Below are 72,089 nucleotides of genomic sequence, written 5' to 3'. Positions count from 1 at the left end.
ATATCGGACACATATAGTCAGTGGCTTTCATCAATCATCAGGAAGGAATGAGGAGTTCCTTAGCGATGACAGAGGTATCCAAAATACTTTAGTGGGCGGGGGTCCATTCTTGCTGCCTGTTGGCGATCCACATCCCAGGGGTGGACAACTGGGAGGCGGATTTCCTGATCAGGCAAGCCTTCATCCGGAGGAGTGGGAACTCCATCCGGAGTGTTTTCCAACTTTTTCCCCTGTTTACTTTTCTTCTTCGGGTCATTGCTCGGATCAAGCAGGAGAGGGCATCGGTGATCCTCGTGACACCGGCTTAGCCTTGCTGGGTTTGGTATACAGATCTAGTGGCCATGTCATCTTTGCCACCTTGGAGGCTTCCGTGTGGAACGATCTTCTAGTTCAAGGGCCCCTCCTTCTCACACTTCTAGTTCTCTGAAGATTCCTTGGAGATTACCGGACAGATAGCTCAGCATGCTAAGGCACTGTGGCTGAGCTCTGTAGCAACCCAAGGGTTGCAGGTTCGATCCCCGGCAAGGTCCACTCAGCCTTTCATTCTTCAGAGGTTGATAAAATGAGCAGCGCCTTGAGACCCTTACTGGTGAAAAAGGACGCTTAATTTTTTTCCAAGCGAGGTCTTTTCTTTATTGAAGACCATGTTTCAGGCTCGTAAGCCTGTCACTAGATATTCTATTGGTTTTTATCCATGGGCTACTCATGGAGTAGAGTAGGTTCCTAGACCTTTGTCTTTTCTCCAAGAGGGTTTGGAGAATGGTTTATCTATTTTGTTACTCAAACGTCTGGCAGATGTCCCAGATGTACAATCTTTTGGTCAGGCCTTGGTCAGGATCAGGCCTGTGTACAAACCAGTTACTCTTCCATGGAGTCTGAATTTAGTTCTGAGTTTTTCAGGGTACTCCGTTTGAGTCTATCCATTCCTTAGATATTGCGTTGTTATCTTGGAAAGTTTTATTTCTTCTGCTCAGAGTATCAGAACTTTTGGCATTGCAGTAAGAGTTTCCTTATCTTCCTTTCCATTCAGATAAGGTAGTTTTTCGTACTAAATTAGGATTTCTTCCTAAAGTTGTTTCTGATTGGAACATTTATCAGGAGCTTGTTGTTCCTTCCTTGTGTCCTAATCCTTCTTCACAGAAGGTAGGAATTTTGCACAATTTGGATGTGGTCTGTGCGTTAACGTTTTTATCTGCAGGCGACTAAGGACTTTTGTCGGTCTCCTTTCTTTGTGGTTTTCTCGGGAAGGCGTAAGGGATAGAAAGCTATGGCTACTTTGCTCTCCTTTTGGTAGAGGAGTATCCTATGTTTTGCATATGAGACTGCTGGACAGCAGCTTCGAGAGAGAGTTACGGCTCGTTCCACGAGGGATGTTGATTCTTCATGGCCGTTCAAAAATGAAGCTTCTATGGAACAAATTTGCAAGGCTGCAACTTGGTCCTCTCTTCACTCTTTTTCAAGGTTCTTCAGATTTGTCTCGGCTGCGGCTGCCTTTGGGAGAAAGGTTCTTCAAGCAGTGGTGCCTTCCGTTTTAAATTCCCTGTCTTGTCCCTCCCGTATCATCTGTGTACTCTAGCTTGGGTATTGAATCCCATTAGTAATTAAGATGATCCGTGGACTCATCGTGTCTTAAAAAAGAAAAGAAAATTTATGCTTACCTGATAAATGTATTTCTTTTTTGACACGATGAGTCCCCAGCCCTCCCTGTTCTTTTCTGACAGGTTGTGGGTTATTGTAAACTTCAGACACCTGCACCTTGGCTTTTCCTTTCTCTTCCTAACTTTGGTCGAATGACTGGAGTGGGAGGGATGGGAGGAGCTATTTAACAGTTCTGCTGTGGTGCTCTTTGCCTCCTCTTGCTGACCAGCAGGTGAATATCCCATTAATAATTAAGATGATCCGTGGACTCATTGTGTCAAAAAAGAAATACATTTATCAGGTAAGCATACATTTTCTTTTTATGGTGTTCTGTACTAGTAAAATAACTTACCACCACAAAATAAGCACCATAGTAGGGCAAATTAACACCTCTTGAAATTCTCATAATTCTATTTGCTAGTGGTGTGTATATCCGTGTATTTGTGTTTATATTGGTATATAAGTTGGATAAATGGCACTGATAGACTTGCTATACACAGGGTTGCCACAAACCTATTTGTAAAAAGAGCAACATCTGTGAAAAGCAATAAAGCGAAGTGCAATAAAACGACGTATGCCTGTACATGCATTTGTATCTGCCAAAGGTAAAGCACTAATCATTACAAAGTGTGGCATATGTATTTTGTTAAAGATTAATTTGTAAAATTTTCTTGCAAGCCCAACAAGTGACTCTAAAAAATAAAATCCAGTTTCCAGATGAAAGCCAGCTGTACACCAGAAGAATATTGTGCATGAAGGTGTGACTAAGGCCCTGATTTTCAAAGATTCTCCAGCTTGGAGAGAAATTGTAGTTCAAACTTCACAAAGGCTGAACTCACTGAATTTTCAAAAGAAAAAGGAGGTAACTCTCCAGCACTGCGAGATCTCTCATTTATGTATAGGAAGTAGAGTGCAATAAAGCACTGCATGAAATTAGAGTTTAGTTACACTTACACTTTGTGCTTCGTATTTTTTTATTTTTTTTACTATACATTTTAGATAGGGTCCTTTCAGTATTATTGCATTTAAGCTTTTCAGCACTTTCTCATTTCTATGTTAATACATTTAAATTTTTATCTAGCAGTGATTTTATACATTCTGATTATGCTTCGAAAGTTTCTGTGTTACTTTAATAACTTAGGATCATATTTCTGTGTATCTTTTACAAATTACATTGCACTTTGTATTTTCTCCATTGTTAACTGGCAGTTTCAGAAACTGGGAGGGACAGGACAGTTCCCTGGGCTCAACAGGGGAGTTCCCAGTGAATATCTGAAGCTTTCTTACCAGTCTTGTGAAATTTTCTAAGCATTTTAAACAAGCTGGTATCACTGATTTGTCTCGCCAGCTGTATGCAGGTGAAGTTTGCTCAAAATCCACAATACACTTATTTTTATATAACAGAAATGTAATATAAATTAATATATAGACAAGAGCAAGTTAAATTGTAGTGAAAACATTTGTTTCATTTGCAATTGATACAAACAGTGCCTTTATATCAGCCCCAGGGTTTCTCCAGTTATCTTCTCTCTCCCATGTGAAATTTTGTATCGCAGAGAGCTTCATTACGTTCTATGGAAGGCATCTCTCTGTGATTTCAGGGTTTCTCCCCTTTTCTTAGAAAATTCAGTGAGTTCTGCCCCTGTGAAGTCTGCACAATAAACTTTCTCCAAACTAGAGAATGCTTGATTATTTGGCCCATAGAAAGTAATGCCACTCTAGGAAATTGAAGTTGACCGTTTTTCAGTTTTAATTCAAATAAAAGACATGCAAAGTGCAAGCAATGTGTAAAAGATACACATAAAAATAAAAAATATGAGCCTAATTTGTTAGCATTACACACAAACTGTGAAGGCATAATCAGAATCCTAAACGCACTGCTGTATACAAAATAAAATACAAAATAGAGAGTGCAAAGTTTAAATGTAATAAAATGTAATCTGAAGTGTAAAGTGATATAAAATAGAAAGCACAAAATGTAAATGCAGCAGAACTGTCATGTCATGCAGTGCAATATTACACTGGGCTTGTCTTCTTCACATACAGAAATGCAGGGTATGCCCCTTACAGAAGTAAAGCAAAATCTGCCTTTTGAAAATTTCACTAGAGATCTTGCAGTGCTGAAGGATCATTTTAGAATATCTCTCCTGAGCAGAAAGGTTTTGAATATAAGGGACTAAATAATTCTAGTGGGACACACGGATGCAATGTTTTTAAGAGATTTATAATATATATTTGCAGTTAAACCCACAAGTTTACACTTTTTATATGCTCTTGGTGAGAATCTAATATATAATTGCAGATTGGCGTTCTTAGTGAGTGACAAACAAATAAGGAATGTGTGAAAAGTACCAATCTCCAACTTGAAAGAAGATTATTTTTTGGTTTGTTTTTTAAATTAAATAATTTTGCAAAGTATTTCTTTCAATGGTATCAGTGCTCTCCACAGAAAATGTTGCTTGGGTAGTATTATAAAGTAGCCGAATGGGGGCAGTATAATATTTTCCAATATTACATCATTTTCTGATATCCAAAGCATAAATTAATTGCATAATTTAACATAAATGTTTTTAATGATAAATAAAAATTTAAATTTTTAAATATTAGCTAATTTTTGCTTAAAATTGATTTTAGCCGGGGTGGTTAGTAAAATCAGACAGGTGCTGGGGAGAACACTGCGTATGGAGGGACTTTACACTATCCAACAGAATGCCATTTGAGTCTCTGAAAGAGTTTATGTCCTTTCCGTACCTCTGGTCTGGTTCTTTTAGTAGCTGATACCTATAAAGAGTCTGTATGACCATTTATGTTAAGGGGACATTAAACTCATAACATATATCAGCTACTAAGCACTGCATTACAAATGAAATAATAATAATTTTGTTGGCACAGTTTACAAACTTTTGCACTTGAAGAGCAGTTCAGGTGTACTGCTAATGAAAAGCCTGATGGAATCTAGGTGCTCCTTTGACATTGACTCTCTTCTGCAAGATTCAGCATTCCAGAGAGCATCATCGCTTTCTGTGGGAGACAGCTTGACATTTTCTGGGTATTCCAGGTTCATTTCCCCTTTTTTAGAGAACTTAATGAAGTCTACCCATTTGAATTTTAAATAATCGGGCCCACAGTAACAAAGGGTTGTGAAAAAAATACAAAAAGTGAATAAATAATATAAAAGACTATAACTACAATAAACAATATTCATATTAAAATAAATATTGCAATTGAAGTATTTATATCCTAAGATTATACATTAAAAGTAATTGCTTTTTGTATTTCGTTGAATTGTGAATAGGTTGATTGGCTATAATTTTAAACAAAAAATCCATTTGATACCTTAGATTGCTGAAGATAAGTGTATATAACAGATAGGTGACTAATGGTATGGGATTTTTCACAGTTAGTTAAAGGCCAAGGAAGATTTCTCTTAGCCTTGTCTCCCAGTGTATGACTGCACTTGAAAGTATGGGTGCCAATAAGTAGCAAATTCAAAATAGTTTTTTCCCAGTTCATATTGGTAGTATAAATGGTTTTCATTTCCCAAGTGGCGAATCAGTATATCTCTATGCCTTGTTAGATAGACTTGACCTATGCAACCAAGACATGGCAGGAATTTTCCAATATTGCTGTGAGCAGATAATTTTTAGATTAAATATGTGGGAATTCAACCTGAATTTTTTTTATCACTAAAGTTTCCCATATAATTTAATCATTTGTTTTCAGGCTAAGAGGTTTTGTCTTAGACTGTACCCAACACAATGACCCAAGATATTTATTGTTCATTATATCATGTTCTACTCTCACCCATTTCCTTCTAATGGCAGTGAGAGTCCACGAGAACATTCATAACCTATGGAAATTACTCGACCTGGCCACCTGGAGGAGGCATAGACACTCTAAACAAAGCATTAAATATCCCTCCCACTTCCCCTACCCTCCCAGTAGTTATTTGCATCGTGTCATGGAGGTAGGCAGAGACAGGTGCTCTGTAAAAAAATAAGACATTAAGTTTTTAACATGGATTTGGCTTTCATTGAGAGTCAGGGATGATATAGCCATATAAATCTCAGTAGAGTATTGGCATATTTAATAATGGTCGACTCCCACGCCTCTTTCCAGTTCCTTAAAGGGACAGTATACACAATTTTCATAAATAAAAAAATAATATGCACAGATACTGATATAAAAATCCAGTATAAAACCTTTTAAAAACGTACTTATTATCTTCCAATTTAGCTCTGTTGAAAAGGTAACTGGAACACCCACTGCAAGTGGGAAATATCAGACACTCCCCCTCCCCCTTCCTTTGCATGTGAAAAGACTCTTTACACAAACAGGAGCAAGCTGGAGTAAGTATTCCTTGGTATTCTCCTAACAGTTTGGGGCTTGGTTAGGAGTCTGAAATCAGAGCAATGTTATTTAAAAATAAGCAAAACTATAAATTTTTGGGCTATATAAATGGATCATCTACAAAACATATATGCAAAGAAAAATCAAATGTATAATGTCCCTTTAACCTAAATCTCCTGTCTGGTAATGTGGTGTGACTCACACTAAATTACAGACTTAACATGGGTAAGTTCTCCCCTTTCTCATGGCAACTTGTCTAATAGAGAGGAGGTGTAAGGCCATGTCTCTGTGGTTATATTAGACTGTGCACATTTATGTCCCCTAGTTCGCAACAGGCGGCACTTTCCGAAAGCTGTTATACAGGACACAGTCAAATTATACAGTCCTAGTTGAATGCCATAACACCATTGTGACCCGCAATATTGTTTGTGATACATACAGCCGCACTTGATTCAATACCATTTCTCCGGTCACTCAATACATTTTAGGTGCCGACTCATCCCGAGGGCGATACCGTCTTTGTGGAGTTTTATCACCAATACAATCTGGAGGCCTTTGCTGATACAAGCTGTAGCGGTGGGCGGAGTTGTAGCTTCCCGATGTAGATGGCACTTTCATACCATTTCCTTTTCAGATCCACTAAGCAACAGACCCATGGGAGAGCTGTAGCAATGCAGCTCAGCCGGATCAGAGGTTGTAAGGTTGTAAGCAGTAGTAGGGAAAAGGAAAAGAAAGAGTAAACATTGTTCTACTGCACGTAGCCCAAATGCTTTAGCAGAGGCCACAACAGACAGTTATGGGCAACCTTCTGATGACGAACCCATAGTCAGCTCTGAAGGCGAACTTCCTTACTCTGACCCTTCTGAAGAAAAGTTGGAAGGGGACTCTGAGGAGGGTACAATTAGGTTCAATGTGGAGCGGCTTAGGCTCCTGCTTAAGAGGGTTCTTCTACCCTGGGGATTCCGGCTGCGATGCTGCCCAAGGAGGATCAAGTTCAGAGACTTGAATCAGTGTTTAGATCTAGACCCCGGGCTCCTGAGGTATCTCCTGTAAACCCTATTATAGGGGAGATCATCTCCAAGGAATGGGAGAAACCAACGCTTCCCTTTACCCTTTCGGTTTCTTTTAAGAAATTGTTTCCTGTTCCCGCTTCTCAGGCGAAGGTATGGAATAGTGACTGTAAAGTTGATGGCGCCATATCCACGTTGGCTAAGTGCACTACTATTCCGCTTGATGATAGAACTTCCTTTAATGATCCTCTAGACAGAAAGCTTGAAGGATACCTAAGAAGGGCGTTCCTGCAGTTGGGCTCCCTGTTATAACCGGCGGTCGAAATAGCTGCCGTAATGGGTGCTGCCAAGTTCAAATCTTTAAATAGACAACAGAATGTCAGTGGCGCCGAAGGCTGACTGCATGTAGGACTGTGGGTGGGTATGTTGGTAAATAATTTAATATGCAAGAAAAAATGCAATTTGCGAGATAAAATTGATGGATGTTGTTAAAAATAGGAAATGTGTATTTACCACTCTTAAAATACACTATAATCTATAGCTGCAGTATTATACTGTACTCAATGAAGGTTTGATTTGCTGGTAGAACAGTAAAAGGGCACAATTTAATGAATTTACAATACGGATCAATCAATTAGTAAAAATATATATAGATTTAATAAATCAATCACAATCAGATTAAAATATACATTCACACCGGTGTGTACAAAGAAATAAAAATAATAATAGATTTGTCAGCAAATAGAATTCATATAACAATGCAAATACGATTAAAAATGCTGATTCAATGCAGTGGATCTTAATGTGGCTTTGATATGTCACGGCCCCAGTTGCAATTAATATAATGTTCCAACAGTTGAAATCGGCAACAAAAAGTGGGGTTTAATGCTGATTTGGAAACTTGTAAAATCCTTTGGGTTTGTAAGTTACAAAATTGCCAATTGTATACAGAAATGTTTGTTAAATCCGATACATAAGCATTTTGATAAGGAGGAGTTCACTTGATATAAAAGTCTGTGCAAGTGTAAGTCTATGTCAAACTTTAGCCATATGGAATAAGGTGTCAAATCTTCAATATATACACCAATAAGCAATGTTTTGTTGTCTTCAGGGGTTTGTGGCAGCGTGTGTGAAATTCGGCAACAACAAGAGAGATTGTTACTCACTTTGATTCTGCAGCGTCCTTGCTTGCTTCACACGCCTCCTCTGTATAATGTTGATGTAGAAAGGTTCAGCCAATTATGACCGTTGAAGTGCGCGCACTATTTCAAACCTTGGATTCTTTGAGAGGTGAGGACTCCTACCGGCTCAGTATGTGTTTGCTTTACACGTAGAAAGAGTCGGTCCTGGGAGTAAATTCAATGTAGCAGGAGCAATCGAATACAGACGTCTATGCGTTTCAGCTGTATAAGCCTTTATCAAGATGTTGATATGTTGATAAGTGAGAAGTTTGAATCTTTAGCAGATCTGATTACTGTCAAAACTCCTCTAGAGGAGATCCAGAAACATATCCAATCCCTAAGGTTGGCAAATGCCTTAATCAGGGATGCCATTCTCCAAATTATCCACATTAATGCCTAAAACTCACCTGTGCACTCCTCCTGCATGCCGCCTTTCTTTTTACATAATGTGGTACTCACCTGAGCTCTCCTCTAACATGCTGCTGTCTTTTTACATACTGTGGTACTCACCTGTGCTCTCCTCTCACATGCCGTCTGTCTTTTTACATACTGTGATACTCACCTGTGCTCTCCTCTCACGTGCCGTCTGTCTTTTTACATATTGTGATATTCATCTGTGCTCTCCTCTCACATGCCGTCTGTCTTTTTACATATTGTGATACTCACCTGTGCTCTCCTCTCACATGCCGTCTGTCTTTTTACATATTGTGGCACTCACCTGTGCTCTCCTCTCACATGCCGTCTGTCTTTTTACATATTGTGATACTCACCTGTGGTCTCCTCTCACAAGCCGTCTGTCTTTTTACATATTGTGACACTCACCTGTGCTCTCCTCTCACATGCCGTCTGTCTTTTTACATATTGTGATACTCACCTGTGCTCTCCTCTCACATGCCGTCTGTCTTTTTACATATTGTGATACTCACCTGTGCTCTCCTCTCACATGCCGTCTGTCTTTTTACATATTGTGGTACTCACCTGTGCTCTCCTCTCACATGCCGTCTGTCTTTTTACATATTGTGATACTCACCTGTGCTCTCCTCTCACATGCCACCTGTCTTTTTACATATTGTGATACTCACCTGTGCTCTCCTCTCACATGCCGTCTGTCTTTTTACATATTGTGATACTCACCTGTGGTCTCCTCTCACAAGCCGTCTGTCTTTTTACATATTGTGATACTCACCTGTGCTCTCCTCTCACAAGCCGTCTGTCTTTTTACATATTGTGATACTTACCTGTGCTCTCCTCTCACATGCCGTCTGTCTTTTTACATACTGTGATACTCACCTGTGCTCTCCTCTCACATGCCGTCTGTCTTTTTACATATTGGGATACTCACCTGTGCTCTCCTCTCACATGCCGTCTGTCTTTTTACATATTGTGATACTCACCTGTGCTCTCCTCTCACATGCCGTCTGTCTTTTTACATATTGTGGTACTCACCTGTGCTCTCCTCTCACATGCCGTCTGTCTTTTTACATATTGTGATACTCACCTGTGCTCTCCTCTCACATGCCGTTTGTCTTTTTACATATTGTGATACTCACCTGTGCTCTCCTCTCACATGCCGTCTGTCTTTTTACATAATGTGATACTCACCTGTGCTCTCCTCTCACATGCCGTCTGTCTTTTTACATATTGTGATACTCACCTGTGCTCTCCTCTCACATGCCGTCTGTCTTTTTACATATTGTGGCACTCACCTGTGCTATCCTCTCACGTGCCGTCTGTCTTTTTACATAATGTGGTACTCACCTGTGCTCTCCTCTAACATGCTGCTGTCTTTTTACATACTGTGGTACTCACCTGTGCTCTCCTCTCACATGCCGTCTGTCTTTTTACATATTGTGACACTCACCTGTGCTCTCCTCTCACATGCCGTCTGTCTTTTTACATATTGTGATACTCACCTGTGCTCTCCTCTCACATGCCGTCTGTCTTTTTACATATTGTGGCACTCACCTGTGCTATCCTCTCACGTGCCGTCTGTCTTTTTACATATTGTGATACTCAGCTGTGCTCTCCTCTCACAAGCCGTCTGTCTTTTTACATATTGTGATACTCACCTGTGCTCTCCTCTCACATGCCGTCTGTCTTTTTACATACTGTGATACTCACCTGTGCTCTCCTCTCACATGCCGTCTGTCTTTTTACATATTGTGATATCACCTGTGCTCTCCTCTCACATGCCACCTGTCTTTTTACATATTGTGATACTCAGCTGTGCTCTCCTCTCACATGCCGTCTGTCTTTTTACATATTGTGACACTCACCTGTGCTCTCCTCTCACATGCCGTCTGTCTTTTTACATATTGGGATACTCACCTGTGCTCTCCTCTCACATGCCGTCTGTCTTTTTACATACTGTGATACTCACCTGTGGTCTCCTCTCACATGCCGTCTGTCTTTTTACATATTGTGATACTCACCTGTGCTCTCCTCTCACGTGCCGTCTGTCTTTTTACATATTGTGATACTCACCTGTGCTCTCCTCTCACAAGCCGTCTGTCTTTTTACATATTGTGATACTCACCTGTGGTCTCCTGTCACATGCCGTCTGTCTTTTTACATACTGTGATACTCACCTGTGGTCTCCTGTCACATGCCGTCTGTCTTTTTACATATTGTGATACTCACCGGTGCTCTCCTCTCACGTGCCGTCTGTCTTTTTACATACTGTGATACTCACCTGTGCTCTCCTCTCACATGCCACCTGTCTTTTTACATACTGTGATACTCACCTGTGCTCTCCTCTCACATGCCAACTGTCTTTTTACATACTGTGATACTCACCTGTGCTCTCCTCTCACAAGCCGTCTGTCTTTTTACATATTGTGACACTCACCTGTGCTCTCCTCTCACATGCCGTCTGTCTTTTTACATATTGTGATACTCACCTGTGCTCTCCTCTCACATGCCGTCTGTCTTTTTACATATTGTGATATCACCTGTGCTCTCCTCTCACATGCCACCTGTCTTTTTACATATTGTGATACTCAGCTGTGCTCTCCTCTCACATGCCGTCTGTCTTTTTACATATTGTGACACTCACCTGTGCTCTCCTCTCACATGCCGTCTGTCTTTTTACATATTGTGATACTCACCTGTGCTCTCCTCTCACATGCCGTCTGTCTTTTTACATATTGTGATATCACCTGTGCTCTCCTCTCACATGCCACCTGTCTTTTTACATATTGTGATACTCTTTAGATTCAGATAGAATAGATGGCACCACTCATAGATTTTGCATTGGGTCTTTTACCGTTCTGTAATAAGGTCAATGGCCTTAATATTTTACAGTTAATGTGGTTAGGTGCTATGTATCAACAAAGTTACATTCAAAAAAGTTAGCTATAGAAACTAACAGAAAAAAGATACTAGGTAAGCACTCAAATGACCCCCAATTTACTGGAGTTGGAAAAAGAATCACACACGTTAAAACATAAATCTTTATTAGAATTTATTTAAAATATGGGTTAGTTAAAACTAAAATGCTGGTCTGATATTCCCAGTACAGAGACTGGATATTGTGTTTGGAACCAATTATTATAATACTGTCTGTTGGCAGATTAGAGGACCCACGGCTAGGATTGTCAGTCACTTGTAAATTTAAATTAGGGTCAGTGGAGTGAAATTAAAGTAGAGTATACTCTCTACACAAGCAGCACCCATTCATTCCTTGTGCAGCGTGGTTATTAATGTAATTCATCACAAAAAGAACGTGATAATGGCTACGTGTATTTAGAACATAGGTAAAATGAGGCAATAGAGTAAAAAATGTAAAATTACAAAATTATTATTGTAGCATATGTTTGGCTACATATCATTTGTCTAAATATAGTTATATAGTAAGCATTATAGTACCTTTCAAGCACACTTCAGCCTGTATTAGTAGTGAGAGAATACCCCTTTGTAGGTTGGATAAAGTGATAGATTTGCACAATTCACCTTGGTAAATTGCTTTGTGGTAATAATCCTAACAGTTATCACTGTATGTCTACAATCAACATGGGGTTAATATTATAGTAACCATCACCTGCTGGTGAACTCATCGATCAAACTAACTGTACTTTAAAAAGGGTAAATAATTAGTACTGAAGATTGACAGTAATACTGCCTATATCATAATTATTTCAGTAGTTTTGGCTTCAATAAGTAATATTTATAAAGTAATATTTTGAGCAGTACATATCATACTAATGTATTCATGTATATTGCAAAAAAATTACTAATAATGTAATAAAATCATTACTGGTACGTTAGTAAATATGATTGAGAATATCCACTAAATTAATTGTGGCTGGTAACTGTCTTGGATAGGATTCCTCAATATATATAGATGGAAATTGCAGGACTTAATAGTGCTTGGTGTAAACTTTGTAGAGACCTAGAATAGCTTGACTGACCCACTGATAGACCCTAATTGATAATCAAACTTGTTGGAGCACAACAGGTAAAACAATTTTATTGTCTTCCACTTCAAAGGCTGACATTCTGCCTGTATGAGAATTGTATATCAGCTGTAATTCTATCATGCCCCTGAATACTTTGTGACATGTATTACATAGCCTATGGTTCGTTAGACTGAACGATACTTAGTATCCATGCAGTGTTTGTGTACTTGGGACTCTGCCAATTCTGCCGTATATTCACATTATGTGTCAAAATCAAAATGTATCTAGTACTGTGTTCGCTGCTATTGGCAGTCTCAAAATACTAAGTAAAAAGACTTAATTATCAGAGATCCCCTCAGTATCAGATTTCCTGTAAGTCTCTTTCAGCGTCTGAGTAGTGTGAGACACTGCCGGTTGTGACACTCATTCTTATGTAGTATTAATAGCTAAACATACTAAATCCTCTGCCCTGCTGCTTCATTGCAGCTTTTATTCGAATATTAAATAGTTAAATACCTATATTAGCAAAGGACTTGAAGTATGGCTTAGCAATGAGTGTTGGCAATTCTGTAGCGTTCTTATATGCAGATCGCTGCCATTTTGAACACACTGTGTTCTATGATATAATTTGCTCGAGCTTTCAATGCTGTATTGTTTGCTGGTGGGAGCAACATGTCGTCTTTTCAGATGCCAATGCCACATTTGTTGAGCACATCCCGCTATGGATAAGATACATTGATGATGTATTCTTTATCTGGGAGGGCCCCCAAAGCAAACTAGACAAATTCCTTATGATCTTAAACACAAATATCTATAACATCAAACTCACGTGGGAGCTTAGCAAAGAAAGTATAACTTTCCTAGATCTGAAAATTATTAAGAATCATGATGGAGAAGTTATCACAGATGTTTATCGAAAAGAAACAGCCACCAATAGCCTTTTACATTCAGATAGTGCTCATTGCCCCCATACCGTAAGATCTCTTCCAACCGGAGAATTTTTACGAATGAAAAGGAATTGCTCAGATCCAAAACTATACAAAAAGAGAGCAATGGAACTGCAAACCAGATTACGAGCAAGAGGGTACAGCAATCGACTGATAAAAAAAGCTAGACGAAGAGCTGAAAATACTGATAGAAAGCAACTTCTGTATAAAAACAAAAAGGCTAAAGATGATACCACCAGAATCATTGTAACCTATTCACCACAAGTGAAAGAGGTAGTTAATATCTTCAACAAACATCTGGGAATACTCCAAGCAGATCCGATGCTGAAGGATATTGTTGGAGACAGAATTCAAGTGGGGTACAGAAGATCTAATAACCTCAAAGATCTCCTAAGCCCCAGCCACTTTGAAAAGAGGAAACGCAAAACAAATCCAATTGCACTAGGAAACTTCAAGTGCAGAAATTGTTCAGTATGTCAACATCTGCTACCATTAAAATCTATAAAAGATAGATTCAATCACACTCATACCATCAATTCTCACATTAATTGCAACACAGAATCCATAATCTATGGGATAACCTGTAATTGCAATAAAGTCTATGTCGGTATGACTACACGAAAATTCAGGACCAGGATGTTGGAACATCTAAGCAACATCAGAAATGCTGACAAAGATTTAAAGGATAAGAAAATCATCACATCAGTTGCATCCCATTTCCACAAAAAACATAGATCCAAGACCTCTGAATTCCACTGTTTTGGAATAGAAACAGTAAAACTTGGAATCAGAGGAGGTGACATGGAACAACAACTTCTGCGAGCAGAGAGCCGCTGGATCTATCTTCTCAATTCTTTACAACCTTATGGATTAAATGAAAACAATAATTTTTTAACTTATCTATAGAAAAAATAAAAGAACTATTGTTCTTTTCCAAGAACTAGTTTTAAGGAAGTGTGTACACATACGAGATGACATAGACATGTATATATATATATATGTATATGTATATACATGTGTGTATGTATATATATATATGTATAGGGATATAAGGGAATTGACATCAGAATTCTATACTCAAACTGGAATTATCTATAAGACTTCACCCTTACATAAAAATGTTTATTTTTTATCTTTTATCTGATATAAAGAAAAACAACCTCTTTATGATTATCAAGTTCTCCATCATCACTTGTTTTTTCACTTTGAGTTTTCACGATTTTTATTGAGTTATATTAATTGCACAAACCTCACTTACACACAACACAGAATAAACTTATTTTATTTTTAAATCATTTATGGTAAAAAGTACAGAGCACCACCTGTGCAGAATAAAGAATTAAATTCACTAGAAGTAAAATTTGCACTTTAATAAATTAATCCATTTATATTATATATTCACAACATTATATTTGGAGCAATCAATTATTCATAAATCATGTACACAATTGAATTGATACACCCTATGGATAATAGTTACACCACAATTAGAGTCTGACATGAGAGTTGTCAGAGTAAAAATTATTAGTACACTCGATTTCAGTAGTATCACTATTAGCACTATAAAATTCTTTGGAGACAGGATAATATTAAATACTAATGTCTGAGATAAACAAGGTCCCAGATCATCTTGTATGTATATTTATGATAACACATATTTCTAGGGCATTAATACAGTGATTACAAAAATATCAGATAGATTAATCACTTGTATCTAACATGCAAGAGAAAGGAGCAATATTTTAAAAATTCATTTAAATTAGTGGTTTCTAAATACAAAACAAATTTTTACTCAGTAAACCACTAGTATAGAATTATAACATCATGTTTGAACTGAAAAAGTTTTGCCTCAATGTAATTCCTCCTTCACATAGGCACGATTTTGGAGGATTCCAATTGGTCACATTAATTTGAAGGAGGAGGAACTAGATTCATAAATAGCCGCGTTTCCCGCGGCGCCCTGCCTTTTGATAAAGCCGGGAACCCGGCGAAACATGTCAAGGGAGGAAGGGGGAGCTCATGGGAGCTCAGAGTAGTTTTTAACAAATACTTGCTGGGAATAATTTGTTAAACTGGAACCTATATAGCTTAACTGGTGAAACCAATATTTTAATAGTTCACTCGAGACTGCATGTAATTAAGCAAACAATACAGCATTGAAAGCTCGAGCAAATTATATCATAGAACACAGTGTGTTCAAAATGGCAGCGATCTGCATATAAGAACGCTACAGAATTGCCAACACTCATTGCTAAGCCATACTTCAAGTCCTTTGCTAATATAGGTATTTAACTATTTAATATTCGAATAAAAGCTGCAATGAAGCAGCAGGGCAGAGGATTTAGTATGTTTAGCTATTAATACTACATAAGAATGAGTGTCACAACCGGCAGTGTCTCACACTACTCAGACGCTGAAAGAGACTTACAGGGAATCTGATACTGAGGGGATCTCTGATAATTAAGTCTTTTTACTTAGTATTTTGAGACTGCCAATAGCAGCGAACACAGTACTAGATACATTTTGATTTTGACACATAATGTGAATATACGGCAGAATTGGCAGAGTCCCAAGTACACAAACACTGCATGGATACTAAGTATCGTTCAGTCTAACGAACCATAGGCTATGTAATACATGTCACAAAGTATTCAGGGGCATGATAGAATTACAGCTGATATACAATTCTCATACAGGCAGAATGTCAGCCTTTGAAGTGGAAGACAATAAAATTGTTTTACCTGTTGTGCTCCAACAAGTTTGATTATCAATTAGGGTCTATCAGTGGGTCAGTCAAGCTATTCTAGGTCTCTACAAAGTTTACACCAAGCACTATTAAGTCCTGCAATTTCCATCTATATATATTGAGGAATCCTATCCAAGACAGTTACCAGCCACAATTAATTTAGTGGATATTCTCAATCATATTTACTAACGTACCAGTAATGATTTTATTACATTATTAGTAATTTTTTTGCAATATACATGAATACATTAGTATGATATGTACTGCTCAAAATATTACTTTATAAATATTACTTATTGAAGCCAAAACTACTGAAATAATTATGATATAGGCAGTATTACTGTCAATCTTCAGTACTAATTATTTACCCTTTTTAAAGTACAGTTAGTTTGATCGATGAGTTCACCAGCAGGTGATGGTTACTATAATAGTAACCCCATGTTGATTGTAGACATACAGTGATAACTGTTAGGATTATTACCACAAAGCAATTTACCAAGGTGAATTGTGCAAATCTATCACTTTATCCAACCTACAAAGGGGTATTCTCTCACTACTAATACAGGCTGAAGTGTGCTTGAAAGGTACTATAATGCTTACTATATAACTATATTTAGACAAATGATATGTAGCCAAACATATGCTACAATAATAATTTTGTAATTTTACATTTTTTACTCTATTGCCTCATTTTACCTATGTTCTAAATACACGTAGCCATTATCACGTTCTTTTTGTGATGAATTACATTAATAACCACGCTGCACAAGGAATGAATGGGTGCTGCTTGTGTAGAGAGTATACTCTACTTTAATTTCACTCCACTGACCCTAATTTAAATTTACAAGTGACTGACAATCCTAGCCGTGGGTCCTCTAATCTGCCAACAGACAGTATTATAATAATTGGTTCCAAACACAATATCCAGTCTCTGTACTGGGAATATCAGACCAGCATTTTAGTTTTAACTAACCCATATTTTAAATAAATTCTAATAAAGATTTATGTTTTAACTTGTGTGATTCTTTTTCCAACTCCAGTAAATTGGGGGTCATTTGAGTGCTTACCTAGTATCTTTTTTCTGTTAGTTTCTATAGCTAACTTTTTTGAATGTAATATTGTGATACTCAGCTGTGCTCTCCTCTCACATGCCGTCTGTCTTTTTACATATTGTGACACTCACCTGTGCTCTCCTCTCACATGCCGTCTGTCTTTTTACATACTGTGATACTCACCTGTGGTCTCCTCTCACATGCCGTCTGTCTTTTTACATACTGTGATACTCACCTGTGCTCTCCTCTCACATGCCGTCTGTCTTTTTACATATTGTGATACTCACCTGTGCTCTCCTCTCACAAGCCGTCTGTCTTTTTACATATTGTGATACTCACCTGTGGTCTCCTGTCACATGCCGTCTGTCTTTTTACATACTGTGATACTCACCTGTGGTCTCCTGTCACATGCCGTCTGTCTTTTTACATATTGTGATACTCACCGGTGCTCTCCTCTCACGTGCCACCTGTCTTTTTACATACTGTGATACTCACCTGTGCTCTCCTCTCACATGCCACCTGTCTTTTTACATACTGTGATACTCACCGGTGCTCTCCTCTCACATGCCACCTGTCTTTTTACATACTGTGATACTCACCTGTGCTCTCCTCTCACATGCCACCTGTCTTTTTACATATTGTGATATTCATCTGTGCTCTCCTCTCACATGCCGTCTGTCTTTTTACATACTGTGATACTCACCTGTGCTCTCCTCTCACAAGCCGTCTGTCTTTTTACATATTGTGACACTCACCTGTGCTCTCCTCTCACATGCCGTCTGTCTTTTTACATATTGTGATACTCACCTGTGCTCTCCTCTCACATGCCGTCTGTCTTTTTACATATTGTGATATCACCTGTGCTCTCCTCTCACATGCCACCTGTCTTTTTACATATTGTGATACTCACCTGTGCTCTCCTCTCACATGCCGTCTGTCTTTTTACATATTGTGATACTCACCTGTGCTCTCCTCTCACAAGCCATCTGTCTTTTTACATATTGTGATACTTACCTGTGCTCTCCTCTCACATGCCGTCTGTCTTTTAACATACTGTGATATCACCTGTGCTCTCCTCTCACATGCCGCCTGTCTTTTTACATATTGTGGTACTCAGCTGTGCTCTCCTCTCACATGCCGTCTGTCTTTTTACATACTGTGATACTCACCTGTGCTCTCCTCTCACATGCCGTCTGTCTTTTTACATATTGGGATACTCACCTGTGCTCTCCTCTCACATGCCGTCTGTCTTTTTACATACTGTGATACTCACCTGTGCTCTCCTCTCACATGCCGTCTGTCTTTTTACATACTGTGATACTCACCTGTGCTCTCCTCTCACATGCCACCTGTCTTTTTACATATTGTGATACTCACCTGTGCTCTCCTCTCACATGCCGTCTGTCTTTTTACATATTGTGATACTCACCTGTGCTCTCCTCTCACATGCCGTCTGTCTTTTTACATATTGTGATACTCACCTGTGCTCTCCTCTCACATGCCGTCTGTCTTTTTACATATTGTGATACTCACCTGTGCTCTCCTCTCACATGCCGTCTGTCTTTTTACATATTGTGGCACTCACCTGTGCTATCCTCTCACGTGCCGTCTGTCTTTTTACATAATGTGGTACTCACCTGTGCTCTCCTCTAACATGCTGCTGTCTTTTTACATACTGTGGTACTCACCTGTGCTCTCCTCTCACATGCCGTCTGTCTTTTTACATATTGTGACACTCACCTGTGCTCTCCTCTCACATGCCGTCTGTCTTTTTACATATTGTGATACTCACCTGTGCTCTCCTCTCACATGCCGTCTGTCTTTTTACATATTGTAGCACTCACCTGTGCTATCCTCTCACGTGCCGTCTGTCTTTTTACATATTGTGATACTCAGCTGTGCTCTCCTCTCACATGCCGTCTGTCTTTTTACATATTGTGATACTCACCTGTGCTCTCCTCTCACAAGCCGTCTGTCTTTTTACATATTGTGATACTCACCTGTGCTCTCCTCTCACATGCCGTCTGTCTTTTTGCATACTGTGATACTCACCTGTGCTCTCCTCTCACATGCCGTCTGTCTTTTTACATATTGTGATATCACCTGTGCTCTCCTCTCACATGCCACCTGTCTTTTTACATATTGTGATACTCAGCTGTGCTCTCCTCTCACATGCCGTCTGTCTTTTTATATATTGTGACACTCACCTGTGCTCTCCTCTCACATGCCGTCTGTCTTTTTACATATTGGGATACTCACCTGTGCTCTCCTCTCACATGCCGTCTGTCTTTTTACATACTGTGATACTCACCTGTGGTCTCCTCTCACATGCCGTCTGTCTTTTTACATATTGTGATACTCACCTGTGCTCTCCTCTCACGTGCCGTCTGTCTTTTTACATACTGTGATACTCACCTGTGCTCTCCTCTCACATGCCGTCTGTCTTTTTACATATTGTGATACTCACCTGTGCTCTCCTCTCACAAGCCGTCTGTCTTTTTACATACTGTGATACTCACCTGTGGTCTCCTCTCACAAGCCGTCTGTCTTTTTACATATTGTGACACTCACCTGTGCTCTCCTCTCACATGCCGTCTGTCTTTTTACATATTGTGATACTCACCTGTGCTCTCCTCTCACATGCCACCTGTCTTTTTACATACTGTGATACTCACCTGTGCTCTCCTCTCACAAGCCGTCTGTCTTTTTACATATTGTGACACTCACCTGTGCTCTCCTCTCACATGCCGTCTGTCTTTTTACATATTGTGATACTCACCTGTGCTCTCCTCTCACATGCCGTCTGTCTTTTTACATATTGTGATATCACCTGTGCTCTCCTCTCACATGCCGTCTGTCTTTTTACATATTGTGATACTCACCTGTGCTCTCCTCTCACATGCCGCCTGTCTTTTTACATATTGTGATATTCATCTGTGCTCTCCTCTCACAAGCCGTCTGTCTTTTTACATATTGTGATACTCACCTGTGGTCTCCTGTCACATGCCGTCTGTCTTTTTACATACTGTGATACTCACCTGTGGTCTCCTCTCACATGCCACCTGTCTTTTTACATACTGTGATACTCACCTGTGCTCTCCTCTCACAAGCCGTCTGTCTTTTTACATATTGTGACACTCACCTGTGCTCTCCTCTCACATGCCATCTGTCTTTTTACATATTGTGATACTCACCTGTGCTCTCCTCTCACATGCCGTCTGTCTTTTTACATATTGTGATATCACCTGTGCTCTCCTCTCACATGCCGTCTGTCTTTTTACATATTGTGATACTCACCTGTGCTCTCCTCTCACATGCCACCTGTCTTTTTACATACTGTGATACTCACCTGTGCTCTCCTCTCACATGCCGTCTGTCTTTTTACATATTGTGATACTCACCTGTGCTCTCCTCTCACATGCCGTCTGTCTTTTTACATATTGTGATATCACCTGTGCTCTCCTCTCACATGCCGTCTGTCTTTTTACATATTGTGATACTCACCTGTGCTCTCCTCTCACATGCCGCCTGTCTTTTACATATTGTGATATTCATCTGTGCTTTCCTCTCACATGCCGTCTGTCTTTTTACATATTGTGATATTCATCTGTGCTCTCCTCTCACATGCCGTCTGTCTTTTTACATATTGTGGCACTCACCTGTGCTATCCTCTCACGTGCCGTCTGTCTTTTTACATATTGTGATATCACCTGTGCTCTCCTTTCACATGCCGTCTGTCTTTTTACATATTGTGATATTCATCTGTGCTCTCCTCTCACATGCCGTCTGTCTTTTTACATATTGTGATATTCATCTGTGCTCTCCTCTCACATGCCGTCTGTCTTTTTACATATTGTGATACTCACCTGTGGTCTCCTCTCACATGCCGTCTGTCTTTTTACATATTGTGATACTCACCTGTGCTCTCCTCTCACATGCCGTCTGTCTTTTTACATATTGTGATACTCACCTGTGCTCTCCTCTCACAAGCCGTCTGTCTTTTTACATATTGTGATACTCACCTGTGGTCTCCTGTCACATGCCGTCTGTCTTTTTACATACTGTGATACTCACCTGTGGTCTCCTCTCACATGCCACCTGTCTTTTTACATACTGTGATACTCACCTGTGCTCTCCTCTCACAAGCCGTCTGTCTTTTTACATATTGTGACACTCACCTGTGCTCTCCTCTCACATGCCGTCTGTCTTTTTACATATTGTGATACTCACCTGTGCTCTCCTCTCACATGCCGTCTGTCTTTTTACATATTGTGATATCACCTGTGCTCTCCTCTCACATGCCGTCTGTCTTTTTACATATTGTGATACTCACCTGTGCTCTCCTCTCACATGCCGCCTGTCTTTTTACATATTGTGATATTCATCTGTGCTCTCCTCTCACAAGCCGTCTGTCTTTTTACATATTGTGATACTCACCTGTGGTCTCCTGTCACATGCCGTCTGTCTTTTTACATACTGTGATACTCACCTGTGGTCTCCTCTCACATGCCACCTGTCTTTTTACATACTGTGATACTCACCTGTGCTCTCCTCTCACAAGCCGTCTGTCTTTTTACATATTGTGACACTCACCTGTGCTCTCCTCTCACATGCCGTCTGTCTTTTTACATATTGTGATATCACCTGTGCTCTCCTCTCACATGCCGTCTGTCTTTTTACATATTGTGATACTCACCTGTGCTCTCCTCTCACATGCCACCTGTCTTTTTACATTCTGTGATACTCACCTGTGCTCTCCTCTCACATGCCGTCTGTCTTTTTACATATTGTGATACTCACCTGTGCTCTCCTCTCACATGCCGTCTGTCTTTTTACATATTGTGATATCACCTGTGCTCTCCTCTCACATGCCGTCTGTCTTTTTACATATTGTGATACTCACCTGTGCTCTCCTCTCACATGCCGCCTGTCTTTTTACATATTGTGATATTCATCTGTGCTCTCCTCTCACATGCCGTCTGTCTTTTTACATATTGTGATATTCATCTGTGCTCTCCTCTCACATGCCGTCTGTCTTTTTACATATTGTGGCACTCACCTGTGCTATCCTCTCACGTGCCGTCTGTCTTTTTACATATTGTGATATCACCTGTGCTCTCCTCTCACATGCCGTCTGTCTTTTTACATATTGTGATATTCATCTGTGCTCTCCTCTCACATGCCGTCTGTCTTTTTACATATTGTGATATTCATCTGTGCTCTCCTCTCACATGCCGTCTGTCTTTTTACATATTGTGATACTCACCTGTGGTCTCCTCTCACATGCCGTCTGTCTTTTTACATATTGTGATACTCACCTGTGCTCTCCTCTCACATGCCGTCTGTCTTTTTACATATTGTGATACTCACCTGTGCTCTCCTCTCACATGCCGTCTGTCTTTTTACATATTGTGGCACTCACCTGTGCTATCCTCTCACGTGCCGTCTGTCTTTTTACATATTGTGATACTCACCTGTGCTCTCCTCTCACATGCCGTCTGTCTTTTTACATATTGTGATACTCACCTATGCTCTCCTCTCACATGCCGTCTGTCTTTTTACATACTGTGATACTCACCTGTGCTCTCCTCTCACATGCCGTCTGTCTTTTTACATATTGTGATACTCACCTGTGCTCTCCTCTCACATGCCGTCTGTCTTTTTACATATTGTGACACTCACCTGTGCTCTCCTCTCACATGCCGTCTGTCTTTTTACATACTGTGATACTCACCTGTGCTCTCCTCTCACATGCCGTCTGTCTTTTTACATACTGTGATACTCACCTGTGCTCTCCTCTCACATGCCGTCTGTCTTTTTACATATTGTGATACTCACCTGTGCTCTCCTCTCACATGCCGTCTGTCTTTTTACATATTGTGATACTCACCTGTGCTCTCCTCTCACATGCCGTCTGTCTTTTTACATATTGTGGTACTTAACTTACACCCTTGCTGTCTCTGTATATTTTTACTAGTTACACAATCAGGAGCAGCAGCAGCATTTAGCAGCGTTGATTGACACCAATGAACAAGTAAAGTTTTGCTAAATCCTGCTGCTACCAGTGTAACTGGTAACAATAAACACCAATCAGGGAGCACAGTATGTACAAAGTAGTAGCAGAATAGCAGGTTGCTTGGAAGGGAAAGGAAATCAGGGCTTACAGGAAACTAGGGCCTCCATTACATATGCAGCGTCGCCCGCAAAATCCTCCGCCGTCAGATTTTACGTGATTTTGGTATTACATATACGGCGTAGCATACAAGTTACGTGCGTATATGTCACCCGTCGCCCACAATTATTACTCCCATAAGCTAACATAGAACTGCGTCGAAAATCGGTGTCCAATATCCAGCGCAAGGACTTACGTGGCGAAAATGGAGAAATCTTACTCCATTTTTACCTCACCATAAAAGGCAGCCGCAGCAAGCCTTGCGCTGAGTATGGGAGCACCGTAACTCCCGAAAATGCCTGCAAAAATAAACTAACACCTAACACATGCGCAATGTCTATCTACCTGTCAACCGCAACCTCCCACCGCAATAACTAATAAAGTCTATTAACCCCTAATCCGCCATAGCCCACAACGCAATAAACCTAACCCCCCTAACCTAACACCCCCTAAATGAACTAAAATTACCTAATTTACAAAATACGAACTTTACTATTAAATTTAAAAAAAACTAACACTACTTAAAAAATAAAAATAAACTAAGTATAAATTAAAGGGGGGGTTGCGGATATAGGGGTTTTACGTGTCGGGCTTATTTTTGGGAGGTGTGTTAGACTTTTATGGGAGATTTGTTATTTACTTTACTTTTCTTAGGCGCCGGCAGTTTCTAAAATGCTGTAAGTCACTGGCGACTCCAGAAATCTGTATTTACGCTCATTTCTGGACATCACTAGTTTATCAGACTTACGGCACTTTATGAACCGCCGGCGGGGTTTATGTAATACCCCGATGTGCAAAGTGAAATTACAGACGGCGCAGGTTCCCACGCTTGCGCCAAAACCTGCGCCATATATTTGATCACGCCCTAGGTCTGCCTAGTATTGCTCCAGCTGAGTACACCATTCTGCATGTGCATGCTCATTTAACCACTGCTTAGATTACACAATTCTGCATGTGCATGCTCATTTAACCACTGCTTAGACTACACAATTCTGTGTGTGCATGCTCATTTAACCACTCCTTAGACTACACAATTCTGCATGTGCATGCACATTTAACCACTGCTTAGATTACACAATTCTGCATGTGCATGATCATTTAACCACTGCTTAGATTACACAATTCTGCATGTGCATGCTCATTTAACCACTGCTTAGACTACACAATTCTGTGTGTGCATGATCATTTAACCACTGCTTAGACTACACAATTCTGCGTGTGCATGCTCATTTAACCATTGCTTAGAGTACACAATTCTGCATGTGCATGCTCATTTAACCACTGCTTAGACTACACAATTCTGCATGTGCATGCTCATTTAACCACTCCTTAGACTACACAATTCTGCGTGTGCATGCTCATTTAACCACTCCTTAGACTACACAATTCTGCATGTGCATGCTCATTTAACCACTCCTTAGACTACACAATTCTGCGTGTGCATGCTCATTTAACCACTCCTTAGACTACACAATTCTGCATGTGCATGCTCATTTAACCACTCCTTAGACTACACAATTCTGCGTGTGCATGCTCATTTAACCACTCCTTAGACTACACAATTCTGCATGTGCATGCTCATTTAACCACTCCTTAGACTACACAATTCTGCATGTGCATGCTCATTTAACCACTCCTTAGACTACACAATTCTGCGTGTGCATGCTCATTTAACCATTCCTTAGACTACACAATTCTGCATGTGCATGCTCATTTAACCACTCCTTAGACTACACAATTCTGCGTGTGCATGCTCATTTAACCACTCCTTAGACTACACAATTCTGCGTGTGCATGCTCATTTAACCACTCCTTAGACTACACAATTCTGCATGTGCATGCTCATTTAACCACTCCTTAGACTACACAATTCTGCGTGTGCATGCTCATTTAACCACTCCTTAGACTACACAATTCTGTGTGTGCATGCTCATTTAACCACTCCTTAGACTACACAATTCTGCATGTGCATGCTCATTTAACCACTCCTTAGACTACACAATTCTGCATGTGCATGCTCATTTAACCACTCCTTAGACTACACAATTCTGCATGTGCATGCTCATTTAACCACTCCTTAGACTACACAATTCTGCATGTGCATGCTCATTTAACCACTCCTTAGACTACACAATTCTGCATGTGCATGCTCATTTAACCACTCCTTAGACTACACAATTCTGCGTGTGCATGCTCATTTAACCACTCGTTAGACTACACAATTCTGCATGTGCATGCTCATTTAACCACTCCTTAGACTACACAATTCTGCATGTGCATGCTCATTTAACCACTCCTTAGACTACGCAATTCTGCGTGTGCATGCTCATTTAACCACTCGTTAGACTACACAATTCTGCATGTGCATGCTCATTTAACCACTCCTTAGACTACACAATTCTGCGTGTGCATGCTCATTTAACCACTCCTTAGACTACACAATTCTGCATGTGCATGCTCATTTAACCACTCCTTAGACTACACAATTCTGCATGTGCATGCTCATTTAACCACTCCTTAGACTACACAATTCTGCATGTGCATGCTCATTTAACCACTCCTTAGACTACACAATTCTGCATGTGCATGCTCATTTAACCACTCCTTAGACTACACAATTCTGTGTGTGCATGCTCATTTAACCACTCCTTAGACTACACAATTCTGCATGTGCATGCTCATTTAACCACTTCTTAGACTACACAATTCTGCATGTGCATGCTCATTTAACCACTCCTTAGACTACACTATTCTGCATGTGCATGCTCATTTAACCACTCCTTAGACTACACAATTCTGTGTGTGCATGCTCATTTAACCACTCCTTAGACTACACAATTCTGCACTCCTTAGATTGCACAATTCTGGGACTTATTGCTTTCAGCAACAGTCTGACATAATGCTACTTGCAGTTAAATAAAAACAGGCTGCAGGCGACAAGTGACAGGCAGTATGGTGACTGTGATGGGTACTAGGGTGCAAGGCCATTATCCAGGATGTTTTTTTAAAAGCATTACTTGCACCCTGGTGCATATGCTGCTGAGTATAAAGTGAAAAGAAAATAGGTTAATTTGTCTATATGTGGCTTATTTTGGCAGATTACATTTTTTTAAGACTTATGAGCATGGACTAAACTACAATTGTTAGTATGGATATGTGCTTGTGCTCACAGGATTCTTTAATAAAAAAAAAAACTACATTGTATCTTTAGACTTGTGCACTTGGCATCTTCGTTCAATTCCAAATGCGGAAGTAGGCGGATTTTCGTGATATTCTGATCTTTTCTGAGCCAATTTTTTTTTTCTGAAAGTGAAGCACACTAAGAGCTGTGCAAATCCAGATCTTAGTGTGTTTCACTTTCACAAAAAGAAATTCAGCCAAAAGATCCAAACATCACGAAAGTCCGCTTATGTCTGCATTTGGCATTGAACGAAAATGCCAAATGCATAAGTATACTTATAATTTTAAACAACATTCCAGTTTACTTCTATTACCTAATTTGCTTCATTCTTTAGATATACTTTAAATTAAGAAATAGCGATGCACACAGTGAACCAATCAGAGGAGGCATCTATGTGCAGCTACCAATTAGCAGCTACTAAGCATATCTAGATATGCTTTTCAGCAAAGAATATCAAAAGAATGAAGCAAAATAGATAATAGAAGTAAATTAGAAAGTTGTTTATAATTGTATGCTCTGTCTAAATCATGAAATAAAAAATGGTGGTTTCATGTCCCTTTAAGTAAATAATATTGAAAATGGTCCAGTGATGGGATCGCCCCCGACCTGGTACCAGGTTGTGTGGGGGGCAGACTATCTCTGTTTCAGGACTAGGCTCAGTCCATTAAGGACCCTTAGTTACTGGACATCCTTTGTCCAGGGACAGAATAAGCTTTCAGTCCCTTCCCCAAATGGACCGCTTCCTTCTCTCAAGAGTTTCAGGAAACCCAGTAAAGAGAAGGGGCACTACTCCACTGTGTGGATGACCTCATGGCCATGGGCGTTGTGGTTCCTCGGAGATTAGAAAAGGGCTCTACTCCAATCTCTTCATGGTCCCCAAGAAAGAGGGCATATTCCGTCCCATTCTGGACCTGAAGGGCCTCAACAGGTTTGTAAGGGTCCCCTCCTTGAAGATAGATATAATAAGATCCATCCTTCCCTGGTCCAAAAGGACCAGTTTATAACTAAAATAGACCTGAAGGATGCATACCTTCACATTCTGATACACAGAGATCACTACCGTTTCCAGCGGTTTGGCTTCCTAGACAAGCACTACCAGTTTGTTGCGCTTCCATTTGGACTGGCTACCGCACCCCGAGGGTGCACCAAGGTACTGGTAACTCTGCTGGCCGTGGTTTGCCTGCAGGGTATTGCGGTAGCTCCTTACCTGGACGATATTCTGGCTCAGGCTCCATCTTTGCCAGTTGCTCAGGACTACATGGAGAGGTTGCAAGGTCAATCTGGAAAAGAAAAAACATATATTTATTAATACAGATATTAAGAAAAATCGCCTATAAATAAAACCTAAAAATGCTTAAAATGGGTTAAAAGTCTCCTGATTTATATGGAAAATGAGAGAAAGCTTGTAGTCTCTAAATCTGTATGATCTGTATTGAATATTCTTGATTAATTAGTATTCAGTTTGTTACAGCAGTGAGTAACAGCTTTGGTTAATTAGTATCCAATATGTTCCAGCAGTGAATATCCACTTTCATATAAACAAATGGCAACAGTTAACTATAATCCAATGAATGGTGTTTAAAATGTGTTGAAAATGCCTTTGTATAGCACTGATATAATGTTATGAAGAAAACAAGTAACAGTCTCATCAGCTGATGATCAGTGTGTCAATTTTTATCATGCTGTATCCCAGTAATGAAACAAAAAATAACTTTGTTGTGCTCCTTAGTGGCTGCAAGATCAGACTCACCAGCTCCCCAACGGTTATACCGGAATGGCGCCCTGGGCCTTATGTGGTCTATTTTGCTGGTGGTGATCTTTATCTGGTCTAACTTATAAAGTCAGTTTTTCTGGGTGCCTGCTCTGTTCCTGAAGATTATGTCTGGCAGTTCCAACATGCAAGTCAAGATAGGCATTGCTCCATGAACAAGCAACATCGAAAAATAATGGAGCAAATGGAGCATTGTTCGTGTAGCAATGCCTATCTTGACTTGCATGGTTATTGGTGCCAGACGGGCTGGTCTGAGTATTTAAAAAACTGCTGATCTATTGGAATTTTCACGCACAACCATCTCTAGGGTTTACAGAGAATGGTCCAAATAAAAAAAAACATTTCTAGTAAGCGGCAGTTGTGTAGACGAAAATCTTCTTGATTAATACATCTAACCAGATTCAATACACAACTGGAGTTTTAAAGAAACACAAATAAGATCATCAAGGAGTTTATTCTGATTAAGAAACACTTTGAATATCACAACTAACCCGCATAGTAATTCCGATATTTGACACCAATAAAAATATTCGTCTAGAATCTTTTAAAAAAAGTGTTCATGAACACATGAAAAACACGATACATATTTCAAATTTCCCTTAACATATTTCTCTTAGAGACTGCTTATTTAAAACACACATTCTGGTTTATGTAATAAAACACCAGTTTCGTTCAAGTGGTAAAACATATTCAAACAAATTTTTCCACCCAGTATTCAACACAAACATCAGCTAATAAGCTGTTTTTAGATTTATATATCCGGAGAATGTTTAGGAAATTATTGTTTATTATACTTATGCTTATTATGTTTAAAAGTATTCTCAGTAACAAGAATAAACTGTATGTTACGATTACCAATTAATCTCACCTGAAACATAATTAAGCACAGCCTTGGAATGATATGATAGCCTAAGCCTGAACTACATCCCACCAATAAGATACTACCTAATCCTTTAAAAGATCTACCAACGGACATTTTGGGCATCTTGATAAAGGCCACGGCCGAAACGCGTAGATTTGCCCAAATCCACCATCAAGTCACTTTGAATACCTACGTTAAGGTACTCCCCAAATAAGCTATCATAGCTTCCTTTCATGCACAGCAACTCTGTATAGAAACCGGCACCACTGCAAACCTTACAAAGGTGGAACTTTTGCAATTTGGGAGGATTCTGTTTTACCCAAATTGTTTGGAATTTGTAAAACAGAAGTCCTTAAAAAACCGGCACCTCTGCAAACCTTACGAAGGTGGAACCTTACCTCTCTTGCAGATTTCAAATTATCCAGATCGTCCGGACTTTTGCAAACAAAAGTTTCTAAAAACAAAAGATTCTAAAAACCGGCACCCTTACAAACCTTATGAAGGTGGAACCTTGTCTCTTTGGTCGGACTCCAACTTACCCAGATTGTCTGATCTTTGGAAAACTAACAAGACATTGGAAAATTAACAAGCCTTTGAAAACCATTGTCCCCTCTCAAGACACGCCAGCTAATACTATTAGCGTTTGGATCGCATCTAGAAGAAGGCAATAGTTATTGTTAACACCTTTTTTGCTACATACTACGACTATTACCTTTCAATATAAAGGCTGAACGTTTACAACCAATCAGGTAACAGAACATCATAACTATTGTTTGGTAACAACATCTATGACCCGGAATCACAAGTTTTCTTTGATCTAAACCGTTAGTAAACTGGTTTGAAATCCAATACAGTTAATACCTCATTCAGGCACTGTTATTATTATTTAAAGTACTGCATTGAAATCACCGCTTTCATCAAAGACTTAATTACGAACTATTTCACAAAAAACCTACATAAGCCATTTTTTGATACTTTTGATATTGTTTATAGGATATTGCCAGCACTTTATCAACTTATATTCCTATCAGAACAGCTTATTGAATTCGCTGTGTACCAACTTTTTAAATAATACATTTTTATCCAATTTTGTATCCATTGCAGTGTGATTGACTTTATCAGATTTTATTAATTCATATTTATTTTTATTTTCTTGAGCTAATCAATTTATTATTGTATATAATAAAGTTATATATTTTTTTACTATATTGTTTACATCCTATGTTTTACCTCAACTACTGTTACATTCTTTGAGGTACATTTCCAATCTCAAACGAAACGCTGTTTAGATGGTTTATTCCCATATTAATATGTTATTTAACCTCAGATAACAATTAATCCATACAACACACAATTTCCATTTTTTATTTTTATTCCACGTATATAAATATTTATACTTTTTGTGTTATTCTTTCTTTAATCAAACAATCGTTTTATAAATATATACACATATTTTTGTCTTCACCAATTCTCATATACTGAACACTATACACATAAATAGCTCCCCTTATTTGTTCATTTTTTGTGGACGAAAATGCCTTGTTGATGTTAGAGGAGAATGGGCAGACTGGTTTGAGATGATAGAAAGGCAACAGTAACTCAAATAACCACTCATTACAACCAAGGTATGCAAAATACCATCTCTGAACGCACAACATGTTGAGCCTTGAAGCAGATGGGTTTACAGCAGCAAAAGACCACACCGGGTGCCACTCCTGTCAGCTAAGAACAGGAAACTGAGGCTACAATTTGCACAGGCTCATCAAAATTGGACAATAGAAGATTGGATAAAACTTTGCCTGGTCTGATGAGCCTTGATTTCAGCTGCGGTATTCAGATGATAGGGTCAGAATTTGGCGTAAACAACATGAAAGCATGGATCCATCCTGCCTTGTATCAACAGTTCAGGCTGATGGTGTAATGGTGTGGGGGATATATTCTTGACACACTTTGGGCCTCTTAGTACCAATTAAGCTTCGTTTAAACGCCACAGCCTAACTGAGTATTGTTTCTGATCATGTCCATCCCTTTATGACTACAGTGTACCCATCTACTGATGGCTACTTCCAGCAGGATAATGCACCATGTCCCAAACTCAAATCATCTCAAACTGGTTTCTTGAACATGACAATGAGTTCACTGAACTCCAATGGCCTCCACAGTCACCAGATCTCAATCCAATAGAGCACCTTTGGGATGTGGTGGAACAGGAGAATCGCATCATGGATGTGCAGCTGACAAATGTGCAGCAACTGCGTGATGCTATCATGTCAATATGGACCAAAATCTCTGAGGAATAATGATGTCGCAAACATAAAATTTTCGGTTCGCGAATGGCGAACGCGAACTTCCGCAAATGTTCGCGAACGGGCGAACCGCCATAGACTTCAATAGGTAGGCGAATTTTAAAACCCACAGGGACTCTTTCTGGCCACAATAGTGATGGAAAAGTTGTTTCAAGGGGACTAACACCTGGACTGTGGCATGCCGGAGGGGGATCCATGGCAAAACTCCCATGGAAAATTACATAGTTGATGCAGAGTCTGGTTTTAATCCATAAAGGGCATAAATCACCTAACATTCCTAAATTGTTTGGAATAACGTGCTTTAAAACATCAGGTATGATGCTGTATCGATCAGGTAGTGTAAAGGTTACGCCTGCTTCACAGTGACAGATCAAACTCCCGCAGCGGGTACAACATCTAAATAGTTTCTAATTTTGTCCTGAGTTTAGAAATACCCAATGTTAACATGTTCTTTGCTTTTTTTGCAAGTTATAGGGAAATAAATACAAGAAGCCCTTTGCTATTTCAAAACCACTTTTTTCAAAATGAGCGCTAGTTACATTGGAACCCTGATATCTGTCAGGAATACCTGAATATCCCTTGACATGTATATATTTTTTTAGAAGACATCCCAAAGTATTGATCTAGGCCCATTTTGATATATTTCATGCCACCATTTCACCGCCAAATGCGATCAAATAAAAAAAAATTTAGGTTTCTCACAGAAATTATTTACAAACAACTTATGCAATTATGGCATACATGGTTGTAAATGCTTCTCTGGGATCCCCTTTGTTCAGAAATAGCAGACTTATATGGCTTTGGCGTTGCTTTTTGGTAATTAGAAGGCTGCTAAATGCCACTGTGCACCACACGTGTTTTATGCCCAGCAGTGAAGGGGTTAATTAGGGAGCATGTAGGGAGCGTGTAGAGTTAATTTTAGCTTAAGTGTAGTGTAGTAGAGTAGACAACCCAAAGTATTGATCTAGGCCCATTTTGTTATATTTCATGCTACCATTTCACCGTCAAATGCAATCAAATAAAAAAAAATTGTTCACTTTTTCACAAACTTTTGGTTTCTCACAGAAATTATTTACAAACAACTTATGCAATTATGGCATAAATGGTTGTAAATGCTTCTCTGGGATCCCCTTTGTTCAGAAATAGCAGACTTATATGGCTTTGGCGTTGCTTTTTTGTAATTAGAAGGCTGCTAAATGCCACTGCGCACCACACGTGTTTTATGCCCAGCAGTGCAGGGGTTAATTAGGGAGCATGTAGGGAGCTTGTAGAGTTAATTTTAGCTTAAGTGTAGTGTAGTAGACAACCCAAAGTATTGATCTAGGCCCATATTGGTATATTTCATGCCACCATTTCACCGCTAAATGCGATCAAATTTAAAAAAAACTTAAATTTTTTCGCAATTTTAGGTTTCTTACTGAAATTATTTACAAACAGCTTGTGCAATTATGGCACAAATGGTTGTAAATACTTCTCTGGGATCCCCTTTGTTCAGAAATAGCAGACATATATGACTTTGGCGTTGCTTTCTGGTAATTAGAAGGCCGCTAAATGCTGCTGCGCATCACACGTGTATTATGGCTAGCAGTGAAGGGGTTAATTAGGTAGTTTGTAGGGAGCTTGCAGGGTTAATTTTAGCTTTAGTGTAGAGATCAGCCTCCCACCTGACACATCAGACCCCCTGATCCCTCCCAAACAGCTCCCTTCCCTCCTCCACCCCACAATTGTCCCCGCCATCTTAAGTACACTAAAATAAAAGGTTTTTACATTTTTTTTATTTAGTTTTTTTAGCATATTTACATATGCTGTGGTGTAGCATCCCCCCTTAGCCCCAACCTCCCTCATCCCCCCCAAAACAGCTCTCTAACCCTCCCCATCTGCCTTATTAGCGGCCATCTTGGGTACTGGCAGCTGTCTGCCAGTACCCAGTTTGCAAAAAAAAGTAGTTTTTTTTCTGTAGTGTAGCTTCCCCCCCCCCCACAGACCAACCCCCACCACCTGCCACACCAGATATGAGTGGTGGCACTGGGCAAGTGGGCACAGTATACGCTGTGAGCCTGACACACACGCTGGCAGGCAGGCAACTGCAATTAGATTACACAGGAAAAAAAAAAAAAAGCAGACTGATGTTCTAGCCCTAAAAAGGGCTTTTTGGGGTGCTGTCCTTACAGCAGAGATCAGATGAGTCCTTCAGGACTGTAGTGGACACTGAATACACTAGCCGAGCTATCGATTTCCCTATTAAATCAGCAGCAGCTACACTGTCCCTCCTCTCACTAAGAATGCAGCTTCCGAATGAATCTAAAATGGATGCTGTCCAGGAGGTGGGAGGGTCATGGAGGGAGGGTCTGCTGCTGATTGGCTGGAATGTGTCTGCTGACTATGAGGTACAGGGTCAAAGTTTACTCAATGATGACGAATAGGGGGCGGATCGAACATCGCATATGTTCGCCCGCCGTGCCGAACGCGAACAAGCTATGTTCGCCGGGAACTATTAGCCGGCGAACTATTCGCGACATCACTACTGAGGAATGTTTCCAACACCTTGATGAATCTATGCCTCAAAGAATTAAGGCAGTTCTGTAGGCAAAAGGGAGTCCAACCCGGTACTAGCAAGGTGTACTTAATTAAGTGGCTGGTGAGTGTATATGTCTGATTAACAAGCCGTTCTGTTGTGGAGATTTGCTACCTGCGGTGAACTGAATTTGTGGTCAGAATTGGCTAATCTAACAGACATACGGCAATTGGAATGCGGTGATGTAATGGACCGGATGAGCAGTGAGTGAATTTGTGGTCTGACAGCTGAATTCACGTCACTGGAAGTGACGTGATTGGGTAATCTGATAAATTGCTTGATAGGAGCAAGGGCATGTGGGGCCCTTAGTTTTTAATTTCTAGTAAATATTAGGGCTGTAATATTGATATCTGAGCTGTCACATGTGAATACTCAGATTAGTTAGGTGAAGGCTATACTTTTTACTAACAGGCAGTGACCAGAGGTCATCTCTGTCCTGGCTATTTAAATGTGATTGGTTGCTTGAAGATGCACACACCTGTGTTTTCTTCAACCCACCAGCTACATATACACATTTATTACTTATAGTGCTTTATACACTGAGGTTATCTTATTTGTAACAATGAGAAACTCTGTCTAGCTATGACTAATATTAGTGATTCAATTGGAGCGTTAGACACAGAGTTCTTTAATCTCTTATATTGCCAGTATCTCGGGGTACGATTCAATATACAGCGGCCTATTATAAATATAATCAGGCTGCCACTATACATTTTTTACAATAAGATATTACTAGCACTATGTCTTAAGAGATCAAGCGCAATTATGCTCAATCCAGCAACCGTATAGTTTCTAGTATAACTTTAAGAATGGCATTTATTTTCATATCAATCTATAATAACTAGTAATAAATTAAATGGTGACTGATACTTTAAATCTAAACAGTGACATTGTAACATAGCACGCTATTTACAGAAGCGTGAGGTACAAAGTTCTCGATTTTCTCACAATGTCACTATTAGTACAGCCTAATACACAGCGGCTTATTATAATATAATCAGATGGTCACTATTTTCTGTAATAAGATATTACCAGTATTAAGTTTCGTGAGATTTAAAGCAATTATGTGCAATTAAACAACTACACAGTTTCCAGTATAACTTTATTGGTGGTATCTAATTCTACATATACTGCCGCAAAATAACTATAATAATAGGCCATAAACTGCACAGTGATTGATATTTTGGATTTTTCCATACAAATTGTAATACAGCACGCTGCTCATTATAACGTGGATACGAAGTCCTTTATTATTTTTTCACATAACCAGTACCATAGCTAGTACCCAAGATACGGCTTCACATAAAGTAGTCGATCTCAATATAATTAGGCAGCCACTATTTTGTAATGAGACATTACTAACACAAAACTTAGTTGACTAAATGCATCCATGCGTAGATAAATGACCATACAATTTCTAGTATGTCTCAATAGGAGTATTGAGGGCATATATGCTGTCGGTACCTATTTATGTTAACAGATAATACACTATACAGGGTAAGATACTTATGACACAAATAGTGTTACTGTAACCAAGTATGTTGTTTGCTGCAGTGTGAGATACAAAGTTATTCCAAAGGGGATACAGCACAAGTCATAACCGCAACAGAATAGTTAATTAATCTACATCTCTGTAAGTTGCTTTAACGATATAATACTCCAACGTAGTAATTGGTTATACTTATATTCCAAAATTATATTATTTGCAATTTCCTGTCTCATAGAAATACTGATAGATGATATATCCTCAAACTATCAGTCTACACCAAGCACCAATATTACCTAACACGAATACTGTCCGACTTCTGTCACAATTATAATAGATAGTAGTCAAGATCCCTCATTGAGCTCTTGTTCTATATTTTGTACAGCATCACCTTAATATATTTTCCATCATTAGCTATCTGGTAGAACTGATCCAGATTAGCAATCGACCATCAGCCCTATAATTATCTAGTTTAATATATTCAATAAAGTTTAATTTTAAAATGTTTTTGTTGACGCACACTACCTCATAATTATAACACATCTGATGTGGGGGAGTGAGTGCTAAAGTGTATTCTTTGTCTGCAACTATCTAGTAGTTGCTTTCCGTACAAGTAGTTCTCCAATACACAGCACCTTAGGGCCTTATTACCTATTGATCAAGGCCACTTGTGAATAATTATAGGCCCATCCCTTCCGCCACTTTGTACCAGTAGTGCCATCACTTCTTCTCTTTGAAAAATTGCTTGATCTGTCAGACCTCCGGTGTTCTGGTAAGAGGGCGAACTTTGGAAAACAGCGAACCATGTCACTTCCTGTGACGTTACATCAGCTGTTTCACAAATTTTGGACCTAATGCGCATGCGTGCCAGCGTCATCACATACCTGGCTGCATACGTCATTGTAAAATATTTAGAGCTGTGAAATTCCAGAACCCTTTCTAGAGCTCATGCGTGGGATTTTGTATCACAAATGGTGCGCTCATGGAAAGCTGTTTATTCGGCTCCTCAGCAATATTCGGAACTCTGCCCCACACTGCAACTACTCCCATTACTATTGTTGATTAACAAAGGGAACAATGAATTGGAGATGTATGAAACACAATGACATTGAAGGGAGCCTGTGAAAAGCTGCATTGGATCAGCAGAAGCAGTGGCGATAGCAGAGTGGCTGTTTCTCATGCACGAGCACGGAGACTCATCTTTAGAGTAATAGTAGCAATGGGAGTAGTTACAGTGGGGGGCGGAGTTCCGAATATTGCTGAGGAGCTGAATAAACAGCTTTCCATGAGCGCACCATTTGTGATACAAAATCCCACGCATGCGCTCTAGAAAGGATTCCGGAATTTCACAGCTCTAAATATTTTACCAGTGACGTATGCGCCTAGGTATGTGATGATGACGCTGGCACGCATGCGCATTAGGTTCAAAATTTGTGAAACAGCTGATGTAATGTCACAGGAAGTGACATGGTTTGCTGTTTTCCAAAGTTCACCCTCTTACCAGAACACTGGGTATTAGAATGGTGCAGCAAGATTATAAAGTAAGTTACAGCACATCCTCATTAGAAGTGATCAATTAAAGTCCCTCTAAAATATTGCTTACACTCTGGACCTGATTTCAAAATATGTAATGTTTACCATCAATGTAAATACCGTGCACCTTGCAAATGAGAGGGTTTATACTGTTTGACACTAACACCATTGCAACTTCTGTTTATGGTATTCTGCACAGAGTCTTCGGGTGTTCTCGATGGAGTGGTTTGGTGAGAGCCCACTAACGTTGTAGATTCAAGCACCCTCAGAAAATAAACAAAATTACCAAATAGACTCAATACAGCAAAATTATGTTGTTCTGATTTAATAAGTGACAATATCAGTGTTATTTGAATGCGAATAATTCATTTATATAACAATCATTTCAATGATGTCAAAGACATGCACAAAGAGTTAAAAAAAAAGACAATAGAAGCTAGCATAAGATGGCGGTGGTTGCTTGCTATTCGATAGCCAATAGCCATTACTAACTTCCGGTACGTATAATTCAAGCGTCTGTACGCATGAAGCGTAGCCTTAGTGGCGTAAGTGGGCGTAGTGTGGGTCTCTGAGGAAGTTATTTGTCGCGTTTTGGTTTGCGTGTGACGAAGACTAGCAGTTTGTCTTCGTGCGTTATCTTCCGTAAGTGTATTTTCTTCGGTTGGTGTGGGGTTACCTTCAGTATTACTACACGAGGGGTTTAGTTTAAGCGAGCGTTGCGTTCAGGGACGACCAGGTCAGGTCTACATAGGTACGTTGTGTAAGACTTTTTGTTTTGTGCGGCCTACTAGATAGATGGCGCCCATCATGTTAAACTACGGCCTTTTAGAGATGGCTGCGACATTTTTTACTCGGTGTATTACAGATATCTCTAGACGCGTGGATGTTGCGCCAGAGGCACCAATGCGCATTAGTTGCGGTAATTTATAATGTAACACTATATTTGCGTTTGTACGTTGGTTTATATAACTATTTTCTTATGTCGTTGTTTCTGATCATTATACTCCAGATAACTATCAAGGCGATATGAAGTGATACAAAATAATCACAATTTAAAAAAAACACAATTTCGAATCTATTTAAATTTATGTAGACAGTGTTGTTTTTCTGGTACACAGTTTAGCTGTTCAGAACGTTCATAATTTGTGATTTTTGCTTTTCGTTTCAGTACAATATAACAGTATTTAGGTTTTGCTTTTTTTGTGGGGGCATTTTTATAAATTCTAGTAAGATAGTGATGAGATTAGTAAACTACAGCTTTTTAAAATTGTTTTAAGCGTCCTATATTCTTTAATGAGAAAATACAACCAAATTGCTGTATAAAGTTAGCTATATTTGCATCTTTTTGTGTCCTTTTAGTATGTTTCAGTTCCTGAGCTGTGGCCTATTAGTAGTAAACATATTACTCCTTTGGAGCAAAACTAGGTTTTTTTTAACCTAAAAAATCTAATTTTCAGTAAAATTTGGATTACTTTGCCTGTTCTTTCCTAAATGAACATAACATGTTGGTTATGTGTATACTATCAACAGTTAAATACATTATAGAAGATTTGCTTATCTTAACAGCCTTTCAGTTATAACATTTTCTAAATTTACCTTGCTTTGCAGTCCAGGGGCTTTTTTCCCCCTGGAATTGAGGGGATAACAATTTGTGTTTTATAATTAAAAAGGTAAAGTTTAAATAACGAAAATGCATTACAATGTTTATGCATACATTTAAAAATTGGGCATTGTATGTCTGAGAGAAACACACACAATTGAAACTTTACATTGTGTGCATGTGCACATACACAGTAAATTGGAACAAAAATGATGGCTCCTATATTTTGAACTACTTTGACCGTGGAAATTGAATACAATCTATTTAAAGGGACAGTAAAGTCGAAATTAAAGTTTCATGATTTGGACAGAGCATTCACTTTTAAACAACTTTCCAATTTACTTCTGTTATCAAATTTGCTTTGTTCTCTTGGTATCATATTGAAGAGTAAAACTAGGTAGGCTCATAAGAGCTCAAGAGTGTGCACATAATCTTTAGTATTCCATGGCAGCAGTGTTTTGCAACATATTTTTTTTTAGCTTTGTTATACAATGTTTCAAAACACTGCTGCCATGGAATACTAAAGATTGTGCACACTCTTGAGCTCTTATGAGCCTACCTAGTTTTTACTAACGGAAGTAAATTGGAAAGTTATTTAAAATCGCATGCTGTATCCGAATCATGAAAGTTTAATTTTGACTTTACTGCCCCTTTATCTTATGTTTGTCTTGTTTTTACTCTACAGTGTTCTCCACGGAACGTTTTGCCAGTCAGGGGGCGTTATGAATTAGCGGGGTGTGGGGTAGTGTAATATTTTCTAATACTATATACTTTTCTGCTAACCAAAGCACAAATTAATTACTTAATTTAATGATCATTTTTGCAATAAAAGTAAAAAAAAAATATTATAGCTACTTTTATTTAATATTGGCTAAGATTTTATCTAGCTGATCAGTAAAATTACCTGGGTAATGCACCTGCCAAAAAGGTCCTGGGGAGAACACTTTTCTAACATTTTTAAAGTTTGGCTGGCATAATAGTTTTGAAATTTTAACCCATTCTATAAATTCAGGCCTCTGAAGGCAAGGAATGATAGCCACCACTCTTGTAAAGTTTGGAATTATTTTATATAGCTGTATAAGACTTCCTTGCTTCCTTATACATTTGTACAATGAATATTCTTTACAGCTCTAATGTATGGCAGACCAGGGCTCGGCAAACCCAGAGCCACTAGAATTTTACCCCGACCCCCTAACATTTTGTGTTATTCTCTTTAAATCAATATATAATACCTCTGCCTGGTTCCTAAATTTTAAACAGATTTCTCGACCCCTGTGTTTATACAGCTGTAAAATCTTAAGATAAGGCAAAAAATGATTAGGACACAGGCTTGCAGAGGTGCAAGGGCGAACCCCCTGACACGTTTTGCGGTAACATTCAGCGCTTAAAGTGAAAGTAAATCCTAGCGTTTTACAAATGCTAGGATTGACTCTTGAAAAAAATAAAGGGGACTTTCATTCATGAAGTATAAGATACTTCATGTAGAAAGCTCCTTTATTTGTTTTAACCAATCGCCGTTTTTAGCTGTTACAGCAGCCCACGGCTAAAAATTTTTTTTTTGCTAAAGAGGTGATGTTTTCACCTCATAGCCAATAGCCGTGTGGTAAATCCGACTTAGCGCCCATGGGAGCCGGATTTACCGCACAACTATTGGCTTAGAGGTGAAAACGTCACCTCATAGCAAATTTTTTTTTTTTTTAGCCGTGTGCTGCTGTAGCAGTTAAGAACGGCGATCTGTTAAAACAAAGGAGCTTTCTACATGAAGTATCTTATACTTAATGAATGAGAGTCCTTTATTTGTTTCAAATGTCAATCCTAGCGTTTGTAAAACGCTAGGATTTACTTTCACTTTAATCATAGGTCCTATGATTAAGCGCTGAGTGTAGCGTGAAATGCGTTAGGATGTTCACCCTTAAACCTCTGCATGCTTTGTCTTTTTAACCAAATTCAATAAACTTCATTTTTACCTCTTAAATACTCCATTTTTATTTTTTTTGCCTTATGTTTTGGACTCTCTCGGCAGATTGGTCCAGTCTGCACATCTGATGCACCATGAGGTTTCTGGGATATGTAGTTCAAGTTAGCACTAGTCCCCTAAACACAGCAACAAGCCAGTTGAACCTGTGTGGCATGAATTATTGTATTTTATGTCCAATTATCATGTTTTGACTTTGAAAAAAATATAAGAAGTTTTCTATGTTGCTTATTTAATTGCTGAACACCATATTCTTTCTTGCAGCTTATACGCAGAGCATTACCCTTTGCCCGGTGCAGTACAGATACTAAGGCGCAGCGCAAGCGGAATTAAAAGCCTATTTTGGTAAAAGTCAAGCACTACTAAAAAACTATGCCAAACAGGGAAAATTATGCGAATGGCGCCAGTGGTAGTGGCAGTGATGAATCAGCAGCGTCTGCAGAATATGTATGCCGTGACTATCTGCGCAATGTATGCAAGCGAGGCAAGCGCTGCCGCTTTAAGCATCCAGACTCTGGTGAGGTATCTGACCTTGGGGTGCAGAAGAATGAGTTTGTCTTTTGCCATGATTTTCAAAACAAGGAGTGTGTGCGGATCAACTGTCGCTTCATTCATGGTACCAAAGAAGATGAGGAGCATTATAAGAAAACTGGGGAGCTTCCTCCCCGCTTGCGGCAGAAAGTAGCTGTTGGTCTTGGGCTGTCTCCTACTGATTTGTCAAATAAAGATGAAGTTCCAATTTGTCGTGATTTCTTAAAAGGTGATTGCCAACGTGGGGATAGATGTAAGTTCCGCCACTTACAACGTGAGTATGATTACCCCCAGTATGAATATCCAACTGATATGCGTGGAGGTCTGCTGAGTGCAGGTTTTGCTTCTGGAAGTTTGGTTCCAGCTTCAGCTCGTCCTTTTGAGTCTTTTGGGCCTTATGACAACCCTCCAGATGCAAGTTATTATTCTTCTCCTTATGGCCGCTTTGGTGAACGATATGGAGAGCGTTATGGAGATCGCTTTGCTGAGCGATTTGATGATCCTGTGATGAAGAAACGTCGTGTGGGATATGAGGGTTTTTACACTGCATCCCCTGTAGAGTACCGTCTTCTTGAGGAGGAAAACGTCATGCTTCGGAGACGTGTTGAGGATCTGAAGAAGCAATTGTCTGTTTTGGCTGCAACCAATGAAGTCCTACTTGACCAGAATGCTCAATTTCGCAGTCAGGCCAAAGTGGTTACACTTAGCACACTGAGCACTACAGCCCCAACTAGTGAGCAGGCTGTGGGGGCAGTAAATAATTATAATCATGGTATTGCTCAGACCCACACCACACTAAGTAGCCAAGCATTGCAGTCTCGAGCAGTTACACAGCAGGAGCTGGTAGCTTCATCTGGTGCACCTTCTGCGGCTCAGACCAATGCCGCACCTCAGCTAAACCCAGAAATTACCCCGCTATCAGCTGCGCTTGCGCAAACAATTGCTCAAGGCATGGCTCCTCCCCCTGTCTCCATGGCACCCGTTGCAGTCTCTGTGGCCCCAGTTGCTGTTTCTATGGCTCAGCCCCTCCCTGGTATTACTATGAGTCATGCCACCACACCCATGGTTACCTATCCTATTGCCTCTCAGAGCATGCGCATAACAGCCATGCCTCACTGATTGTCATATAAATGTTTCACTGTTTCTCTAAAGCTTTTTGTTTGTTTATTTTTCTAGTTTCTGGCCTTTAGTAAAAGGGTTCCAGGATTCTTGTTTAATCTGGTGAATGTCTGTGTTTTTGTGCAGTACATAACATACTAACATAGGAGAGAGTTAAATATTTGAGTGACTTGCTTGCATATATCAAGAATTTAGATATTGACAGGGACTAGGTTTTGTTTTTTTTGTATTTTAATTTTGGCCTATTACTTTTGTCATTAATTTGAATGCATACTTTAGGCAATTTTAATTCAGTGTGTTCTAGAATGAAAATCAGCACGATACTGAAATTGATATAACCTTACAAAAATCTTGAAAATGCTTTTATTTTTTTCACCTTTATGCTTTCTGCTTATTTTGTATTTGGAAGTACAAACTTTTGTAATGCATTTCATATTCCCATTATTTCCTGTAAACATTCATTGACAAGGCAGTTTATTTGATAAACATCTGTTGAGTGTTCATCTCTTGTCATTAAGGGTTGCAAATTGTGTGGACTCTTTAAAGGGCAGCTTACAAGCCAGGATTTAAATTGGAGTTAAGATGTCCTCTATTGAGTACTCTATGCCAAATATAGTACAAATCACACAATGTTTGATGCAAATAGTTTACTTTGTATTATAAATTACCTTTTTTCTAATTTAACAAGTTATTTTGCTGTGAAGGCAAATCAACAGCTGCTTAGATATTTTATCAGCAACCTTGTCTTCTACTAATTTTTATTTGGTGTTTAAAAGTTCTTTATAAAATATCATAAAACTGTCTTAGCTTTCACAGTCCCCTTTGTGTATATAAGCTGTGTGAGGTTAAGGTTACAATAGACCAATAGTTTAACACGAGTGACTAGTGGTCTGCAACTTTTTACATTTTTCTTCATTGCTAAATAGCCTGAAGTGACTGAGTGTCATTCTGTAAACTATTTGTCTCTTGCATGATAAAAGTACCATAGTATCACATTCCCCCGCACCCTCTTTCCATATCCTGTTTAAATTTGAACCAATTATTTTTTAATTATTGAATGTGTAAAGTGTTAGATCTCAATCAAAATGTAAAATGTATTTCCTGTTATAAATGATTTAACACAACTATTTGTCTGAACTGTTTATTTTCTGTATTTTGCTGGGTTCCTATCTCACAGGTTAAATAGCAATTTAATTTTGTGTTTCTTCCAGAAGCTGATTAAAGGTACAGTAAACACCTTGCAATTACTAGACATTTCTGTTGTGTTGCTAGAGTGACGTCAGCCTTATCTATAGAGCGAGTCTAGCCAGAAATCGAGATAAAATGACCTTTATTAATCCATGTGGGTCAGTATCTAGTCAATCTTTTGAGGCCCACAGGCTTGTGATCTAAAGGCCTGTGGGGCTCAAAATGTTGTCTGACTGTATTTTCCAGGTTTAAAATAATTCGCTAACAAGGGTATGATGGTCCTAATGTTAGTATAATTGGCTTTAGCAGCTGTTAAACATTGCAATTTGGGTAACGTAAGGTGTGGTGTGGTTTTTTTTTTCCAGCTCTGAAAATTAGACAATCAGGATCAGAAATTGTGAGGCAAAACAATTCTATTTTAAAGGGACACTCAAGTCAAAATTAAACTTCATGATTCAGATAGAGCATGCAATTTTAAACAACTTTCCAATTTACTTCCATTAACAAAATGTGCACAGTCTTTTTATATTTACACTTTTTGAGTCACCAACTCCAACTGAGCATGTGCAAGAATTCACAGCATATACGTATATGCATTTGTGATTGGCTGATGGCTGTCACATGGTACAGGGGGAGTGGAAATAGACATAACTTTGCAATTTATTTAACAAAAATCTACCACTCATCTGAAGTTCAGACTAAGTGCTATTGCATTGTCTTCTTATCATGCATTTGTTAATTATGCAAATCTACAATGTTGACTGGTCCTTTAATGAGACATGAAAAAAAAAACATTTTTTTTTTCTTCAAATACAAAGCACAATAGAAAATAAGAATAAGTAAAGAGATATTCTGTATTCATTCTATAAATACCATGAATTAAATTTAAAGATCTGATAAAAAGTAATATTATATTACATATTACAACATATTAAAAAAAAAAAAAAAAAAAAATTGAAGACAATCACTCTGTTTTATCACTATTTGTTCTTAAAGGGAAAGTCAACACCAAAAAAAAATCATGTCCCTTTTTAAAGATTAATTTTGTAGTCAACAATAGAACATTAATACAATGTTATGGCTATATGGCCATGAATTAATATAAAAAAAAACCATGAGTGACATTGTCTTTTAATAGACTTTTAGGAAATATACACAGGATTGCTGTAGTTAAGGGCATTGCCACAAGTGTTTTAAACTTGAGTATGTAATTTATGTTTTAAGCACAAATTAGACATTTCTTCCAATACTTAGACCAGGGGTTGACAAATCTGTTTAAAATTTAGGAGCCAGAAAAACTTTTAGGATCTAGACCGTGGTATTTTTTATTTTTTTGATATATGGAGAGGAATCCAACAAGTTAATAAAATTCTAGGAGCCAGTGGCTTCCTGGGTTTGTCGATCCCTGACTTGGACGTATTTTTCTTCCAATCCTTTGGACATAGTCAAGTTGTCTAGTCCCTGTTTATAACGCTAAATTGTGATTCTCTTAAATCGGGACAGGGTTGAGAGATATATAGATATATATAGAGATATAGATTCTCTCTATTCCATTGTATCCATTAACATACTACAGAGTTAAATTTGTGCATGTCTACAATTTCCCATATCCAAATGGCCTCTTTTTTTTTTTTTTTTTTTTTTTTTTTTTTTCCTAAAAGTTAGAATTAAGTTTAAAATAAAACGTTTTTAATTGCCAAAAAACGGTACTATTCTGCAATGGGAATATTATATAAGGATTGAAACATTACAAAATCAATACTATTTTTTTTTTTTTTTTTTTTTTTGAGCTGAATTATTTATTATACATGACATATCAATTGCCTTTTCTTCTTATACATCTCCTACTGGAAAGACTAGATTACCTTTAATTGGTAAATAAAGTGAGCTTCTATAATTCCCAACTATTCTTATTTACTTCCTGTCAATGGAGAATAAAATCTCTAAAGAATGTTACTTCAACCCCATTTCTTTATTAAATGCGTAAAGTATATATTTTAACAGGTAATACGATAGGAAGCATCTGCAGAGGATATAACATTTTTGGTAAATACACATCTTTATCAGATGCAGGCTCCCTGTCAGTGATATAGATAAATTTAATCGTTTTAATTTCTGTTCAGCACAATTTTTATTTTGTGATTCAGACAGAACCTACAATTTCAAAGTCCAATTCTATTTAAATGTTGCTTTATTCTTAACGCTCTTTCTTGAAGACCATGTAGGTAGTGTACATGTAGCTGGAGCACTACATGGCAGCAAACACTGCTGACCTTTAGTGCTCTTACAATTTGCTAAAAGTATTTTTGGGAAAAATTGCTTCTATGTAGTACTCCAGCCATGTATATGCTCTTAGACTAGCTACTTGCTTTTAAATAAAGGATACCTAGAGAATAATGTAAATTTGAGTTTTTTGTTTTTTTTTAAGAGATTTTCAATAAAAAGACATTTTGAACTAGATTTATTAAAGGGTTTCAAGATAACCTGCTCCCCGTATTTAACAAGCAGCAGTCATCAGACCGCTGCTTTCCTAACCTTTCGTCACCTCTAAGGTGGCGAAATTCAATCTCCACGATCTAGTCCGGCGAGATTAACATCTCCTGCCCGTGCGTGATTAGCTGTGCGTGGGATTGCACGCAAGTGCAAAATAGCACTCGTGTGCAATAGGAAGTTTGCCCCGCCAGAGGCGAGCTGCGGCGGACAGGGGCGCGTATATGTGCCCCTGTCAGCCTCAGCTTGATAAATCTAGCCCTAAGTATTCCAATATATTCAACTAGCCAATGTCCGTGTCAATTAAGTTGCTGGATTCTAAAAGTATATCTGGCTCCAAATTTTTCAGATTTGTCAGTACTTGCTCTATTGTATTTTAGGAAGAAATATTTTGGCTTTCATGTCACTTAAAGGGACATAAGTTGAGAGAGAGACAAAATATAATATGTACTTTAATTACTTTACCTGCAAATTTATACTGCAGTGGCTTGCCGTTAACCCTTTAGTTTCTTAATTGTACAGCTCTAACTCCCCCCCACATTTCCTTATATGATTGCATCTATATCCACTATTGATATGGTAGACTACCCTTCTGTTGGAGCAGGCCTAGCAGCAAATAAGCTGCTGTGAACTCGGTTTAAATAGAATGCCTGTGTTTCTGATGGAAAACACTGAGGGGTGGATCAGGCTTCTCCAGACAGCAGGGTTTTGTAAGCAATTTTGCTTATTTTTGAAGATTATATTTTTTTTATGTGGAAATTTTCAAAAAAACTACTTGCCCAAGGGACTAAAGCAGGTGCCTAATCTACTTGTCCTGATTTGCAGAATAATCACTGGCTGTATCTTGCTTGGAAACGGGCCTGCAGTTCCCCATTGCACAGTTTGCATTACCAGTTAGCAAGCATTAGTAATTCACTAATTAAATGTTTTAATTAAAGGGTATTAGAATGTACTTGGGTCCTTTTAAAGATGTCAGTGGCTGGTGAGGCACTGACGCACACTGATTTTATACCGTGTTTTTCTAATCCTTCTAAAAAATGTTGTTGAACGATCCTCTCTCAGTAGTAGTAAACTTAAAAGGCACAGTCTAGTCCAAATTAAATTAACTTTAAAAAAAAAAAAAAAAAAAAAAACCACTTTTCAATTTACTAAGTAGGCATATATGAGAATTTGTAAGCCATTGAAGGCCATCTCTTATCTGAATGCATTTGACAGTTTTTAATAGCTAGCAGGCGTTAGTTCATGTGTTCCATATAGAAAACATTGTGCTCATGCCTGTGAAGTTACTTATGAGAGGGCACTGATTGGCTAAAATGCAAGACTGTGAAAAGAACTGAAATAAGGGGCAGTTTGCAGAGGCTTAGATACAAGGTAATCAGAGGTAAAATGTATATTAAAGGGACACTTAACCCAATTTTTTTTTCTTTTGTGATTTAGATAGAGCATGACATTTTAAGCAACTTTCTAATTTAGTCCTATTATCACATTTTCTTTATTCTCTTGGTATCTTTATTTGAAATGAAAGTATAGATGCCGGTCCATTTTTGGTAAACAACCTGGGTTGTCCTTGCTGATTGGTGGATAAATTCATCCACCAATAAAAAAGTGCTGTCCAGAGTACTGAACCAAGAAAAAAGGCTTAGAAGCCTTTTTCAAAATAAGATAGCAAGAGAATGAAGAAAAATTGATAATAGGAGTAAATTAGAAAGTTGCTTAAAATTGCATGCTTTATCTGAATCGTGAAAGAAGAAATTTGGGTTCAGTGTCCCTTTAATGTAACCTCTTTTTAAACGATACAAACTCTGGAGTATACAGTCCCTTTTAATCTAAAAATAACTCCCTAAAACTGAAAAATATCTGGTTATTTTTCTTTCTTGTTTCATCAACCCATGTTTATTAAAGGTAGAGACATATTTATCTAATTTTCTTTTAAATAATATGGGAAATGTAAGGTGCACTTTGAAAACATTTCTTACACTAAGGATAGTTGCCACTCAGAAGTTTGAGGAATAATACTGATTTATATTGCACTGAGAAGTTTGAAGAATATTACTGATTTATATCTGTATTATTCCTGAACCTTCTCAGTACAAGATAAATCAGTACCATTCCTCTACCTTCTCAGTGCAATGCACAGAGGTTGAGGAATAATATGTATTTAATATATTCTACAAAATAGAAGCATATAATTGCAGATACAGTGATGGCTGCAATAGAAAACACTTTTGTTATCCATCTTTAAAGTGCTTGCTGATACTACCCCATAGCATGTTAAGATAGTACTGAAGTTGCCAAGAATAAGCTAAAAGGCATAGAACTTCCCAAACAGCCAATGCACAGAGTCTGATTTAAAACACCATTAAATACAGCGGAATTGCAATAATGCATAATAAACAAATCCATAATAAAAATACAATGCAAAAGCACTTAGTCTGCATGATTAGACTGGGTTAAAGCAAGATTTAATATTGATAAAACAACAAAATATATGTAATACACTTAATAACATGACAGCCCTGCTTTATTTACAAAAGACATTTAAAGAGACGGTAAGCACCTTGTATATAAAATCTCAACAAGCTGAGGCATTTCAGTAATACAATTCAAGTTTTTCATTTCACAAACTTGAGATCTAAGGGTCCCTCAATGATTTAGGTTTTCATGGAAGCCTAAATAAGGTTAACTGATCAATGAATAAAGTGGAACACTTTCAAATACTGTTGCCATAAACTTTTTAGTCATGATTGATTGGGAGACAAAATTTTATTAATATAAACAGTTGTGGGAGTGATAAAAATGAAAGTGCCTGCAGTCTATCAGCCTTTGCAATAAAGCATTTTTTGACACAGGCTCATGTGCCAGCCCTAGCACAATTAGGGGAAATCAAACATTTTGCCCAACTTAACCACACCAGATACTCTGGCTTCACGGAAAGGGAAAATAGTAAAGCCATTTCCAAAAGCTTTCTCCCAACTTGCAGCCGGCTAGGGAGATTAGCAGCGCAGACCACATCAGCAGCAGTGTGTTATCTGAGTGACAAGCTGTGATATCTGCCTTGTGAGTCTCAAGGCAAAGATCACAGCTACTTGGATAGCACGCTGATGTGGTCGGCGCTAGCTGACAATCTCCCCAACCGGTGTTCTAAATGTCTCGTTGCTCAGAGTGACACATCCTCGCAAACTGATTTAATTCACAATTTAAATCGCTATTCAGTAAGGCTTGATTTAAATCATAGTTTTCTACTTAAAGACTAATTCTTGCTGGTATAACTTTAATATGCAAGTAGATGAAGGTTTTTAGAATAACAACTTTTCATATTAGTTTTTTCTCTTGTTAGGTGTATCCAGTCCACGGATCATCCATTACTTGTGAGATATTCTCCTTCCCAACAGGAAGTTGCAAGAGGATCACTCACAGCAGAGCTGCTATATAGCTCCTCCCCTAACTGCCATATCCAGTCATTCTCTTGCAAGCTCTCAACATAGCTGGAGGTAGTAAGAGGAAAGCGGTACCATTTAAAAACAAACTTTTGATTGAAGAAAAAACTAACTATATTTTACCAGAGTGTACTATTTTTATCTCAGGCAGCATTTAGAAGAAGAATCTGCCTGCGTTTTTCTATGATCTTAGCAGAAGTAACTAAGATCCACTGCTATTCTCACATATGTCTGAGGAGTGAGGTAACTTCAGAGGGAGAATGGCGTGCAGGGTATCCTGCAATAAGGTATGTGCAGTTGAGTTTTTCTAGGGATGGAATTTGCTAGAAAATGCTGATACCGGATTAATGTAAGTTAAAGCCTAAATACAGTGATTTAATAGCGACTAGTATCAGGCTTGCTATCAGAGGTATATACTCTGATTAATGTGCAATATAAAACGTTTGCTCTCATGTTTAATCGTTTTTATATATGCTTTGGTGATAACTTATTGGGGCCTAGTTTTTTCCACATGGCTGGCTTTATTTTTGCCTAGAAACAGTTTCCTGAGGCTTTCCACTGTTATAGTATAAAAGTTACAGTTGGTGCAGTTAAAATTACAAACTGTGACATATCAGCTTCCCTCAGCAGTCCCCTGCATGCTATAGGACATCTCTGAAGGGCTCAAAAGGCTTCAAAAGTAGGAGCTGTGGCAGTTGTTATGACTGTTTAAAAAACATATTTTTCGTTTTGTTAATCTGTTTTTTGTATTAAGGGGTTAATCATCCATTTGCAAGTGGGTGCAATGCTCTGCTAACTTGTTACATAAACTGTAAAAATGTTGTTAGTTTAACTGCCTTTTTTCACTGTTATTTCAAATTTTGGCAAAATTTGTTTCTCTTAAAGGCACAGTAACGGTTTTTTTTTTATATTGCTTGTTAACTTGATTTAAAGTGTTTTCCAAGCTTGCTAGTCTCATTGCTAGTCTGTATAAACATGTCTGACATAGAGGAAACTCCTTGTTCATTATGTTTAAAAGCCATGGTGGAACCCCATAGGAGAATGTGTACTAAATGTATTGATTTCACTTAAAACAATAAAGATCAGCTGTTATCTTTAAAAGAATTATCACCAGAGGATTCTGACGAGGGGGAAGTTATGCTGACTAACTCTCCCCACGTGTCGGACCCTTTGACTCCCGCTCAAGGGACTCACGCTAAAATGGCGCCAAGTACATCAAAGACGCCCATAGCGATTACTTTGCAGGACATGGCGGCAATCATGGATAATACTGTCAGCGGTATTAGCCAGACTGCCTGAATTCAGAGGAAAGCGCGATAGCTCTGGGGTTAGACGTAATACAAAGCGTGCAGATGTTTTAAGGCCCATGTCTGATACTGAGTCACAAATTGTGTAGACTGGATAAATACTACGCGGTGCCGGTGTGTACTGACGTTTTTCCAATACCTAAAAGGTTTACAGAAATTATTACTAAGGAGTGGGACAGACCCGGTGTGCCGTTTATTCCCCCCCCTCCTATTTTTAGAAAAATGTTTCCAATAGACGCCACCACACGGGACTTATGGCAGACGGTCCCTAAGGTGGGGGGGGGCAGTTTCTACTTTAGCATAGCGTACCACTATCCCTGTCGAGGACAGTTGTGCTTTTTCAGATCCAATGGATAAAAAATTAGGTTACCTTAAGAAAACGTTTATTCAACAAGGTTTTATCCTGCAGCCCCTTGCATGCATTGCTCCTGTCACTGCTGCTGCGGCGTTCTGGTTTGAGTCTCTGGAAGAGGCCTTTCAGACAGCTACTCCATTGACTGAAATACTTGACAAGATTAGAACACTTAAGCTAGCTAATTCTTTTGTTTCTGATGCCATTGTTCATTTGACTAAACTAACGGCTAAGAATTCTGGATTCGCCATCCAGGCGCATAGGGCGCTATGGCTTAAATCTTGGTCAGCTGACGTGACTTCAAAGTCTAAATTACTTAACATTCCCTTCAAGGGGCAGACCCTATTCGGGCCTGGTTTGAAGGAAATTATTGCTGACATTACTGGAGGTAAGGGTCATACCCTTCCTCAGGACAGGGCCAAATCAAGGGCCAAACAGTCTAATTTTCGTGCCTTTCGAAACTTCAAGGCAGGTGCAGCATCAACTTCCTCTGCTATAAAACAAGAGGGAACTTTTGCGCAATCCAAGCCGGCCTGGAAATCTAACCAGGCCTGGAGCAAAGGCAAGCAGGCCAGAAAGCCTGCTGCTGCCTCTAAGACAGCATGAAGGAACGGCCCCCTATCCGCATAACGGATCTAGTAGGGGGCAGACTTTCTCTCTTCGCCTAGGCGTGGGCAAGAGATGTTCAGGATCCCTGGGCGTTGGAGATCATATCTCAGGGATATCTTCTGGACTTCAAAGCTTCCCCCCCCACAAGGGAGATTTCACCTGTCGAGATTATCTGTAAACCAGATAAAGAAAGAGGCATTCTTACGCTGTGTGCAAGACCTCCTAATAATGGGAGTGATCCATCCAGTTCCACAGATGGAACAAGGACAGGGATTTTATTCAAATCTGTTTGTGGTTCCCAAAAAAAGAGGGAACCTTCAGACCAATTTTGGATCTAAAGATCTTAAACAAATTCCTCAGAGTTCCATCGTTCAAAATGGAAACTATTCGGACAATCCTACCTATGATCCAGGAGGGTCAGTACATGACCACAGTGGATTTGAAGGATGCTTACCTTCACATACCGATTCACAAAGATAATCATCGGTTCCTAAGGTTTGCCTTTCTAGACAGGCATTACCAGTTTGTGGCTCTTCCCTTCGGGTTAGCTACAGCCCCAAGAATTTTTACAAAGGTTCTGGGGTCTCTTCTGGCGGTCCTAAGACCACGGGGCATAGCAGTGGCCCCTTATCTAGACGACATCCTGATACAGGCGTCAAACTTCCAAATTGCCAAATCTCATACGGACATAGTGTTGGCATTTCTGAGGTCGCATGGGTGGAAAGTGAACGAGGGAAAGAGTTCTCTATCACCCCTCACAAGGGTTTCCTTCCTAGGAACTCTGAGATTCTGTACAAATGAAAATTTACCTGACTGAGTCCAGGTTATCAAAGCTTCTAAATTCCTGCCGTGTTCTTCACTACATTCCGCGCCCTTCGGTGGCTCAGTGCATGGAAGTGATCGGCTTAATGGTAGCGGCGATGGACATAGTGCCATTTGCGCGCCTACATCTCAGACCGCTGCAATTATGCATGCTCAGTCAGTGGAATGGGGATTACACAGATTTGTCCCCTCTGCTAAATCTGGATCAAGAGACCAGAGATTCTCTTCTCTGGTGGCTATCTCGGGTCCATCTGTCCAAAGGTATGACCTTTCGCAGGCCAGATTGGACAATTGTAACAGATGCCAGCCTTCTAGGTTGGGGTGCAGTCTGGAATTCCCTGAAGGCTCAGGGATCGTGGACTCAGGAGGAGAAACTCCTCCCAATAAATATTCTGGAGTTAAGAGCAATATTCAATGTTCTTCTAGCTTGGCCTCAGTTAGCAACCCTGAGGTTCATCAGATTTCAGTTGGACAACATCACGACTGTGGCTTACATCAACCATCAAGGGGGGGACCAGGAGCTCCCTAGCGATGTTAGAAGTCTCCAAGATAATTCGCTGGGCAGAGATTCTCTTGCCATCTATCAGCGATCCATATCCCAGGTGTAGAGAACTGGGAGGCGGATTTTCTGTCGTCAGACTTTTCATCCGGGGGAGTGGGTACTCCATCCGGAGGTGTTTGCTCAATTGGTTCATCGTTGGGGCACACCAGAATTGGATCTCATGGCTTTTCGGGACCCAGAAGCGACGCTGATAGATGCTCTAGCATCACCGTGGTTCTTCAACATGGCTTATGTGTTTCCACCGTTTCCTCTGCTCCCTCGACTGATTGCCAAAATCAAACAGGAGAGGGCATCGGTGATCTTGATCGTGCCTGCGTGGCCACGCAGGACCTGGTATGCAGACCTGGTGGACATGTCATCCTTTCCACCTTGGCCTCTGCCTCTGAGACAAGACCTTCTACTACAAGGTCCTTTCAATCATCCAAATCTAATTTCTCTGAGACTGACTGCCTGGAGATTGAACGCTTGATTTTATCAAGGCGTGGCTTCTCAGTCAGTCATTGATACCTTAATACAGGCACGAAAGCCTGTAACCAGGAAAATCTACCATAAGATATGGCGCAAATATCTTCATTGGTGTGAATCCAAGAATTACTCATGGAGTAAGGTTAGGATTCCTAGGATATTGTCCTTTCTCCAAGAGGGTTTGGATAAAGGATTATCAGCTAGTTCTTTTAAAGGGACAGATTTCTGCTCTGTCTATCCTTTTGCACAAGCGTCTGGCAGAGGTTCCAGACGTCCAGGCATTTTGTCAGGCTTTGGTTAGAATTAAGCCTGTGTTTAAACCTGTTGCTCCTCCATGGAGCTTAAACTGGGTTCTTAAGGTTCTTCAAGGAGTTCCGTTTGAACCCCTTCATTCCATTGATATCAAACTTATTTTGGAAAGTTCTGTTTTTGATGGCTATTGGCTCGGAGAGTCTCTGAGTTATCAGCTTTACAATGTGATTCTCCTTATCTGATTTTCCATACAGATAAAGTAGTTCTGCGTACAAAACCTGGGTTTTTACCTAAGGTAGTTTCCAACAAGAATATCAATCAAGAGATTGTTGTTCCATCATTGTGTCCTAATACTTCTTCAAAGAAGGAACGTCTCTTACATAATTTGGACGTAGTCCGTGCTTTAAAGTTTTACTTACAAGCGACTAAAGATTTTCGTCAAACATCTTCCCTGTTTGTTGTTTACTCTGGACAGAGGAGAGGTCAAAAGGCTTCGGCAACCTCTTTATTTTTGGCTTCGGAGCGTAATACGCTTAGCCTATGAGACTGCTGGACAGCAGCCCCCTGAAAGGATTACAGCTCATTCTACTAGAGCTGTGGCTTCCACCTGGGCCTTTAAAAATGAGGCTTCTGTTGAACAGATTTGCAAAGCGGCGACTTGGTCTTCGCTTCATACCTTTTCAAAATTTTACAAATTTGATACTTTTGCTTCTTCGGAGGCTATTTTTGGGAGAGGTTCTGCAGGCAGTGGTCCCTTCCGTTTAAGTACCTGCCTTGTCCCTCCCTTCATCCGTGTACTTTAGCTTTGGTATTGGTATCCCACAAGTAATGGATGATCCGTGGACTGGATACACCTAACAAGAGAGAACATAATTTATGCTTACCTGATAAATGTATTTCTCTTGTGGTGTATCCAGTCCACGGCCCGCCCTGTCCTTTTAAGGCAGGTCTATTTTAAACTAGTCGCCACTGCACCCTATGGTTTCTCCTTTCTCGGCTAGTTTCGGTCGAATGACTGGATATGGCAGTTAGGGGAGGAGCTATATAGCAGCTCTGCTGTGGGTGTCCTCTTGCAACTTCCTGTTGGGAAGGAGAATATCCCACAAGTAATGGATGATCCGTGAACTTGATACACCACAAGAGAAATAAATTTATCAGGTAAGCATAAATTATGTTTTTATCCCCGGGTTAATCAATATAATTAATATTTGGACAACTTTTCTGTTGTACTTAGGAAGGAGAAAAATAATCATTACCTTAATAAATAACAATTTAAATAGATTTATTCAACTGAAACAATAACATTACAGCATATGTTATTTGCATAAACAAACATCCATGTTTGTTAACTAATTTGGCCAAACAAAATATATATATTTTAAGAAACTTAGACTGTCAGCCCAGCCTACACATGAAAAACTTAAATACTGTCTGCTGTAGCTCACTCGTCATTATCAGCTTCTTCTTTGTTCATAATCTGGAAAAGAAAAACAATCTTTCCTGCTTTATCGGGTCCCAAATGATTTCTCAATTTAGAATGAATGAGTCCAAAGGAAGAGAATATTCTTTCAACGCCTGCAGAAGAAGCTACTGCTGTTAAAAGTGAAATCATTACTTGAACAGTCTCTAAATACAAGTGCTTAAGTGACTTCCACCAGTTCACTGGTGTAACTTTCTTTAAAATATCTTCAGCAAACATATATTTCTTGAATGGTTCCCCCTTAGCTTTGAAGCTTATTATAGTTGGCAAGCATTACAGATGGATGATTGCTGGATACCCATGTTATTTTTGACCCCGATACTGGATATTGACAATATTTGCCAAAAAATGAGCTGGAGACAGTGCTTGTCCCAAATCGTATTTAAATCAAAAATATCAGATTTTTTTTTAAATTTATTTTTTTATTTAAATCATTGATTTGTATCCACCCTGCAACCTGGTCTATTACTGCAGGGGAATCACACTTCCTGAACTTACCTCTGGCTATAATATAATTAGGCACTCTGATACAGCCCATGCACACTGATCAGCGTGGCGCGCTGTCTACAAGGCCAATAAACAGATGGCAGTGTAGCATTTGTGGCCACATTAAATAATATAAAAAGCTGTGATTGCATGCATAATGATTAATTTATGCCTTTTCCAATAATCATTTTGCACTGCAGTTCGTTCTATCGCTGCCCTTAGTGCTTCCCCTGGCCTGGACTGAGAGGTAATGGTTAGTTAGTTTAGTGAATATCCAACATAAAAATTGTATGTTGCATGCTGCATATTCAATAAATTTCAATGGATCTGGACGCTCTGGAATTGGATGGAGTGAGTGCGTGGATGGATGATGAATTGATGGGTCAGCATGATAAATGCTCAGTTGTTCCTGCCGGCTGTTTCTGTTCCTAGGCACTGAGTCTGACTGACTGCTCTGTCTCTTCTATACTGTGCAGTGTGTGATATCAATTCCGGTCACATTCTCAAGCACCGATTGGCTCTGTGACCTTGAGCGCACGTGACGTTGTAAAATCCGACGGAACAGCTGAGTCATCGGACTTTGTAACCACAATGTGCGCCTGCAGGCGCAGATTTCAACAGAACACTGGTAGGGATTTAAAATGCTGAATAAACGTCTAAATCCTAGATATAATAGTAACAGGAGCCAAGTGCAACATGGAACTTGTAGTTCAGAAGTATCTTTAGCACCTGTACTACACAGTTTGCATCCAGACCAGTCGCAACAAAGTTACACCTATTTAAATTTGCAGCAGTGACAGCGGGGCCTACCACATTAAAAAAAAAAAAAGTTTTATCCTTGCGGTCTGCTTGCCCGCAGCAGGGCTAAATGTAAAACAAAACCACATGCCCTGCGCCTAGAACTGCATGTCCCGGGCGTTGGGCGATAGGAATTGCACATCCCTGTTTATTATATTACTTGGTAGCAATTTTTAAACTTTTTGTTTTTATGCAAACTATTTTTACTTAAAGGACCAGTCAACACTGTAGATTTGCATAATCAATGCAAGATAACAAGACAATGCTATAGCACTTATTCTGAACCTCAAATGAGTAGTAGATTTTTGTTCTGACAATTTTAAAAGTTATGTCTTTTTCCACTCTCCCTGTACCATGTGACAGCCATCAGCCAATCACAAATGCATACACGTACCATGTGACGGCCATCAGCCATTCACAAATGCATACAAACTTATTCTTGCACATGCTCAGTAGGAGCTGGTGACTCTAAAAGTTTAAGTATAAAAAGACTGCACATTTTGTTAATGGAAGTAAATTGGAAAGTTAAAATTGCATGCTCTATCTGAATAATGAAAGTTTAATTTTGATTGTGTCCCTTTAATTAGTCCTTTTAGGATATGCATAGATCTCAACCTGTTTTATGGCACTTTAAATATATGCCATCCTAAGTATATTTCCATAAGTGGATGAGCTATTATTTCTCACAGGAGACATGCTAGTGAACAAGGATATAATGCACCTTATTCTAGATCTTCAACACTCAAGCATCATCTCAATTGCAACATGTTGATTAAAGGTAAAGTATACACCACTTTTCATATAACTGCATGTAATAACACTATTATAAAGAAGAATATGCACAGATATTGTGACGAACCAAGGTTATCCAACCCTGCGCCAGTCACTTATTTGGCACAGAAAGGGTTTTCAGCCCCCTTTTCTGTCACCTATAGGTCACAATCTAGCCACACCAGCCAAGCTTGTGATTCAGTTTAGTGGGTGCAAGAGTTAATTCGCACTCCCTTAATCTGTATTAGATGTAAGAGAAATGCCCAACACTCCCTTTTCAATGCCACCCACAATAAACTATAAATCCTATAGCTCAAATGCTGCCACCACTTAAAATTTATTAAAGGGAAAATCTTAAGGAAAACCCCAGACTTTACACATTAACTCTAGAAGTACAATTTAGCAGAAAATAACCTAAAATTATACAGTTCTAATATTCCAGTCTCTTTCAGTAATGTGGTTAAATTTTTAGACAAAGGCCAAACTTAATAAAGGAATTATTTATTATGCCAAAAATATTATGCACAATGCATTATTAATAAAAAGTTGTTACAAATAAAATTACACACGCAAACAGTATTTTAAAATAAAAAGAAGAAAAACAGAATTGAATACTTTCCTGGTCTTCAAGATATGCGCCAGGGGAATGGCAGAAGAAGATGGCTCCTTACTTTGTACAGCAGCTCCCCTTGTAAGAATGACAATCTTATTGTTAAAAAATAAGATTCTTAAACCCTACTTTTCAGAGATCAGGTTGCTTAACCACACCCTCCTGGGCGGGCTAAGAAACCCCCCTGTCTTTACAACCTTCAATAGACTAATTTCTTGCCTGAAATTATACAATCCAGTATCATTTCTACTAGGTAAGAAATTTCTATATTTACATGTCTAGAACCTTTTAGGTTTATTGGGAGACCCGGTTTGATATCAAATATGCCATAGGTTGTCATATTTACCTTCCTTTAGGTTATAGCAGCTTTAACCCACATATGTACATAATATACCAATGTCCTGTCAGTGACCTGGTCAGTTTTGTAATGAAGAGCCTGTTTTGCATCAGGCATTCTATTGACAGCTTAAGTCATAAACTTTATCCTGTGTATCTCTGTGACTAAGAGTTTCAGTGACTTTATGACCCAATGCATACACACTAACATTTGGTGGCTATTTAGGGGGTTCTGGCACTTCAAAGAAAATACAAATTCTTCTTGAAAATAAATAACTGTTTTGAGTGCAAGCTACACAAAGTTAACTCCTTAGCAGCTGAATCCTGAGATATTTGTGACACCTCCCCCAATAAGAGAAGCAAAAGGGGGTGGCTACGAGCCACTCCCGATGCGTATCAAAAGGAGCTTCCCCTTGCGGTGAGAACACCATTGCCAGACAGATTGCACCTAGCAGTGTTGGCAGCAGGATGCCCTCCTTTTTAAAAGTAACACACTAGTTGCTCTACCCAACTGATTGAATATATTGCAGGGCCCCTCCCATGCAGCCTCAAGTTTGTTCTGTCTCATGGGCGTGAGTACAAGAACATTATGGACCATCTCACACACTCCCTCTCTGGCAGTAAACTCCTGCAACTGTTTTTGTGCGAATATGGCATCTCTGGGTTTTGCAGGTACCTCCCCCAATAAGGTTTGCATCTTATCCAGGAATAACACATCATCCCCTGTTAAAGAGGTGCCTGTGAAACCTAGTGTCTTGCTACCTATGGTGTGCTCTCTAAACATATTGTGTGCCGTCAGTTGCTGCTTAACTACCATAGGCTCTTACCCTCCCACTGGAGTAGAATTCCTGTACTCCTGCACTCTGTTATGGTTGGTAGGGGGTTGACTAACTGCCCCCCTCCTCCTGACTGTGGGTTCTAACTGCTGGGGACACTGATGCTGCACACCTATCAGTGTATTTGCTGAATGGCACTGTGGGGCTGTGTAAATACACTTCTCTGTACTCCTCCCCCCTGTGCCTGCAGTCTGTGTCAGTCTCTGTCCCCTAGCCTGTGCAGTCTGTTTATAGGTCACAGCTGAGGTTACTGGGGTCTCTGTCACCAACAGTCTTTCACACTCACTCTGGGGGTCCCTCAAAGAGTATCCTGTACCCTCCTCCCCCACACAGTCTGAAATCTGTGGCTTTGCTGCTTCTGTCATAAAGTGGGCTAGTTTGCCCCCCTGCTCTCTCACAGTCAGTCTGCCACTTTGCATAATCTGATATCCTTTTGACACTGGTGCAGAGACAAGCACACATCTTCCTTCTGCCATTTATCCCAACTATTGTGTCTTTTCACAGGGTACGGAATTGTCCCTGGCAGAGACTGGCACACATCATCCAGCGGCCCAGTCACCCAGTCATTCTCTCCCCCGTCAATCTCACCTCCTTCTATAGAATCCACTGATTCAATCACAGGCAGATACGCACCCCTCATCTGCCTTCTCTCACAAACAGCTTCTCCCTGTACAGGTAAACTCAGTTCAGGCACAGACAGACCCACACAGTCTATCGGCCTTTCTCCACCATCAGTTTCTCCTCTTACAGGGTCACCTCTCAGCACAGACACCCCCAGTTCAGGCACAGCCCTGCGCACACATGCACTCTGTCCTCCCTCCTGGTCATAATGTCTCTGAGCATTTTTACACACAGCCCTTTCCACATAAGGGTCCGCAACTAATGTCACTAGGTCACATGTAGCATTGTCAGGCACATAAAGAGATAACAATCTACCCAAATCAGTACCCAGTAAAACATCATTAGGAATATTTTCAGATACCCCACATTTCTTAAACCACTCCCCAATCAAGATATACACGTGCCATAGGCACTGCAAGTTTCATTCCCCCAATCCCTTTAACTGCTAGAGTCTTTCCAGGGATAATGTTCTCAGAGTTCACTAGCTTTGGATGCACCATAGTCACTTCTGCACCTGTGTACCTTAGCCCTAGGGTTACCTTATCTCCAACAGTCACAGGTTGCAAGTTCTCATGGTTGTTTTCCTCTGGACAGATAACAAACAAAATAGATGCTGGTACTTCTGAGGGATTACTTCCTCCAGCTGATTGCCCCAAGTTAATCCTCTCTGGGCAAACAAAACATCTGCGGGTATCCCCCTGCCCAGATGCAACACTCGCCCCTCCTTTCCCAGAGGGAGCAGAAACACTAGATAAAGGCACAGTAGGTTTTGTGAAGGGGGGTCGTGCAGCAGCTCCTTTACAGGTGGATCCCCCTTTAGAAAAGGATTTCCTCCCATTCTCTGGAGACCTGTTAGCCGTGTAAAAATCAGCCAGCTCGCCAGCTTCCAATGCTGTTATGGGCTTCCGATCTAAAACCCATTCTTGAACTCCGGCTGGGCACAGATGCATAAATTGCTCCTTCACAATCAAATCTTCCAGCTCCTCCATTGTGGCAACTTTTAATCCTCTGACCCACTGTTTAAAGGCTGTCATCAAGTTCCCAACAGCTGTAATATAGCTCTCTGACAAACCTTTCTGCAGGGAACGGAATTTCTTTCGGTAAACTTCAGGAGTAAGATTGTATCTCCTCTGCAGTGCAGCTTTAATGGAATCATAGTCCTGATCAAACTCTGGGGGTAGTTCAGCAAACGCCTCCAGTGCAGGACCTTTCAGGCCAGGGGTAAGGTACTTGGCCCACTGCTCCCTTGGCAACTGGAACTGTCTGCAAACTTTCTCAAAGCTACGCAGGATTACATCCACATCTCCATCTTTCTCCAGGGTGGGAAAGTTCTCTGCACGCACTCTGGGAGCAGGTAGGTCTCTAGGTTCACTAACAACAGGTGAGACCATCCCTCTCTCCAACTGTGCAAGCTGTAGCTGATACTCTCTCTCCGCCTGTCTTTCAGCAGCCTGTCTTTCATAAAACTTTGTAATCAGTTCCATGCGCAAACTTGCGTCCACTGAGCCCATATGTTTAAGAACAGTTTGCAAATAACAGTCCAATGGATCCCCAGATCCTGATGAATCACCGCCAACAGCTGCAGACATCTCTCCTGAGACTTGAACTGGTGTGATTTGGCTGTTATCATATTCAACAAGAGCTTGTATTAGTAAATCTTTGTTCTTTGAACGTATTGGAATATCCCGCTCCTGGCATAGGAGTATAAGTGCCTCTCTAGATCGCTGCTCGTATGCCTCCATAGCAAAAATAAAATAGAAAAGAAAAACAGAGAATAGGGAAGGGGACTGTTTGCAATGTGTGACTATATAATGCACTGAGTTTTAGCCTTTGGAAATTGTAAGAAACAATTTCTTTTAGTACCGGGATTTTCACACTAGCAAATCCACAAGCACTAAAATCCAATAATAAAAAAAAATTATCTACACCGCTGCCCACCAATTTGTGACGAACCAAGGTTATCCAACCCTGCGCCAGTCACTTATTTGGCACAGAAAGGGTTTTCTGTCACCTATAGGTCACAATCTAGCCACACCAGGCAAGCTTGTGATTCAGTTTAGTGGGTGCAAGAGTTAATTCGCACTCCCTTAATCTGTACTAGACGTAAGAGAAATGCCCAACACTCCCTTTTCAATGCCACCCACAATAAACTATAAATCCTATAGCTCAAATGCTGCCACCACTTAAAATATATTAAAGGGAAAATCTTAAGGAAAACCCCAGACTTTACACATTAACTCTAGAAATACAATTTAGCAGAAAATAACCTAAAATTATACAGTTCTAATATTCCAGTCTCTTTCAGTAACGTGGTTCAATTATTAGACAAAGGCCAAACTTAATAAAGGAATTATTTATTATGCCAAAAATATTATGCACAATGCATTATTAATAAAAAGTTGTTACAAATAAAATTACACACGCAAACAGTATTTTAAAATAAAAAGGAGAAAAACAGAATTGAATACTTTCCTAGTCTTCAAGATATGCGCCGGGGGAATGGCAGAAGAAGATGGCTCCTTACTCTGTACAGCAGCTCCCCTTGTAAGAATGACAATCTTATTGTTAAAAAATAAGATTCTTAAACCCTACTTTTCAGAGATCAGGTTGCTTAACCACACCCTCCTGGGCGGGCTAAGAAACCCCCCTGTCTTTACAACCTTCAATAGACTAATTTCTTGCCTGAAATTATACAATCCAGTATCATTTCTACTAGGTAAGAAATTTCTATATTTACATGTCTAGAACCTTTTAGGTTTATTGGGAGACCCGGTTTGATATCAAATATGCCATAGGTTGTCATATTTACCTTCCTTTAGGTTATAGCAGCTTTAACCCACATATGTACATAATATACCAATGTCCTGTCAGTGACCTGGTCAGTTTTGTAATGAAGAGCCTGTTTTGCATCAGGCATTCTATTGACAGCTTAAGTCATAAACTTTATCCTGTGTATCTCTGTGACTAAGAGTTTCAGTGACTTTATGACCCAATGCATACACACTAACATTTGGTGGCTATTTAGGGGGTTCTGGCACTTCAAAGAAAATACAAACACAATTCTTGAAAACAAATAACTGTTTTGAGTGCAAGCTACACAAAGTTAACTCCTTAGCAGCTGAATCCTGAGATATTTGTGACAGATATTAATCTAAAAATCCAGTATAAAACCTTTTAACTTACTTAGAAGCTCAAATTTTAGCATTGTTGATAAGGTGGGAGACCCGCCTGAAAGGGGTTGGGTAAACAAAAGAGCAGACACTCCCCACATCCCCTTATCCCCCTTCACTGCATATGAAAAGACAGATAACATAAACAGGAGTCTGTAAACTCATTTATACATCTGACACTGGGGATTGGGTAGGAGTCACCAATCATTCAAACAATTCTTTTTATTCAAAATAACGTCTCCATCAAGTTAACAATCTCATATTACATACAGAGCCATGAAAAGAAGAAAAAAAAAATGTCAACGCCTTGCAGGGCTATATACAAATGAAATTTTTCAAAGTCATTATACGGGTCCCGCCAAATTAAAAACACAATAACATTTTACCTTTTTATCAAGAAAAATTGTGAAAGCGAAGAAAGAAGGAGAGAAAAAAAAAAAAGGGATCCCCAATTCTTTAATCTTATTACCGGACATAGCATTTGTTCTTACTAGTTTAATGTAGCATAAATACATGCATATTATAACAATTTTCAAACTCTAATATTATCATGTTATTTTATACTTGGTTATAGAAAAAACCATGAGGAGAGTCTCAGTTAACCAAAATTAAATAAACTAATAGTGACACTTAAGACAAGGCCGAATACAAAAAAAAGAAAACATAGTATAACGCTCCCTCTCCACTCCGAAGCCCCCCAACACTTATCTAGCTTATATTTCTAGTATTGACCCCTCTTCCCAGATGTCTATATCTATCAGATAATACTAACTGATGAAATGAAATGGAATCCTTCAGGTGAGATAAGACCTGACTTTGTAGGTTCTCTGATAAAGAGGCTATAACAGTTTCCCATTTAGCCAAAAAAAAGTTTAAGATGCTAATCATGAAAAATCATGGGGTCTTTACTATCTAATATGAGTTGTGTTATCATATTACTAGTAAAAACTGTAAAACTTGGCGCGTTCTTACCCTTCCAATTACATAGAATCAGCTGCCTAGCCACTAATACAGCTGTGTTGATTGTTTATTGATTATTTCTTTTCCTAACAGCAAAAATATAATATCTTCGGGTTGTAAGAACCTATTAAGCCAAAAAAAAATTATTTTGCAAGATGTACCGAGTCCACGGTTTCATCCTTATTAAATAGAGCCTATTTGACTCTGTGGTGGATTTCTAGGTGGAAGAGACAAGAAATGGTGAAATGTTCAAGATGCGGTGCCTTTGAGGCAGACTTGATCCATGCTTTCTACGATTGTCCCAAGATAAAACAATATTGGTCTAAAAACAAAATTTATGCTTACCTGATAAATTTCTTTCTTTTGCGATGTACCGAGTCTACGGTTTCATCCTTACTTGTGGGATATTATCCTTCCCAACAGGAAGTGGCAAAGAGAGCACCCACAGCAGAGCTGTCTATATAGCTCCCCCCTTAACTCCACCCCCCCAGTCATTCTCTTTGCCGACTCTAAGCAGGAAGGGTAAAGTGAAAGTGGTGATAAACTGTTAGTTTTTATTTTTCTTCAAGCAAGAGTTTATTTTTAAATGGTACCGGTGTGTACTATTTACTGTCAGGCAGGAGATAGATGAAGATTTCTGCCTGGAAGATGATGATCTTAGCATTTGTAACTAAGGCCCACTGCTGTTCCCACAGAAGCTGAGGAGTACAGGAAAACTTCAGTGTGAGGAACGGTTTCTTGCTATACAGCAATGAGGTATGTTCAGTAATTTTTTTTCTGGAAAGACTGATAATTCAGAATGGCTGACAGTATCCCCATGAGGGGAAGCAGTAATCCTAGTCTTATAAGGGGCATTACTAGCTTGCATAAAGGGCTAAACTTATGGGACACTCAGTTTGAATGATATATATAAGGCAAACGTTTGTGTGTTCTGGGAGTACTGTTTATATTTCTTAAGGGACAACTGTATTGAGGGTACACTTGGCTTTTTGGGTTTTTTTTATAACCCACATGGCTGAAACAACGCTTGGTAGATTTTTCTGAAGGCCCTAGTAACATCGAGTGAGGTGGGCGGGGCCTATTTTTGTGCCTCAGTTGCACGGTTGTTTTCTATAGACAAGCAGCAAGCTACAACAGCGGAGGGTCCTGGTGAACTTCTTGGGCCTAATCAAAGCTTTATCCCCACATTATCGATCCCTAAGGGCAGGTAGGCGCCATAGCAGAGCTGTGGCAAGGTGCTGACGGGTTTTTACCGGTCTTTGACACTTGGTCAATCCGGTTTTCATATTTGGGGGTTAATTGTTTAAATACTTGTGGTGCAATCTTACTAAAGCTTAGTGAGTCTACTGCAAAAATTTTGGAAAATTTTAGGTAATTTTAAGCAGGTTTGCAGTTTGTGTATGCCTTTTTTTTCTCTTAAAGGCACAGTACCGTTTTTGAAAATTGTTTTTTCATTAAATAAAGTGTTTTCCAAGCTTGCTTGTCTCATTACTAGCCTGTTCAACATGTCTGACATTGAGGAAACTCATTGATCAATTTGTTTAGAAGCCATTGTGGAACCCCCTCTCAGAATGTGTCCCACTTGTACTTTAAAAAAATCAACATGGGTCACACAGAGGTAATAGGTTTTACGCGTTTCGGCCCAGTGCCGTACTCATAAACCTAATTAGACACAGGTAAGTGTCTGTTTAAAAAGGATACAAACTTCATGGTTATTGGTTGGTGTGAAACACACCCCTATTAACCATGTAAAGACAAATGTACACACATAATAAATCACTTAACAAAGCATTGACCTGATCAAGAGAAATTAGAATCTAAGAAAATATACCATATTGTTAGCAACCATCCAAATATAAACATAAGATTTATAAAGTGCAAATTTATAAACAATCCAAATAAATTGACATAGTTCAACATACTGCCTAGATAAGACCTGTAACTATGATGTATTTATGTTTACACTTAAGAATCTAATATGCATTGGATTTAGTGTACCTTATATTAAAGTTAAAAGCTTTTGATGTTGCATATATAGTTATTTAATTACTTGTGTTTTTATTGTAATTCGGCTCACAAAGAAAGTTTATGGATATTTAGTAAAAAAAGCTCAATTCCAAAATTTCTAGGGACTAGAAGGGTTTTTAGTATCAAATTTAGGTTAAAGCTTCTGTCTAATGCCTCGGGGTTTTTACATAATTAAATATCTAATAATGGTGGTAAGGGGTTATACTGTAATGTGGCTATGAGTATGTTATTATAGATAGATAATAGCTTAACCAGTATGTGATTACATTGTACAATGCACCAGTGGTAGAGGAACAAAACATATCCTCTGTATTTATTGGCCAACAGGAGATGCACTGGACCAGAAAACAACTTATTTCCAATGGTTAATAATATCAAACTCAGAGTTGAATCCCTGAGGAACCTGAGTATTCAGTTTTCATGATCCAGTACACCACCTGTCTAGCTAGGATCTCATCCTTATCACCACCTCTAGGGGGTAATTTTATGGTCTCAATGCCTCGCCATCTAAATGCTCCAGTATCTTTGCCGTGCACCTCAATAAAGTGCCGTGATAATGCTGAGCATGGCTTATATTTGATATATCCTAAGTGTTCTCTGATTCAGGTGCGAACTTCCCTGCTAGTCATTCCAACGTATTGTTTGAAGTGTGCCTGGCACTCAATGAGGTACACTACATAGGTACTGGAGCATTTTATGCACCCTCTGGAGGCAAATTTTTGAGTGGTGGCACAAGAATAAAACTCTTTGCCCTCAGTGATGCAATCACATGCTTTGCATCTGTGATCTCCACACTTGTAAGTGCCATTAACTTGCAACCAAGAGCCTCTGTTCTTTTGTTTGCAAGGTAAGAAGCTTGGAGACAGCATATTACCTAGGGTTAGGTTTTTTGAATAGACACACCTAAATCCCTTCTCCACTGTAGACTTTAGATGTACATCACCCAAAAGTATGGGAAAATATTTCTGGATGATGTCACACACTTTTGAGAAATCTGAGGAGTATTGTGTAATAAATGTGAGTGGTCTTTCATCCCTATTCCCCCGTTTGGGCATTAAAGAGTTATTTTTTCCTTCCAGGGCCGTTTTCTTTGCTATGTTGTTAAGCAACTTTGGTGGATATCCCCTGTTTTTGAGTCTTTGCTTGAGTAGTTTGGATTCCTCTAGGAAATCGCTATCGTTACTGCAAACCCTCCTAGCTCTCAGGAATTGACCCTTTACTATTCCCTTAAATACATGAGAGGGATGTCCACTCTTGTGATGTAAGATCGTGTTCCCTGAGATGGGTTTCCTGTATAGTTTTGAAACAATCTTATGTGTTTCATGATCTCCTGTTAGTGTGACATCCAAAAAGTTGACTTCGAAATACGAGTAGTTGGAGCATCTGATAGCTTCATTTCCGCGTAGTGTGGATACTCGTGAAAATCTACCACGGATCAGAGCGGCTGAGTCTTTACGCTTGATAGCGCTTTTACACGAGAAATACGTTTAAAGTTTTGCATGGGCATAAAACCATTTGTGCTTACAATATTGCTCTGATACCTATAGTGCTTATGCTCACGACTACAGAATACTAGGGGCTGTGGACTGCCTTTCTTTATATACTATACGGCCATTCACGGGTTAACCACAGAAAAACTTTTGTTATTTCCCACTTGTACTGATATGTCTATAAATTACAAACAGCATATTTTGACTTATAAGAGTTTGGCATTGGATGATTCTCAGACAGAAGGAAATCAGGTTTTGCCATCTAGTTCTCCTCCCCAAGTGTCACAACCAGTAACGCCCGCACATGTGACGCCAAGTACCTCTAGTGCGTCTAATTCTTTCACCTTGCAACATATGGCCTCAGTTATGAATACTACCCTCACAGAGGTTTTATCTAAGCTGCCTGGGTTGCAAGGGAAGCGTAGTAGCTCTGGGTTAAGAACAAATGCTGAGCCTTCTGACGCTTTAGTAGCCGTATCCGATATACCCTCACAATGTTCAGAGGTAGGGATGAGGGATTTGCTATCTGAGGGAGAGATTTCTGATTCATGAAAGATGTTCCCTCAGACAGATTCAGATATGACGGCATTTAAATTTAAGCTAGAACACCTCCGCTTGTTGCTCAGGGAGGTTTTAGCGACTCTGGATGATTGTGACCCTATTGTAGTTCCACAGAAATTGTGTAAAATTGACAAATATTTAGAGGTTCCTGTTTACACTGATGTTTTTCCGGTCCCTAAGAGGATTTTGGACATTGTTACTAAGGAGTGGGATAGACTAGGTATTCCGTTCGCTCCCCCTCCTGTTTTTAAGAAGATGTTTCCAATATCTGACACCATGCGGGACTCATGGCAGACGGTCCCTAAGGTGGAGGGAGCTATTTCTACTCTGGCTAAGCATACAACTATACCTATTGAGGACAGTTGTGCTTTCAAAGATCCTATGGATAAAAAATTAGAGGGTCTCCTAAAGAAAATTTTTGTTCATCAGGGTTTTCTTCTCCAGCCTATAGCGTTCATTGTTCCTGTAACCACTGCAGCTGCCTTTTTGGTTTGAGGCTCTGGAAGAGGCTCTTCAGGTGGAGACCCCATTAGATGATATTCTGGATAGAATTAGGGCGCTTAAGCTAGCTAATTCTTTCATTACAGACGCCACTTTTCATCTATCTAAATTAGCGACAAAGAATTCAGGTTTTGCCATTTTAGAGCGTTATGGCTTAAGTCCTGGTCAGCTGATGTGTCATCAAAATCTAAGCTTTTGACCATCCCTTTTAAGGGTAAGACCCTATTCGGGCCTAAACTGAAAGAGATTATTTCAGATATCACTGGAGGGAAGGGTCATGCCCTCCCTCAGGATAAGTCAAATAAGATGAGGACCAAACAAAATAATTTTCGTTCCTTTCGAAACTTCAAGGGTGGTCCCGCTTCCTCTTCCCCTGCTACAAAGCAAGAGGGGAACTTTGCTCAGGCCAGTCTGGAGACCTAACTAGGCTTGTAACAAGGGTAAACAGGCCAAGAAGCCTTCTGCTGTCACCAAGACAGCATGAAGGGGTAGCTCCCAATCCGGGACTGGATCTAGTAGGGGGCAGACACTCTCTCTTTGCTCAGGCCTGGGCAAGAGACGTTCAGGACTCCTGGGCTGTAGAAATCGTAACCCAGGGGTATCTTCTAGATTTCAAAGATTCTCCCCCAAGGGGGAGATTCCATCTTTCTCAATTGTCTGTAAACCAGACAAAAAGAGGCGTTCTTACACTGTGTAGAAGACCTTGTTACCATGGGAGTGATCTGCCCAGTTCCGAAAGCAGAACGGGCAGGGGTTCTACTCCAATCTGTTTGTGGTTCCCAAAAAAGAGGGAACCTTCAGACCAATTCTAGATCTCAAGGTCCTAAACCAATTCCTAAGAGTCCCATTCTTCAAGATGGAGACCATTCAGACTATTTTACCAATGATCCAGGAGGATCAATATATGACCACCATGGACTTAAAGGATGCATATCTACACATTCCTATCCACAAAGATCATCACCAGTTCCTCAGGTTTGCCTTTCTGGACAAACATTACCAGTTTGTGGCTCTTCCCTTCGGATTGGCCACGGCAACAAGAATTTTCACAAAGGTGCTAGGGTCCCTTCTGACGCAACATCCTAATTCAAGCGTCGACTTTCTAACTAGCTAAGTCTCACACGGACTTAATGTTGGCCTTTCTAAGATCTCATGGGTGGAAGGTGAACGTAAAAAAGAGTTCTCTTTCCCCTCTCACAAGAGTTTCATTTCTAGGGACTCTGATAGACTCGGTGGACATGAAAATATTTTTGACGGAGATCAGGAAATCAAAGATTTTGACCACCTGTCGAGCTCTTCATTCCATTCCTCGGCCGTCAGTGGCTCATTGTATGGAGGTAATTGGTCTAATGGTAGTGGCAATGGACGTAGTCCCATATGCTCGCTTACATCTCAGACCACTGCAACTATGCATGCTCAGACAGTGGAATGGGGATTATGCAGATTTATCTCCTCAGATAAATCTGGATCAAGGGACCAGAGACTCTTCTTTGGTAGTTGTCACAGGATCACCTGTCCCGGGGAATGTGTTTTCACAGGCCAGCGTGGGTTATAGTGACGACGGACGCCAGCCTACTGGGCTGGGGTGCGGTCTGGAATTCCCTGAAAGCACAGGGTTTGTGGTCTCAGGAGGAGGCCCTCCTACCGATAAATATTCTGGAATTAAGAGCGATATTCAAGGCTCTTCAGGCGTGGCCTCAGCTGGCTTCGGCCAGATTCATCAGATTTCAGTCGGACAACATCACGACTGTGGCTTATATCAATCAGGGGGGGACAAGGAGTTCCTTAGCGATGATAGAAGTTTCCAGAATAATCCGATGGGCAGAGACTCACTCTTACCATCTATCAGCGATTTATATCCCAGGGGTAGAGAACTGGGAGGCAGATTTTCTAAGTCGTCAGACTTTTCATCCGGGGGAGTGGGAACTTCATCCGGAGGTGTTTGCTCAACTGGTTCAGCTATGGGGCACACCAGAATTGGATCTGATGGCGTCTCGTCAGAACGCCAAACTTCCTCGTTACGGATCCAGGTCAAGGGATCCTCAGGCAGTACTGATAGATGCTCTAGCAGTACCCTGGTCGTTCAACCTGGCTTATGTGTTTCCACCTTTCCCTTTCCTTCCGCGTCTGATTACCAGAATCAAACAGGAGAGAGCTTCTGTGATTTTGATAGCACCTGCGTGGCCACGCAGGACTTGGTATGCAGACCTGGTGGACATGTCATCCCTGCCACCATGGACTCTGCCACTGAGACAGGACCTTTTGATTCAAGGTCCGTTCAAGCATCCAAATCTATTTTCTCTGCAACTGACTGCTTGGAGATTGAACGCATGATTTTATCAAAGCGGGGTTTCTCTGAGTCGGTCATAGATACCTTGATTCAGGCTCGAAAGCCTGTCACCAGGAAAATTTATCATAAGATATGGCGTAAATATATTTTTTGGTGCGAATCCAAAGGCTACTCATGGAGTAAGGTCAGGATTCCTAGCATTTTGTCTTTTCTCCAAGAGGGATTGGAGAAAGGATTGTCAGCTAGTTCCTTAAAAGGACAAATATCTGCTTTGTCTATTCTATTGCACAAGCGTCTGGCAGATGTTCCAGACGTTCAGGCTTTTTGTCAGGCTTTAGTTAGAATCAAGCCTGTGTTTAAACCTGTGGCTCCGCCATGGAGTTTAATTTTAGTTCTTCAGGGGGTTCCGTTTGAACCCATGCATTCCATAGATATTAAGCTTCTATCTTGGAAAATTCTGTTTCTAGTTGCTATCTCTTCAGCTTGAAGAGTTTCTGAACTATCTGCATTACAATGTGACTCACCTTATCTTGTTTTCCATGCTGATAATGTGGTTTTGCGTACCAAACCTGGGTTCCTCCCTAAGGTTGTTACTAACAGGAATATCAATCAGGAAATTGTTGTTCCTTCTCTGTGTCCTAATCCTTCTTCTAAGAAGGAACGTCTGTTGCACAACTTGGACGTGGTTCGTGCTTTGAAGTTTTATTTGCAGGCAACCAAAGATTTTCGTCAAACATCTTCTTTGTTGTCTATTCTGGAAAGCGTAGGGGTCAAAAGGCTACGGCTACCTCTCTTTCCTTTTGGCTGAAAAGCATCATCCGTTTGGCTTATGAGACTGCTGGACAGCAGCCTCCTGAAAGAATTACAGCTCACTCTACTAGAGCGGTAGCTTCCACATGGGCTTTTAAAAATGATGCTTCTGTTGAACAAATTTGTAAGGCTGCGACTTGGTCTTCGCTTCATACCTTTTCCAAATTTGATACTTTTGCTGCCAAATAGGAACATAATTCAATTTATACCATTCTGCCGGGTTTTTTGAAAGAGCTATTCCAAGATATCGAATTTTGGAAGATGCCTATTTAAAGGGATTTAACAGTAAACTGTTTCTTTTTTTAATAATCCATAGGATTTCCGATTTATTCACATTTATTTTATATCCCGAGAAACCACTAAATTCCTTAATTATTTCTAGAATACATGGTATATTTTTCCTAGAGTTACTTATATAGAATAAG

The 72,089-nt window shown here is 39.6% G+C and overlaps 1 protein-coding gene across 2 annotated transcripts; it reads left to right on the top strand.

Annotated features, from left to right (window-relative positions):
- The first annotated feature begins 37,737 nt into the window (after nucleotides 1-37,737).
- On the top strand, nucleotides 37,738-43,556 carry ZC3H10 (zinc finger CCCH-type containing 10). Of its 2 annotated transcripts, none has more exons than XM_053708111.1 (2): nucleotides 37,738-37,849; nucleotides 41,047-43,556. In XM_053708111.1, exon 2 carries the CDS (start codon nucleotides 41,155-41,157, stop codon nucleotides 42,430-42,432), a length of 1,278 nt encoding a protein of 425 aa, XP_053564086.1. In that variant the 5' UTR covers nucleotides 37,738-37,849; nucleotides 41,047-41,154; the 3' UTR covers nucleotides 42,433-43,556. The 2 variants fall into 2 exon arrangements, with proteins under 2 accessions (XP_053564086.1, XP_053564087.1); XM_053708112.1 differs by having other exon boundaries at nucleotides 37,836-37,958.
- Nucleotides 43,557-72,089: the final 28,533 nt, after the last annotated feature.

This window comes from Bombina bombina, chromosome 3 (genome assembly GCF_027579735.1).
Source record: "Bombina bombina isolate aBomBom1 chromosome 3, aBomBom1.pri, whole genome shotgun sequence".
Classification (NCBI taxonomy): domain Eukaryota; kingdom Metazoa; phylum Chordata; class Amphibia; order Anura; family Bombinatoridae; genus Bombina; species Bombina bombina.
This window is presented reverse-complemented; position numbering and strand designations above follow the sequence as displayed.

Excerpts from the sequence above, each read along its gene's own strand:
- ZC3H10 (XM_053708111.1), top strand. The coding sequence starts at position 41,155 with ATGCCAAACAGGGAAAATTATGCGAATGGCGCCAGTGGTAGTGGCAGT.